The sequence below is a fragment of the Gossypium hirsutum genome, chromosome A06 (assembly GCF_007990345.1).
Source record: "Gossypium hirsutum isolate 1008001.06 chromosome A06, Gossypium_hirsutum_v2.1, whole genome shotgun sequence".
Taxonomy (NCBI): domain Eukaryota; kingdom Viridiplantae; phylum Streptophyta; class Magnoliopsida; order Malvales; family Malvaceae; genus Gossypium; species Gossypium hirsutum.
In genome coordinates, this window is record NC_053429.1 from 27,947,914 (window position 1) to 28,019,516 (window position 71,603).

Genomic DNA, 71,603 nt, shown 5'->3' on the forward strand with positions numbered 1-71,603 from the left:
AAGAGAACAGGTTTATCCCAAAGAGATTAAGGATATCCTATAAGGGTAACATACTTATGACAAGGCCATTGGATGAGCACTAATCAAGTAGCTTTTATAATAGTACGTAACTGAGGAGAGCTCAGTCACGGTACATAGTGGAATGACTTCGTCACTAAATGAGTTTATAATTAATGGGCAAAAAGTTGGAACTTAATTATAAATCATTTGAGCCCTAATTACATATGTCCAATTGGTCCCTCCACTAGCTCGTTAAATCTAGAAATGAATTGCATGTTGAATCAAATGAAAAAAAATGGATATAAATGACAAAGTTAGAGAAATGAGTTATATTAAAAAATTAATATGGTTTCTCACTAAGTATGGAAATAATCTGAGAATTAATTTAATTTTTTTGAATTATTATTTAACTAAATAATTGAAGTTCGAACATGAAATTAAATTAATTGGTCATTGTGAATCCGTTGAATGTAGAAAATTAAATATATTTTCTCACAGATTCTTTTACGGTAAAGTTGTCATATGTTTAACGGAACAAGAACTGAGTTGAGAAAATTATTTAATTAGAAAATTAATTTAATAAATAATGTCTATTTTGAAAAATAGAAAAACATGTATTGAGTTGGATTAAATTATAAAGTGTTGGGTTAAAAGTCTAAGAAGTACATATAATTGAACCTAATATAAGAGAGGCTCGAATCTCCATCATAACACATATGAGGGGAAACACACCATATTAGCCTCTTTCTCCCTGAACTAGGGGATTTTTTTTCTATTAAATAGGCTTTAAATGAATTCTATTAATTCAATTAGGGTTTCACTTCCTCTTTCTCTAAATAGATGGCACAGGTAGTGCTAAAAACACAATAAGTTATACATAACTTTTAAGATATTGTTATTCTACCCCGAAAACAGTCAGAATTTATTTTTAAAGTATAAATTCTATTTTTTGGGAATAACAATTTACTAATTTCTATAAGAGAGACTTTCCTACTGAAAGTAAGAAAATATTTTTTATTCTGTGTTTGATTCGAATTTGTTCGATCCCACACTCGAAGTAGTTTGTGGTACGACAATAACAGAGAAGGTCGTTCAGTTGAAAGCCGGGAACGACAAGGATCCGTTTAGCCCAAAACACAAGTGTGATTTTGGGAAAAAAATTATTTTTATAAATATCACAAATTGACTCGGTTTTCAAAAAAAAATTCTACTATGCAAGAAAATTGTTTTCAAACAGGATGTTTTCCAACAATATAAGATTAAGAATGAATTACTACATTTAAAAGGTAGATTTACAACAATTAAGCTCTCTCGCAATACAAGATAAGGCTCGAAAGAATGAATTACAGTTGAACCTAGAAGTGTGTAAAAGTGAAAAAAGAATAACAAAGAAAAATGGTTGGATTTTTGTTCTTGATTTTTATAAGCTTGTTTCTTGTCTTCATATGAGTGTCCTTGAATCATATTTATATCCTCTCATTGATTTTTGGACGTTTGGAGTAGTTGGAGAGAGTTTTTAGCCAGTGAGAGAATTTATTTCACGCATTTAATGTAGCCTACAGATTTATGTATCCAAATGTATAAGCTTTGTCTTATAACAGGAAGAACAAAATATGACCGGTGTAGCATAATGTCTCGAGAAACAACAGATATGTTGACATTTAGGGATATTTCTCAAGACAAATACACGACTATCTCGAGACATGGCTCCCCTGAAGCAACCTCTAGTTTCGGTGTTTCTTGTCTTTGAAACACACTTTTAGTTTCGATGTTGGCTTGTCTCGAAATAAACATGATTATCCCTCAAGACATGGCCTTTTGTCTCGAGACTTGACTCAAATTGTCTCGAGACAATGCTTCCCTAAAGCAAATTTTACATTTGATGTAGTGTGTCTCAAGGTCATATGTCTTGAGACACTACTGTGTAAGCATATTTTCAAGGCTTAGGAACATTTTAAAGGACATGAGAGTGCTCAAAAACTTTTGTAAAAAATATTAAATCATTTAGAAACTTTTTTTTGAGTTTGTAACGCTTGAAAATAGATTTAAATATGATCAAAGTAATTTGTGCAGATTTTGTAAATTTAATTAATTTAGAATTAATTTTTTATATCAAAACTAACGAAAACAAATCCTAACAATATACACGTCAAAGGAATAGACAATCCACATCTATATATATATATTTAGTTATTTAGTTAAATATTAAATATTAACGAAAACAAATCCTAACGCTTTGGTTTTAATATATATGTTAAATATTAAATAACTAACGATCAATATTTATTTATTTAGTTTCATTTCAATATAGAAATTATTGAAGATAATTATACAAAAAAAGTTAAAGAAATACGTGATAAGTTTTTATTGAATTAGTTCAGAAAATTAGAATGAAAAATTAATTACATTTTGAATATAAACCCTAACAATACGCATGTAAAAGGAACAAATTGTCTGCATTGGAAATTTTCCTCTTTTTTTTGCCAAGGCTTTGGTTTTAATATACATACATATATAAGATATAAGAATACATAATCATATTTGTCAAAAAAAAGTACATATACATATAATAAAAATGTAAAATTAATTTCAAGAAATTACCACAAATTTAGGAAGAATTGATTTTTTTTTGCACATTTAATATTTAAAAAAAATCAAATATAGCATTCAATGATTAAAATATAAAAAATCAAGAATTTGACTATCTGGATATAAATATTACTTTTTTTATGAGAAAATTTTATTCTTTATCTTTTTATAGTAAATAAAAGTACATGCCTAAAAATTAGGAATGTATAGGGATGGAAGCCCCATCAAGCAGAGATCTATGGACATTTTCCTCTAACAGTCTTCTTACATACTGTGGTGGACCTGTGAGAATGACTAATTGATTTAATTTCTCTACTTCTGCCTTTGCCAAACAATCAACCACCTTGTTACTCTCTCTTAATACATGTCTAAACTTTACTTTCCAATCCTTAGAGCACCATTCATGTATTAATTGAACTTATGCAATGTTACTAAGTGATGTAAAACCATTTCGAATAGTATCAATTAACATGGCATTATCACAATCAACCTCTACCCGAGTGAAGCCCTTTGACCAAGCCAACTTCAAGCCATCAACAACCGCTCATACCTCAATCTGGAAAACATTGGACACCCTTGTTACCATATCGAAACTCATCAACCATTTTTCGTTTGAATCTCTCACGACTCCCCCTATTGTCGCTTTGGTATTGCTTATTGACATTGATCCATCAATGTTAATCTTAATCCAGTCAGGATCAGGACGCTGCCACCCTTGTTCCGTTTTAAAAAAACAGGCCAACTGTTCATGTTACCACTAAAACCAAATGACTTTGCCCAAGCAAGAGCCAAGGCAATGAGTTAATGGCTACTTCTACTAGCATTATTAAAAATGAATTCATTACGACTCTTCCAAAGAAACCAGGTCACAATTGAGAAAAAAGTTGGCCGTTCGCCCCTATCAATTCTTAAATTCCCCTCGTTCGTGATATTCCAGTGTATCCAACACCCAACATGTAAATTGAAGAAAATATTCCATTTACTACTAGGTATTAATGACTTCCACATAGACTGAACGAAACCACAATCTCTCACAACATGAATTGTTGATTCCACTGCCTTACCACATTGTTCACAAAAAGAGAAAAAAATCATACATCTTCGTGTGTGCTCCTCATGTAACATCATGATTTTGGGCTTAGTTGGAACAGTGGTTTCGGGACCACAAATCGAATGAGAAAAATTTCATTTTTATTATATGTTTATGGTCTACAATCTCACGGAATGATTTCGTGAAAATTTCATTCGAAAATTTCAACGTTTGGGCACTCAATTTAGTAAAAAGGACTAAATTGTAAAAAGTGTAAAAGTTAAGTTTTACATGTTAGAGGTGTCTAATTGTCATGAAATTTTAAATGGGAGGTCCTTAAATGATAATTAAACCATTGTATAACTTTCTGGACAAAAATGGCCTTGGTTGGGTAAAATTTGAAAGAATAGTAAAAAGGGAATTTTGATCATTTAGGGGTAAAATGAATTAAAAGACAAATTTTAAACCCCAAATGTGTCCCTTTCTTCTTGATACAGCAGAACGTACCAAAATCAGCCATGGTTAGGGTTTGGCCAAGCTTCCAAGCTCAATAGTAAGTGATTCTGAACTCCGTTTTTAATGTTCTATGTATTTTTAAAATCCCGGTGACATGATCTACTCATTTCTACCATTATTTTGAGCTAGGATTTATGTTCAAAAATTTACCCATGAATGATATGCATGTATTTTGATGTTTAATGGTAGAATATGAAGCTTGAAATTGTGTTAAACAACTTTTTCTAAGCGATTTTACGTGAAAACGAGTAAAACGACATAATCGGTAAAAATACCTAATGTTCATAAGTACATGTTAGAGTTCGAATTTGATGTTGCTATAGAAGGAAAAAATGATCAGGATGTCATAAAACATAAGGAAATGGGATGAAGTTTAATTTACAAGTCTAGGGGCAAAAATGTAATTTTGACAAGTTTAGGGGCAAAATTGTAATTTTGCAAAAATATGATTTTGGGTTAATTTGAATAATGTGAGTCCTAGTTAGGCTATATTTGAAATGATAGAGCAAGAAAAAATCGAAATTCAGGCTAAAATCGAAAAATATCAGGTTGTGGACAAAATGGTAAAAATGGCCATTTTCGCATACGAGGTAAGTTCATATGATTTTTTTATAATGCAATGTGTAATTTAATGTTATTACCTTGATATTAAATGAGATGTAAGTTCATGTGTAAATGTTGGTAACATAATTGTCATTTTAAGTAATTTAATGTTATTTATATGATATGATGATTATTATTATGAAATATTATGCTTTGTGGTTATTGTTGAGTAATATGCAAAATTATGTGAATCACTTGATAAATATGAAATGCTACCATGTATCGGTTCCGACATTTCATGGAAGACGACAAAAATGTGTGATCGAGGAAAATCCTGTTTGAACCTTAGGAATAGATAAGGATACAAGTGACATGTCACTAGGATATTTGAGTTCTGAACTCGTTGAGTTGAGTCCGAGTTCATGAGATCTAACTAGGCATCCGAACTCGTTGAGTTGAGTCCGAGTTCACTTATGGATGCGCACACCCAAGCTCGTTGAGTTGAGTCCGAGTTCACTTATGGGTGGGTTACATGGTAGCTTGGCTACACATATATTCTGCAGGCTATTGAGTTTGTCTAGCTATGGGCATGGCACTTATGTGCATGCATTCCGTGTATCCGATTATATTCTGAGTGTTTAACGGGTAATTTGGCGAAGTATTCGTTGATGATCCCAATGAGATAAGCCATTGGTGAGTATGTCTTTGAGTTATGTTACAAGTTGTACATGTATGTACACTAAACTTATATGTGATGCCTTGACATGTGATGATCTATGATGTATATAGTATTTAGTGAATATTATGAAAATGACATGATTTGGAATAAGTCCTTGATGACATTGAGATTATGGATTTATGCTTATGAAGCATAATTATGTGTTCTTACCATTATGAATGAAATGATATTGTATGGATTTGGTGAATAATAGTAATGAATGAGTAAATTTAGCCTTGGCAGTTTTGGGTTACTGCAGTGGTGCAACTTTGGAAATTCACCGTAAATTTTGGAAATTTAATTAGGGGCTGAATAAAATATGAGATTAAATCCCAATGAGTCTACTTTCACATAGAAGAAACGGTATATGCAATCGAAATTTCTATTATGAGATATTTAAATTGTTGTGAGACAGAGTTTGAATGACTTCGTGATCCCCTGTTCCGATTTGAGAAAATCATTAAAAATTGTATAAAAATAATTATGGGTTGTAATTTATATTATTAAAATGATTAATGAGCCTATTCTCTAGAAAGATAGATGAGAGAATTATCAAATTTCTGTACTATGAGAAAAATATTTTTTAGTGAAGAGAGGTCAGAACTATTGGACAGCAAAACAGGGAAAACTTTAATGAATAAAATGTACTAATTGGCTAAACCAAAAATTCTGGAAATTTTATGAGAGAAAGATATATTAGTCTAGTTTCAAGGAAAATTAACAAAACTTAATTTGGAGTCTCGTAGCTCCAGATATAAATGAATTAGTAACTATAACTTGGTAAAACAGCTTAACCTGAACAAGAGTAAATTGTACGATTATGATGTTTCACTTTTAAAAAAATGTGGGTAATTGCTTAGTAACTTCATATGGACTTACTAAGTGTAAAGTTTACCCCTCCTCTCTACTTCTTCAGTTTTGGCGGGTCGGCTCGGGGTTAGAGATCGTCGAAAGCAAAATCACACTATCAAGCTATCATTTTTGGGAGAATTAATTCAAATATTAGAAATATCAAGTGAGTGGCATGTATAGGAAGTTGGTTTGTGATATGTATTATTATTATGACTTTGACCATATGTATCGGTCTGCATTGAGTCATCGTATATGATCATGAGATGTGGCCCTTATCCATTATGGTTTGTAAGTTTAATTAATCATGCCATGTCCTATGTTTTGATGTGATGATATAGTTAGCTTTGTTCGTTATGCATGATTGGTAATACATCAGGTAAGTTAAATGCAGACCAGTGGATCATGAATTAAATGGAATTGAGTAATGTTGCCTTGAATATGGATGTTTAATGGACAATTTGGCAACTACATTATGATGGTATAAAATGAGAGTAAGATTTAACATGTTTAGTTCTAGTTAGTGTAAGAATGTATATTATATACAGGATGGTAAGCAAATATGTTTAAAGTGAATAACATGTTATTTCATAATAATGGATGTGTAAGTGCTCATATATGCCACATTATATGTCTTTAAATATGAATCTATGCATGTGTTCGAAAAGTTTTGAATTAAATAAAATTTTATGGCCCGGTTTTCATCTATGTGTATGGTTAAGTCTGGTAATGCCTCGTACCCTGTTCTGGCCTTGGATACGGGTAAGGGGTGTTACACCTCATTAGTCAAAAGTTTATTCCAAACATGTAGCCACAAAAAATTTTGTACCTTTTGAGGTGCCTTCGTTTTCCAAATAACTTTGTCATTCTCAAATTAATTAGGATTGATAGTACAACAAATATGCTTATATGTATCTTTGAGGGAGAAATTTCTGGTTGCCATCCACTTTTAAGAAATACGATCTATCTTCGAACCCCTTAATGGAGGATTACAAACTTGTATTTGATCTACCACATTCCTAGGAAGTTAGAAGCCAATTGGAATTCCATTATCCTTCCGCATCCACCAAGTCACAAAAATGGATGGTTTCATCAAGAGGACCACTTCCAATATACTGAAGTTTTAAAGGACCTAATTCTCGCAACCAGGCATCGTTCCAAAATTTAATCCAGATGAGACATTGCTTCACCTCACTCCAAACACACCATACATAAGAACAATTGTTGTGGTGTATTTCCTTCAGAATAACCTCATGAATATTGTACTTATTTCAAACTTTGAAGTACCCGTACCCATAGTGCATCCGTATAGTCACTGGATTGAAGCCCAATTTTAAAAGGAACTACTTATTTTGATGATGTAATCATTGAATTCCTAACCCTCCCTTAAACACTAGTTTACAACAATCATCCCAACTAACTAGGGACACTTTTTTAGCTTCATTAAAGGAACCCCATAGAAAGCCCTAAGCAATCTTCTTGATTTCCTTACATACCGTAATGGAAATTTGGGTTGTAGTCATGAAATAATTGGGAATTGAAAATAATATAGACTTCACCAAGGTGAGTCTTCTACAAAATGATAACTTACAAGCATCCCATCCATTTAAATGGATCCGCACCTTATCTAGAATAAATTGGAAGGTGTTACTCCCAACCCTAGATGAAAGAAAGGCATGCCATTATATTTCCTTAAGTCATTAACTCTAGAAAACCCCAAACTGCCACATAAGTTTGCAACTATCTCTTATGTCGTGTCACTAGATCACACAGCCATGTCGTTAGGTCACACGGTCGTGTTGAGAGCCCTGTAACTCTTTGACTTGAAAGTATTAAGGAGTAGTTTTCACATAGCCAGTCTACACGCCCGTGTGCTAGGTCGTGTCCTCTACACAGCTGAGACACACGACTACATCTCTACCCGTGTGCTCAATTCGAAGCTAAAATTCAAGATGCAGGGGACATACGACCTAACCACATGCCAGTGTATAAGTCGTGTGTCTTACACGGTCTGGCCACATGCCCGTGTGGACTCAAAATGAGCCTTAAGCAACATATTTACCAGCCCTGCAACTTAATATACCAAACATTCCAATAACCATTAATTCAATTACTTTAAATCTCATTCAAACCTACTCAAAACATGTTAAATTAGATATTTTATGTGCCTATATGATGAATCATTTTAAGTATTTCACACACATTTTCAAATAGTTCAAATTCATATGAGTGTCATTTCGAACTTATTTCACTTTTACATTCATAATTCAAAATGACACTCATATGAATAAGATATCCTAGGTACATGCCATTACCAATAATTAATATACTTCTCCACTTAGAGTTCGGGATCGGCCTGGGATGCTGATTCAACGATCTGACTTTAACTTATCCTGCGCACGGGAACAAACCGTACGCTGAGTATGAACTCAGTGGTATTTCTATAATCCGAACACTTAATAATATGAAAATATAACATTCACTTAAAAATCATATAACAATTACAATTATATAATTGTTCAATTCATAGATAAATCCGTTATAACTCAATTAATTCTTTCATTTACTAACCCGTATAATTTTCCACAATATGTTCACAATTCACTTGAACAATAATATTATACACTTATACCTCATTTAGAGTTACATAATTGATGTGTTTCAATCATGTTTCAGTTCACTGTTCAGCATCAATAAATAATATTCAACAATTCACATTTCAATCAGTAATCCGTTTTATTCCAAGTTCGATATCAGTCAATATTTTTCAATATCAATCAATTTATCAATATCATTCAGTAACAGTCAGTCATTCAGTACCTTTATTTATCCCTATTAACATGACTTGGACATTGACGGATACACGGATCCAACCAACACACCATTCCGTCACTTAGTGCCTCATCGGCTTTGCCGAAGTAAACAGTAACAGTACGGTACTCAGTATCTCATCAGATTAAACCGAAGTAACAGTAGCAGTACGAAACACATGGTGCCTCATCAACTCGAAGTCGAAGTAACAGTACGACACTTATAGTGCCTCATCGACTCAAGGTCGAAGTATCCCTGAACACTTCCAATCCTATGGCATGCCAACTATATTCGACTTAGCCCGAATACAGTTAATAGGGTTTTCAATTCACATTTAATTTTTCAACCAATACACATTTCAATTAATCACATATATTCTCAATTCAATACAATTCACTTTACTTTTCAATAACAAATATTCAAATTTCACAATAATCACATATTCATATTAATTTCATCACATTCCCAATCAATTTAATTTTCAATATAACACACATTCAATATTCAATTTCCACATCAATCACATAATCCATATAAATTCAATAAATTTATCACATACCAAATCAATCCATTTCAATTGTAAAACTCAATACAAATAATTCTCACCTTAATTATTTACCATAACATTTAATCAAAATACAACAATTAAAAATTAAATTCACTTTTCAATTTCAACCAATGTTCACTCCAATTCAAATAATCATTTCAATGCACTTACGATACATATTAAATAATAATTTCAACAATTAAATATTAAGTTCGGATTATAGAAATACAAACTGTAATTTCTGAGCTAACCCTTGTTGACTTTGCCTTTTCCTTCTTTAGCCAAGGTTTTCCGGAACAACGTTAGCTACAGAAGTTAAAACAATTTTCATAATCATTAATACAATACTAATTTAGATTTAATATTTAAATTTCTTATTCAATTTCTACTTTAATTTCAATTTTAATCTTAACTAAATTCACTTACTTTTCTATCTCAATTCATACCTTGTTTCTACTCAATTTTCAACCAAACTTAGACATAACTATCTAAATTTCATCAATAAACTCTAATCTAAAACTTCTTGCAATTTAGTCCCTACTATGTAAAACTAATAGCTTCTTTTACAATTTAATCCTTTAATCAATTCTAACTAAAATTTCTATCAATTAAACCCCTAATTCATATTTTTTGTTCAACATGAACTATATTTGAAAACCTATGAACTTCCAAAATATTAACTTAATTTTATCAAAACCTTGTTTTAAAACTTCAAAAACATCAAAATTAAAAGAAAAGGAATTAATTGACTTACCTATTTAAGTTCCAAGCTTTAAAATCCCTATTTCTCCCTTTTCTTTTCTTTTCTTCTTTCCCTTCTCTGTTTTCGAATGATTCTGTTCCTTTATGCTTTGTTTTGTTTGTGGATTACAGAAAAACCATTGGGTCTTCTACCTGTTAAGTCTGTGGCCAGAGAAGAAATAGAACCTGTTCAATACTTGCTTAAGGCATTTTGCACCTTGCTCAGTTGCTCTGCCAAATAATAAAAAATCATCAGCAAAAAAGATGTGTGAAATACTCGAACCTCAACGTAAGAGCATAATTGGTTCCCAAGACCCTTCTTCAAATGTAAAAAGAAAGAGGATCTCTTTGCGTCACTCCTCTTAATGGGATGAAACCTTAAGAGGATCTCTTTGCGCCACTCCTCTTAATGGGATGAAACCTTCCGAGAGAAAGCAGTTCCAAAGTAGTTTCATCGAAGATGAGGAAACACACCGCATATAAATGTATTTACTTATTAATGTATTTTTTATTTCATATTGTTTAAAGATTTCAATTATTTTTATTTAATGTATTTTTTATTTTTAACTATTTTATTTATAAAATCAAATAATTATTGCAAATATCATTAAATGAATGAAAAATAATAATATGCTTATAAAAATAATTAAAAATAAAAAGTACATTAATTAAAAATAAAAATATTTAAAAATATCATCAAAACAATATTTAAAAATAAAAAAAAGTTTGAAACAACATGAAATAAAAAAATACATTAATATGCTTATAAAAATAATGGAACCTCAGACTCAATGATGTAATCGCAATTATCTACCATCTAATTGAATGAGCTAATATGTTAAAAATATTAATAAAAAATAAAAAAGCTTGATCAAGCAAATGAAATAAAAACTGCAAATGCGAGTAATAGAGGAATTGAACTCGATACCCAAGAATGCAATTGCAACTATCTATCTAACGAAATAACTAATATGTTTAAAAAAAATAATTAAAAATTTAAAAAGCTTGAAACAACATGAAATATGAGTAAGAGAGAAATCAAACTTGAGACTCAAATATAAAAGCATTAATATTTAACCATTTGGTCAAAGCTAAAAACACATATAATTAGAAGCGTTTTCCTACCATATTTAATGGATAATCACCGTATATAATAACTTTATGTGTAAATAAAAAATTGTTTAAAAGATATTATACTTGTTTGTATTTTATTTAATTGACGATAAAAATACAAATGTATATTAAATATATATATACACAAAAATATATTATAATAAATATAATATTTTATTCAATATTTAACCCATTATAATATTTTTAATATAATAATTGGTACATATTATAAGAGTTTTTAATTGTATTATTAAATATAATATCACATTAATACTATTATTATAATAATAACTATTATTAAAATATTATTTTAATATATTATATATTATTGTACCCAAAATTTTAGTTTAATATATTTTTAATAATATATTAACTAATAATATTTTTTTGTAAAATTATTCTTTTTAGATTATTTTAATATATTAAAAAAACAAATAAGTTATCGACCTTGTCATATGATAAATACAGTTGGATAAATATAAATACAAATATAATATTGAAAAAGTATCCATCCATTCGTATTTTGTTGGTCGTAAAAACTAAGGAAAAAAATTATAATCACAAATACAAGCGACATGCGGTTGATAAAAACCAAGGACCGTTATTATTTGCACCAAAAATAATCTGATTAAAGAAAAGGGCTAACAACAAACAAACGAGAACGACACACACAAACGCAGACTTCACAGGCAGAAGTAGAAGAAGAAGAAAAAAAAGCGAATTAGGAAACTAAAAGTTAATCCATAAGAAGGTAGGATTCTCTCTCTTTCTTTTCAAGTTTTAAAACTCATAATTTGTTTTAGTTCTTCAGTTTTTTTTTTTTGAAAATTAAATCAGCAATTCAGTTTATTTTTTCTTTGGAGATTTTCCGTCGTTAGAAGATCCTACTTAATTGAACTTTTGATCTGATTAAATCGATCTTTCTTTTTCTCATTGGTCTCAATGAGGATTAGCTGATTAGTATAATTGTTAGGGTTTATCAGTATCCGCTTATATAAGCATTCAATTTCGTGGTTTATTGGATCGAGCAGTGCGGAGAAGTTTCCAGTGCAAGTAAAGAAGAGGAAAGAAGAAGAGTTTGGAATTTGAGGTGGTAGACTTGTAGTATTCTATGTAATTCTAAATTTATTTTGAGAATGTATTATTGATATTATGTTTTCCATGTAAATATAACTTAGTTGCTAGAAAAATTTAACTTCTTTTTTTATCAGTAAAATCAATTCCAATCTAAGTTCCCCTCAACTTTGATTTAGATTCATAAGTTTCAGAGTAGTGCTTTTTGTTGTAACTTATTCATTCAATTTGTTGCGGTTTACATATGGCTAGGGAATTGGGCGTAGCAAATTTTGTGTGGTTGTGGTTGTTTTAGTAGCAAATGAATGAATCATGATGACTGGGATCAGGAGGGATAGTTGTCGATGGGCACTCCTGACAACAAACTATCTGATCTGATTGATATAGTTAAGTCGTGGATCCCTAGAAGGAATGAGCCGCCGAATGTGTCGAGGGACTTTTGGATGCCCGACCAGAGTTGTAGGGTATGCTACGAGTGTGACTCCCAATTTACAGTTTTTAACCGTAGACATCATTGTCGACTTTGTGGCCGAGTTTTTTGTGCCAAGTGTACTGCAAACTCAGTTCCTGCCCCATCTGATGAGCCAAGGGCTGGTCGGGAAGATTTGGAAAGGATTAGGGTATGCAATTATTGTTTCAAGCAATGGGAGCAGGGGATAAGAACTGCTGAGAATGGGACTAAAGTACCTAGTCCTGGTCTCAGTCCATCACCATCTGCAACAAGCTTGGCCAGTTCCAAGTCCAGCTGCACTGGTGTTAGTAGTAGCAGCACTGTTGGTTCTACTCCATATTCAACTGGACCTTACCACTGTGTGAATTTTAATTCCGTTGTTAGCCCTTGTGGATCTGCTCAGATGAATGGATCTGCTGAACAAAACAATGAGACATTTGCAACGAGCACAAATCCAAGTTCAGCCATTGTAGATTCTTCTTCAAACCATTTTGGCTTTTGTGGTAACAGGTACCTTTGTCCTTTCTGATGTATTTTTGAGTGAGCAGAAATGTTTTGTACCTTTTGTTACCTTGTCAAATTTTCTTCAACTTCAGATCACTAGCATGCATTGACTGAATACATAATCTCAGGTTCTTGTGCTTTTTATTTATGATTTTGAGCTACTGATCAAAACCTAATGCTTTCTTAACTGTTGGTTCCTGGAGTGATGATGAATATGATGATTATGCTGCATATCGCTTGGATTCAGAATCAAGGCAAGATTGTCATTCCAAAGAGTATTTTGGTGCTATCAATATTGATGAAATTGACTGTGCTTATGGATCAGTTAAACTTCAACCTAATGGGGAGAACCTTTATGCAAAATCTTTGAGTGGCTCACCTTTAGCTGAGAATTCCAATAAACAAATTGTGGATGGGATTAAGAAATTTGAAGAAATAAATGGGAAAGAGAATGCCGAGGAGGGTGAAGCTCTTGATTATGAAGTGGATGGTACAAATGTCAAGCCTGTGGATTTTGAGAATGATATGCTACTGTGGCTCCCTCCAGAACCTGAGGATGAAGAGGATGAGAGAGAAGCTGCTCTATTCGATGATGATGATGAGGGTGCTACAGGGGAGTGGGGATATTTGCGCTCTTCAAATAGCTTTGGCAGTGGGGACTACCGAAGTAGGGATAAGTCCACTGAGGAGCACAGGCAGGCCATGAAAAATGTGGTGGAAGGGCATTTTAGAGCTTTGGTAGCTCAGATTTTGCAGGTTGAAAACCTCTTTGTGGATAATGAGGACGGTGCACAAAGTTGGTTGGATATAATAATTTCTTTGTCTTGGGAAGCTGCAACACTTTTGAAGCCAGATACAAGCAAGGGAGGTGGAATGGATCCTGGAGGATATGTGAAAGTTAAATGCATAGCTTCTGGGCATCGCAGTGAAAGGTAATATCACCAAACACATTCTAAAATTTGTTAATGTTCTGCATAAAGGATGCAACTTCACTTGTTTTTGTTTAGGAATTCTCAGTATGTGACAGATAACAAATCAATCATACAAATAACCTGTATTGTTAGTAATCAATTCTATTTTTGATTTCAAGACAGTTAACCAAAGGCAATATCACTGACTTTGTTTTAAAATTTGTTAATGTTCTGCAAAAAGGCAACTGCACTTGTTTTTATTGAGAATTCTTAGCGTGTGACAGCTTTCAGATCAATCATATAAATAACTTGTCGTTAGTAATCAATTCTATAGTTGATTACAAGACACTTAACCGTGTTTCATGGCATGAGCATCTGGTCATTACGTCTTGAAAGATATTTAGTTGTTATTTTGTCCAATATACTTTAAGTATCTATATAATTACCAAATTTCAATGTCAGAGGTTGGTAATTTCCAATATATCAAATGGTTCATTCTTTTCCTCAATTCTGTTGATGGGTACTATCTAACTCATTGCAGTTCTTTGACTTATTGGGCATGAGTTAATGGCTAAAGTTCTTTCTCCTAATATATCCCTTCCTGATTGGCTATTATTTGTGAATTTCCTTCATATTTGTGTCCAAGCATTCATGAAGAATGATTTTGCTGTGATTTTTAATGTTCATTTGGGGGAACAGAGAGAATAATCGGGAGAGATTGTTGGCTTATGTTAGTTGGATTATATATTGGTCTTAATGGAAAAAAAAAGTATAATTAATAATCAATGTAAAGGCGTTGCCAAAAGAAAGCTTTGAACATTCTGCAGTTCTTTCTACGTGCCATTTTATTATGTTAATAGGATTCTGATTCTTTTTTAATAATTTTTTTTTCTAGTGCTGTGGTAAAAGGAGTTGTTTGTAAGAAAAATGTGGCTCATCGACGAATGACATCAAAAATAGATAAACCTCGTTTTCTAATCCTTGGAGGAGCTTTGGAATTTCAGCGCATTTCTAACCACTTGTCAAGTTTTGATACGTTGTTGCAGCAGGTTTGTGTCTTTAACTGTTTCCTTCTATATTGATTGTCTATTAACCCTAGGTTCCTAAAAGGGGCAAACCTGGAAACCATTCTTTTGATTCTCACCTTACAGAACATGAAGCAGTTAAGGCTAAGTTTTATTTTTACGAGCTTATTCTCCTCTTTCAGGAAATGGACCATCTTAAGATGGCAGTTGCTAAAATTGATGCACATCATCCTAAGGTTCTTTTGGTGGAGAAATCTGTGTCCAGATATGCCCAAGAGTATCTTCTTGACAAAGGCATATCACTTGTTCTCAATATTAAGAGGCCACTTTTAGAGCGTATAGCCCGCTGCACTGGTGCTCAAATAGTTCCTTCCATTGATCGTCTTACATCACCGAAGCTAGGGTATTGTGATGTGTTCCATGTGGAGAAATTTCTTGAGGAGCATGGAAGTGCTGGGCAAGGAGGGAAGAAATTGACGAAGACTCTAATGTTTTTTGAGGGTTGCCCTAAGCCTCTGGGGTATACTGTAAGTCCTTTCAGTATACACACGCACATCCATTTCCTATTTGTCAAAACTTTTGCATGAAAATAAGGGTTATTATTTATTTGTTTTACTCTGATTATATTTATATATTCTCTTCACGTCAAGTTAAGGTGCATTTGTTTCACAAATGTGAGAACGTGATACAGACTAAACACATCACATGCTCAGCAATGTAAATGCCTGATCCTGCTAAACCTAAAATAGTGGGTAAATTGACCAGGCTCTATGGAATTAATGAACAATCATGGAAGTGTACTAAAGATTCATTTGTCATGCCTGACATGAATCAAGTATTTACTCATATATCTAAAGTGCCTGTGAAGTGTGAACACATCTGCATTTCTTTTCGTTAAAATCTGGAGCAATCAGTTTGAACCTTGTTGAAAACTGTTGGTCCTTTCCACTTGTTCCTTTCCACTCATATTGTAATACGCAGCTGTAGCTTTAGATTCAACCATCAGTTAGCTTTAGATTTGGTATCTGGTGTGGCCTTTTACAGTACTTGGCCAAATTTACTTGGAGTAATTGTAATCAGAGGAAGGACCAATGTTCTGAGCTTCATCTGACCATAACTTACACTTGTTCTTCGCCATAATCTCATTAGTTTGCACTTAACAATTCAAAGCAACCAGCATTTTTTTGGGGGTGAGAGGGTGGGGAGGTAACAGGCTTTTCCACTAAGAATATTTTGTTTTAACCATTCTCAGATTTTGCTGATGGAGCACTTACTTTGACTACTAGGTGAAAAATTAATTCAGGCCATCTGGATTCTTTTGGATGATCCTATAACTAGCTAGTGGAAAGAACCCACCTTAACATACTTTTCAATATTCAACTTGTTGGAATTCCTTAAATTAAGCAGATTTTCTACATTAGTGCTAGGAATTTCCTTGTACTATTAGCCATAATCAAATTACTAATTTTTAGGGATAGGCTAATTTCTAGAGATTATTTCCTTTTTTTATTTTTCCTGCTATTCTTTAAAAGGCTGTATTCAGATTAGAAGTAATAACAGAGAATCATTCTTCTTCCTAAAACTTGTTCATGGTATCAAGAGCATCAGGAATCCATTTGATCCTGCTCTTTCTTCTCTTTTCTTGTTCTGTTTTTCTCTGTTAGAAACCCTACTCCCATGGGTGACACCGAAAATTTCTCTGAGACTGAGATCTCACAAATAACTCAAAATCAAAGTCAAGAAATCCCACAAGGTGACCTTAACTCTTCTCTTATAATCACAAATCATCGATTAGATGGAAAAAATTTCCTGCAATGGTCACAATCTGTCCTTATGGTTCTTCGTGGACGAGGAAAAATTGGGTACATTAATGGACAAATGCCTCGACCAGCATCAACAGACTCTGGTTATGCAACTTGGGAGCTTAACAACTCAATGGTTATGGCTTGGCTTATAAATTCGATGGAAGGTCATATAAGCCGAATGTATCTTTTTTTCAAAACTGCCAAAGAAATGTGGGATGCAATCAAGGAGAATTACTCGGATCTTGGAAATACTTCCCAAGTATTCGAGATCAAATTAAAGTTGAAAGATATTCGACAAGGAACACTTGGAAGTCACTCAATATTACAACAACCTAAAGATCTTATGGCAGGAGTTAGACATGTATTATAAAGTTGATTGGGGCGAGGGCTTGGAACACACCAAGTTCATGGATCATCTTAACAAAGAACGTCTCTATGAGTTCCTAGCAGGACTAAATCGTGATCTTGATGAGGTCCAAGGACGAATACTAGGCAGAACCACACTGCCAACCATAGGAGAAGCATTTGCTGAAGTAAGGAGGGAAGAGAAACGGCGTCTTATTATGTTGGGAGACGCAAGAGAATTAAAACCATTGACCGTAGCTGGTCATCATCCTTCCGAGAACTCTGCTCTTATTTCAAGAGGCCCTCAATCTCAAAGGTTCAAAGATGGAATTGATTCTGGTTCAAAAAGGCCATGGTGTAGCCATTGTAATCGAGTTGGGCATACCAAGGAGAAATGCTTCAAACTCCATGGCTATCCTGAAGAAAAAAAACAGAAAGAAAACAAGGCAGCAATGATATCTACTACTAAAGAAGATGCTCAGAATGTTAGGCTAACCAAAACTCAACTTGAGGCTCTTCATAAACTACTCGGGACTCCTACAGCCAGTGGGTCACTAGCTATTCAAGGTACTGCTTTAAATACTACACACGAACCTATCACAACTTCCTGGATACTAGACTCGGGTGCATCCGACCACATGACAGGTAATCTAAGTTTGTTTCACACCTATTTACCTTGTCATGATCACTCTCGGATTCGCATAGTTGATGGATCTTACTCGCCGGTGGCTGGAATGGGGACAGTGAGACTTACTGAAAATTTTTCCCTTGATAAAGTTTTACATGTTCCAAATCTTTCCTGTAATTTACTCTCAATTAGCAAGCTTACCAAGGATGAAAAAGTACTTGCTGAATTTTCTGCTTTCGGTTGTGTGGTTCAGGAACAGGAATCAGGGAAGATGATTGGCACTGCTAAAGTTAATGATGGCTTATATGTTTGGAACAAAAACAGTTCAAAAGAATGGATGGCCTTATCTACATCAAAAGACGATTCTATCATGCTATGGCATCGTAGACTAGGACACCTAAATTTCATGTACTTGAAGAAACTGTTTCCTCTACTATTTCTAAATAAGAAAATTAGTTCATTGAACTGTGAAGTTTGCCAACTGTCTAAACACACTTGTGTCCCTTATCCTTTGAAACCTTATGTTCAATCTCAACCTTTCTCTTTAATTCACAGCGATCTATGGGGAGCCAGTCAAGTAAAAAACATCACAGGGGCTAGGTGGTTCATAACTTTCATTGATGACCACACTAGAGTTTGTTGGGTCTATCTCCTTAAAGAAAAATCCGAAGTCTCTAGAGTCTTCAAAAATTTTCATTCAATGATTCGAACTCAGTTCAATTCAAATATTCACACCCTTAGAACTGATAATGGGAGAGAGTACTTTAATTCTATCCTAAGTCCTTATCTTTCTGAGCAAGTAATCATACATCAAAGTTCTTGTCCTGACACTCCTCAACAAAACGGGGTTTCCGAGAGGAAAAACAGACACCTTGTAGCCGTGGCTCGTGCCCTTATGTTTACTATGGGTGTACCAAAGTATTTATGGGGAGAAGCTGTCCTCATTGCTTGTTATCTTATAAACCGACTCCCATCAAAGGTATTAAACTTTCAAACACCTTTACATACTTTTCAAAAAAATTTTCCCTTGTTTCGTGTTCCTAGTCTCCCAACCAAAACATTTGGTTGCAAAGCATTTGTCCACAACCATCAACCTAACCGATCTAAACTTGATCCTAGAGCTCACACTTGTGTCTTTATTGGTTACTCACCTGCACAAAAAGGGTACAAGTGCTACTCTCCAACCTTACACCGGATGTTTGTGTCCCTTGATGTTACTTTCTTCGAAAACGAGCCATATTTTTCAGCCTCTCATCTTCAGGGGGAGATACTTAGTGAAGATGAGACCTTGAGCAATCTTCTCATTATACCTCAAGACTCTATCAGCCCTACCACCACTACAAAACCTGCTGAAAATCCTACAGCCACTGTTATTCCTGTTTTGGAACCTGTCAGCCCTACCACAACTACAAAACCTGCTGAAAATCCTACAGCCACTGTTATTCCTGTTTTGGAACTTGTTTTTCCTATCTCCACTGTTCAGCAACAAGAAACAAGGGTGATTAATCATACTAATGAAGAAAAACAGCCCACTCATTCTGAAAAACAACAAGGAAAAACTCAGGGACTTCGTGTATACTCTCGGAGACATCAGCTGCCTGAGACCGAAACAGCAGTGCCTATGCCATCTTTACCCGAGGACTGTCCTGAGGTAGAAGTTTCACCTCCTTCATCTTCCATCCATCTTCCAATTGCAGTAAGAAAGGGCACTAGGAGCTGCACTCAAGATCCCATTTCTCGGTTTGTATCCTATGGAAACTTGTCTAAATCCTACAATGCCTTTGTTTCTAATGTTGACTCTGTAGAAACTCCAAAGAACATAGACAAGACTCCTATGGAACCCAACCTTAAATTAGGAACTGATAAGGATGGAGAAGAAGTAGACAGGGGGAGATATCAACGGGAGAAACATTTGGAAGCTGCCTACAGGATATTGAGATACTTAAAAGGACTCCTGGTAAGGGGTTGCATTTCAAGAAAAATGTTCGAAGAAATTATGGGCAAGCTGGGTTTGATTCACATCTACACTCCAGCTTGAGGGGGAGTGTTGGAATTCCTTAAATTAAGCAGATTTTCTACATTAGTGCTAGGAATTTCCTTGTACTATTAGCCATAATCAAATTACTAATTTTTAGGGATAGGCTAATTTCTAGAGATTATTTCCTTTTTTATTTTTCCTGCTATTCTTTAAAAGGCTGTATTCAGATTAGAAGTAATAAGAGAGAACATTCTTCTTCCTAAAACTTGTTCACAACTCCCCTAATCTATGCTAATTAGAGCATCACGTGAGAGCAACAGCTCGATGAGGTGCTCTTTGTCATGCATAATTTCTAGATTACATTTCAAATATAGTGTAGCAGAAACTATATTTCAATCTGTTTTGTTACCAACTGTTAGGATGGTAAGATGGATAGTGCACCTGCATAAAGCTCTGGCATGTCATGTCATGCCATGTAAATTCCCACAAATACACTAGTTAACCACTGTAACATGTATTTCCTTGATAAAAATGATGGCACTAAGTCGGGTTCAATGCTTCCTTTGTTTCAGATTTTACTCAAAGGAGCCAGTGGAGATGAGTTGAAAAGGGTGAAACATGTGGTCCAATATGGTGTTTTTGCAGCTTATCACTTGGCTGTTGAGACATCATTTCTAGCTGATGAAGGGGCTACGCTTCCAGAGCTCCCATTAAAATCTCCTTTAACTGTTGCCTTACCCGATAAACCATCAAGTATTGACAGGTCTATTTCTGTCGTACCTGGTTTTACCATCTCATCCTCCGGGAAGCCCATTGTTTCTCAAACTATAGATGAAGTGCAGAAATCCAACAAAGCAATATCTGTTAGATCATCATCTGACAGCATTGACCCACCTGGCAAATGCACTGGGGTCAGTTCATCTTGCTTGTCAAAAGGTACTCATGCTTAAATTACATCCAAGGGATCTCCCTCAGAGTTGATCGAAATTATTGGTTCACTGTCTGATTCAGGGGCGTATATATCTTATAACGATGTTCCCTCCCTAAATCATGCATTTAGCAAGGTCGATGGAGTGGATCCTAAAGAATCTGTTGAGACACCAGCTAGCACTGGAGAAGCTTTAATGGGTGACCAATTCCTATCAAAGGCCCCAGAGCAGGGTGGTGCCAATAATCATGCTGACAGCAATATGTTGTCTGCAAATCATGTAGGTGGCACAGGGTTGGCCTCCTCAAATCGAGAGACTATTAACAGCAATGAGGAGGTGGCATCCTCAAAGGAAGAGTTTCCTCCATCACCTTCAGACCACCAGAGCATTTTGGTATCGTTATCAACACGTTGTGTGTGGAAGGGAACTGTGTGTGAGCGGTCCCATCTCTTGCGAATCAAATACTATGGTAGTTTTGATAAGCCTTTGGGGCGGTTTTTACGAGATAATCTGTTTGATCAGGTAATTGTTATTTCATTTAGCAAAGATACCTTCTTCTTTGCTTCTAATTTCTACAACTTAAGATTCTTCTCATCAGAACACCCATTGTCGCTCGTGTGAGATGCCATCCGAGGCACATGTTCATTGTTATACTCATAGGCAAGGTAGCCTGACGATATCTGTCAAGAAACTACAAGATCTTCCCTTACCAGGAGAGCGGGAAGGCAAGATTTGGATGTGGCATAGATGCTTGCAATGCCCTCGAATCAAGGGATTCCCCCCAGCCACTCGAAGAGTTGTAATGTCTGATGCTGCTTGGGGTTTATCCTTTGGGAAATTTTTGGAGCTTAGCTTTTCGAACCATGCAGCTGCTAGCAGAGTTGCAAGCTGTGGTCATTCCCTTCACAGGGATTGCCTTCAATTCTATGGGTAAGTTTTTACTTAATAAATATCAAGTATTATGTATACTAAAGAATTAAGATTACTGGTTTGAATGGAGTGATCATTTGTGAAGATGGCACTTCTGGAAGGTTGGTCTTTTTCATTCTGTTTATGTGATTTGCCTAGTCTATAAGCAATCAATTTGCTTTCTCTGTGAACCATTGATCAAATGTTAGTCATATGTCATTTTGGTGATTTTGGGTAACTTATTTATCTTATGAGACTGACTTAACTTGCTTTGTTATTATCTGGATTAGCCTGTATTTATGAAGCCTGTGTCAAAAAGCAAGGGCTACATTTTTAACCAAAGAGGAAGACTGCTGCTGTCTGCTGATTCATTTGATCTTCGTGTTCTTGATTTTTACTAACTGTAGAAAAACCTAGTCCTTGAGCAAAACAAGTCACACAACTCCACAAGTGCTTATCTATGCAAGTGCATGTGCACTGGCACAGTAGTGATGTACGTTATTTTTGCAAAAATGAAAATTTGTTGGACTTATTTAAAAAAAAAAAAAATCCATTTGGCTTTTGAATTGAGCGAGTCTGCTCTGTTTGGGAATTTGGGACATATATAGTTGGTTTAAGTTGGCTTCTGAAATTCATCAGTGGATTCGTCCAGGTAACCTGGCTACATCATGTCTCCTTATTAGTTCTTCAGTCTTCTTGTTTCTATTCTTACCCAGTATAGTTTACTGGCCTAGAAGAATTATCAGGAAAATGAGATCATTATGTAGTTGAGAATATGGGCATATATCTGTGTGTACATATGTATGAGGTCTCCTTATTTAGGGACCACCTGAACTTGCCAATTGGTTGTTGCCCCAAGGAAAGTGCCTAATTCTCTTGAAGCCCTAGGCTTGACTTCAATCAAGTTACTCCCTTCTGGCTAATTAGGTTTATTTGTCATGGAGGGATGGGAAGGGTAGGGTTAATGAATGGTATGGATTGTAAGAAACAGAACACTAGAAATTATCAAAAAAATATTACTTGCCCATGGCATCCTCTCTTATTATACTGTTTTACCATTTGTAGTTTCGGGAGAATGGTTGCTTGTTTCCGATATGCTTCAATTGATGTTCATTCTATTTATCTTCCACCTTCCAAACTGGAATTTAATTATGAAAATCAAGAGTGGATGCAAGCCGAAGCAAATGAGGTTTGAATATCGGTAATACTTGTTCCTCTTCATAAAGCTATTCTTGAATCAAATAACACATAAAAGATGATTATTATGGTTTTGCAGGTGAGTAACAGGGCAGAATTCCTATTTAATGAAGTGTACAATGCACTTCAAAGGATTTCAGAGAAATTATTAGCTTCAGAGTCCCAAAATAGTGGCATAAAGGCACCTGAAAGAAGAATCTGTATCGAAGAACTGGAAGCAATGCTGCAAAAAGATAGGAAAGAGTTTCAGGTAGTTGATTTGAGATTCATCTTCACCCTGCCCCTGTCACTTATGAGCGACACTTGCTGTCTGATTGTTAATTTGTTTTTCTCTTTTGCGTAAAAGCATCTCAACATGCTGTCTGGTTTCTTATCTGTTTCCTTGGGAATCTTTGCAGGAAGTGATTTGTAAGGAGGTGAAAGTTGGCCAACCTGTTACTGACATTCTTGAAATCAATAAGTTGCGGAGGCAGATACTCTTTCTTTCTTATGTTTGGGACCAAAGGCTGATACATGTACATAGTTCGGTTAACAATAATGTCCAGGAAATCAGTTCCATCCCAAAACTTGGACTGAAGCCTGTAAGTTCTGTGGAGAAGTTTGTTGAGATGAATGTCACTCCCAAACCAAGTAAAGCCTTTAGCAGTTTTAGCTCTGCTGTAGTTGAGACCAAGCCTGATATAGACATAAATCATGGAGGCAATGCTGATGAAATCAGCAAGCCAGGTGGAGATCACAAAGAAAGGGGTATGGACCAGGACTTCCATGAAAAGAAGGAGGCTGAACCTTCTCTTTCTTCTAGTGCAACCAATTCTCTAGAATATGCAAAAGTTGTCCTGCTGGAAGGGGAATTTCCTGTTATGGCTAATTTATCTGACACCCTTGAGGCAGCATGGACTGGCAAAAGTCATCCAGCTAGTGTTGTTCCTAAGGAGAATGGTCACTCTGTTCCTGATTCAGTCATTACAGATGTGTCAGCTGCAGTAAATTCAGATCTGGGAAGTTGTGCTAGTGATTCTAATGAAGTGGAAGTGGCTCATTCTCCTCAGTCTGCTTTGCCTACTAAGGGACTTGAAAATAAGGAGAAGTCTATGAGCCAGGCAAGCATGCCGTTTCCAAATGTCCACAACTCATTTAACAAGAAATCTTTTTTCAATGCTCTAAAACTCAGTATTGGTGAGTACAATCCAGTCTATGTCTCATCATTGACGGAGTTGGAAAGGCAAAGTGGTGCCAGGCTGCTGCTTCCTATTGGTGTTAATGACACAGTAGTGCCTGTTTATGATGATGAGCCAACTAGTATTATATCATATGCACTTGTCTCATCAGATTATCACTCACAGATGTCTGAGTTGGAGAAACCAAAAGATGCTTCAGATTCTGCAGTTTCATCATCATTTTTTGATTCAGTGAATTCACTCTCACTTAATTCTTTTAACGACTTATCATCTGATGCATACAGAAGTTTTGGATCTGGTGATGATAGTATCTTGTCTTTGTCTGGGTCATTTAGCTCCCTGGTTTCCGACCCTGTCTCATACACACAGGATTTGCATGCCAGAGTTTCTTTTACAGATGATGGCCCCCTTGGGAAGGTGAAGTATTCTGTAACTTGTTATTATGCAAAGCGTTTTGAGAGCTTGAGGAGGACTTGCTGCCTTTCAGAGCTGGATTTTGTACACTCTCTCAGTCGTTGTAAGAAGTGGGGTGCTCAAGGTGGGAAGAGCAATGTCTTCTTTGCAAAAACTTTAGATGATCGGTTTATAATCAAACAAGTTACAAAGACGGAACTAGAATCGTTCATCAAGTTTGGACCAGCTTATTTCGAGTATTTATCTGATTCAATCAGTACAAGAAGCCCAACTTGCCTGGCAAAGATTTTGGGTATATATCAGGTATTATTTATTAATATTACCTATGTAGTTATTTAGCTTAGATTGCTAACCTGTATGAAGAGTATTTGGAGTTCATGACTGAAGTTTTGGTTAATAATTCCAGGAAAAGAAATTGTTTTAGTAGCCCAATGCATTTGTTATCTATTGCTTTTCCTGTAACTATGCTTTCCAATTCTTTTTTTCAAAAGACTCTTAGGGATATTTGTTTGTGTGCATCTCCTTACTGATTTAAACATGAACTTCAACTTTGGTTTAGATTTGTGTCCAAACATGGTGTGTTAACACTTGATATTCTGATGTTATAAAGCCTGAGAATTGAAGTGCTTAACTGCATTTCTCTGGGAAGATTTTTGATGTTCCTGTACTTTTACTGAATACAAGTTCTAAATATAAATATTAGGTTTTTCTTTTTTGAGATAAATTTACTATGATTTTTGGTTTAACTTTTTTTCTGGTGTCATTGTCTTGAAGGTTTCATCGAAGCACCTTAAAGGTGGGAAGGAGTCAAAAATGGACGTTTTGGTGATGGAAAATCTTCTCTTCAGGCGTAATATTGCAAGGCTTTATGACCTTAAAGGATCCTCTCGATCTAGGTATAACCCTGATACAAGTGGTAGCAACAAAGTCCTTTTGGACCAGAATTTGATCGAAGCAATGCCAACGTCTCCAATTTTTGTTGGAAGCAAGGCAAAACGTTTGTTGGAAAGAGCTGTCTGGAATGACACTTCCTTTCTTGCTGTAAGTTTCAATCTAACTTACTCATTTTGATCTTACTGTGCTACACTCACTATTTTGAAGATTTAAAGATTTTCCTTTTTATTTTCATAATCCGCTGTGAATGAAATAAGTTATAGTGGTGCGGCATAAATTTTGGTAGTTATCATGCTGACCTGAGAGAAACAATAGCAGTTAATATAGGATTCGGTTCTTCTTACTAGCATTATATTTTACTATACAATTGAGTGGTGATGTTTGCTCTGATTTTTCTGCTATGGCATGCATATGAGCTAATTGAACTGATCCAATGGTCAGAGTAATGTTTTCTGATAAATTAGTCAGAGCTGAATGCTTATATTTTTCTAATAATTACATATGCACTTTTGGCACAGTTAATCGATGTAATGGATTACTCATTACTGGTTGGTGTGGATGAGGAAAAACATGAGCTGGTTCTTGGAATAATCGATTTCATGAGACAATACACATGGGACAAGCACCTTGAAACTTGGGTGAAAACCACAGGCATACTTGGCGGGCCTAAAAACGAATCTCCTACTGTGATATCGCCCCAACAGTACAAGAAACGATTCAGAAAAGCTATGACAGCTTATTTTCTTATGGTGCCCGACCAGTGGCCATCTCCAACAGTTGTTCCTAGTGGATCACAGACAGATGTTTGTGAAGAAAATACACAAGGCGGTACTTGTGCGTGTTGAATGAAAATGTAAATCCTTTCGGACATGGGTATATTCATTTTTTAGTTCTTTTCATATAGTTGTATTCAAATATATATTAGACAACAAAGCTCTTGCAATATGTAGGTTCAATGCCCATTCATCTTTTCTTTTTTAAATTTTGTATTCCTTCCAATTGTAATTTGTAATTGCTGCCACAGTTGTATTATTATCTGTTAATTATTTCGTTGTAAGCAGAAACTTGTAGTGAGTTTTTTTCCTGCATACTTTTTTATGAATGCATTCTTTCTATCTACCTTTTTATCCTCCTTTTCAACTCCATTTTGTTTAAAATTATAGTATACGATGCAGCTTATTCTGAAGTATTACATATATTTTTTTTATATTAAGATTAAATGAATATATTATAAAAGTTTATAAAAATTTAAGAAATGATGACTAAAATTCTAAAAAAAAAGGAAGAAAAGAAATGGTAACTAGAATAATAATAAAATTGAGATGTTAACAAAACCTTTTAAAAAATTTTAAAAATAATTATAAAAAAAAAACTCATTTGATGGTCATTTGAATTTAAAAATCTACACGTACTAGATTAGCCTTTATCATTAGGCTTTCTTTCTCATTGCTTGCTTTTGAACTTAGTATTTTAATCCTTATTATATTTTATGTAATATTTATATTAGGTATATAATATTTTTTATTAAAATTTATTTCAAATATATAACATTTATAATGGTTATATTTTAATAATATTTAGAATATATGTTATATATTTAAATTATAATTTACAAATAATTATCATTAATTGCTTATAAATATTTACAATTTATTTTTCATACAAGTTATAATAACTTACATTTTATATTCTTACTAAATTATCATAATATTAACTAATTTAAACATCATTTAAATGCATATTTTACTTCTCAAATGTATTTTTTTACAGTACTTTTTTCATAACAATTTCCAAAAACAATAAGAATTTTGTCCTAAATTAGTGTCACTCATGGTAAATTTAGTTAAGAAATAAAAAAAATTATTTTTTTTATTTTTTTACAAAGTAACAATTATTATGAGTGTTTTTATCTTTTTTTACATTTTTATATAAACTTTTTAGTAACCATTTTAAATCCAGAACAAATTATAAAAACAAAGATTTAGAGTTGTCCATCCACAGTAGCTAGTTTCAAAATAATTTCAAGCACAACTCCGTTTTGGTGCTACTTGGCAGCCCATTTTATTATTTAAAGTATTTAAAAATAATTAAATTTAAATATATTTTTTCTTATTTAAATCAAATCAAATTGATTTGAGGCATGAAAATTTTTGTTTAAGCTAAACTTAGATAGACATGCTACTCAATTTATGATAAATTTATTCACGTTTGGCGGTACTCAGACATATTAATCTCTAAAAACTTCTTTATTAACAATTATTTTCTTTGTTGATTGACTTTTAACTCGATAGATATTGACATTGTTATCAGTGTAAGAGAACGTGAGTTTAAGTATTTTTTTTGCTTCTTTTAGCTATTAAACTTGTATTTTTTTTGGTAAAATCACCCCAAAATGCTTAGAAAAATTAACGTTTCTTAACTTTTATTGATGTGACATATATATAGATTGTCACATTGATGATATATTAATATTTAATTAATTTTTAAAATTTTTAAAAATTAAAAAATATTTTTTTACAATTCTTATACTTGTTAATAATTTTTAATTTTTAAAAAAAATTTATAATTTTTTTTGAATTTTTAATTTTTTAAAAAATAATTCAATGTTTATATGTTATCCACGTGGCAGTCCACATGTATGTCACATCAATAAAGTTAAAATGTATTAATTTTTTCATCTATTTTTAGGTAATTTGACAAAAACACGAGTTTAAAAGCTAAAAAATGATGAAAGATTAAATAGAGAGCTAAAATAATTTTTTTTATAAAATTGGATGGCTAAATAAATCATTATGCCATGTTTTTAAAATACAAAATTTTTTAATTTTATGAGTATAATATTTAAGGGTATTTAAATTGTTAATTTAGTAAATAACTAAATTAAATTATTAATAATTAAAATTTAAAACTCTTAACATATGAACTTAGATTATTATTAAAACCCGTACAATATTTAAATTAACCGTTAATTGAACATTTAACTTTCATTAATTCGGTTGATTTTTGAATTAATCGAAATTTGTAACATATTCTAAGTTTAAAACATGACAATAATTATAACGATTTTTTTAGTTTAAAACATGAAAAAAGAAAAAAACCAAGTAACACAATGAGAATACTAAATTAAAAACCATTAAGAAAATAATATATACTTTGAAATAACATAATAAATTATTTAATTTTAATTAAATTGATAATATTTTTTCCTTTAGAAAATTACATCACATTCATTGGATTAATATATATTTGACTTATATATATATGTGTGCGCGCCATATAATATTTATTGTATTAATTTTGGTGAATCGATTAATTAATTACTTTTGAACTGAATTAATTGATAATTAAATTTTTAATTGATCTCGATTGAATTAATTTTAATGACCGATCGATTTACTAAATTAATTTGATTTTAACCACACATAATATATATATATGTGTGTGTGTGAGCGCGCGCGCCATATAATATTTATTGTATTAATTTCGGTGAATTGATTAATTAATTACTTTTGAACTGAATTAATTGATAATTAAATTTTTAATTGATCTTGATTGAATTAATTTCAATGACCGATCAATTTACTAAATTAATTTGATTTTAACCACACATAAATTATATTTTAGTGTTTAGAAAGTTATCTAATAATTAAATTTGAGTGTAATTGCTTGTAACTACACAAAGATGATATATTTGGGTAACTATTGTAATTGATAGGTGTAACTGAATTGGGTGTAATTGGAGTATCCCAATTATAATTTCCAATTATTAGGGGAGGGTGAGAATTAGAGTATTTATACTCAAATCTAGTTTTAAAAATTATTTTTATTTAAGTTATAAAAATTATATTATAAGCATGGACACATACGAGTATTTGGAATGATTATGATAAAAATTTTCTTATATTATAACCTATAAAATTATAATATAATTTTTTTGTATTTTATAAAGTTATAACAAAAAAATTGCATTATTTAAATCCTAATTTTTTTTCTAAAATCATGGTAAAAAAATTATCATAAAAAATAAATTACATGTTATAAAAGTGTTATAGTATCATATATTTATTTATAAAAAAATTATGGACAAGAAGCATCTACATAACTTATTTATACCTCCATATTATAATTTTTTAAATTATAACTTACTAAAATTATGGAAAAACATTATATTATTTATAAGAAGTGGTGGACCTATTTATAAATGTTATATATTATAATTTTTATATTATTTTTACTTAATTTACATATTATAAAAATTAATATAACCTAGCATACGTATTTCTCAAAATTAAATTTATGTAATTTTTTTATGATTAAAGTTATAAATTATTTGGACTATGAACCCAAATATTATAAGGTAAATATTTTCTTGTACCATATCGTGGTGTATGATACCATTTGAAAGAATGGTGCTAGACATAAACACCATAAATATCTTGCGAACTTTTTAATTTAAAACATTTAAGGCTTCAAAATATGATTGAGAAAACATTTTTTGTTCTAAAAAAGTATTTCTCATATTAACAACATACAAAAATAAGTTTGGATCGTAGAAGCATGTTGCATATTTCTCAGTTTCAATTATAAGTGGAATTGAGATAATCTATACTTCAAAGACTACATGGAATAAAGAAATCTAAATAATCATAATGATGTAAATTCAAATTTAGATGATGATGAACTCAACTAAGGATCATCAAATGACGATGAGGAGCATATGTTAAATATTAACTAGGAAATGATCCAATAAATATGCATTCTAACAATTAGATAAAATTGCATATGATATTTATTTATTTTTTGTTATTTTTATTAGTAATCGAATTACCAACTATTTTTTTAGACTAACATAATACATATGGTCATTTGATTTTAATTTTTGTTACTTGTTTAGAAATTATTCTTATCAAACTAATAATTTTTCATAGTAATTAATATTCTTGAAATATAAAATACATAACTGTGTAATTATAATTTATACTACCAAATATAAAATTCGACTCTATCAGCAAAACCAATGGAATCTGGCAAACGCACCATTCATAAACATATGGCTTAGTTCGGATGGGCAGCGTGTTTACCTCCGGTGAGGTTAAAAACTGTGGTGGTAATGAGATTAGTTACTGTAGTGGTGAGATTGGATACTATAGCAGTGGGATTAGAAATAGCGGTGGATGTGTGTTTGGATTCAAACGCAGCTATAGCGGTGAGTTGAGAATAAAAAATGACCATTATAGACATTAGTTTACAATGTATTTATAATAAAATAAATAATTAAATTTATATTAACAATAAATAATATAATATAACATAAAATAAAATTTTATTTTTTTATAAAATGATAATTAAACTATTAAAATCATATGTAATAAAATTTAAATATTTTAAATTACATTAATAATAAATAATAAAATATATTTAAATTATTTTATATTAAATAATAAATAAAATTTTATATTTATGACAATAAATTTATATATTTATTAAATTGTTATATAAAAATTAAATAATAATATCTAATAATATTTTGCTTTCTATAAAACCCAAAAAAATAGAAAAAAGAGAACAAGAGTAATAAAGAAAATGACCTCAGCTTTTTCTTTATGACACATTTGGCTCTAGTGAAAATTGAGAGCAACATCGTGGTGAGAGTTTTCAATTGCATCGCACCTCAAGTCTTCCAAACAATGCGAAAAGGAATATTCACCCAAAATTCCATTTTACCATGGGTAAACTCTAATCCAAAGGAATCCTATACCTTCTCAAGGCACTTCTGAAACAAGAAATGGACTGCTTTAAACACTTGTGCTATTGCTTCTTGGTGGGCTTCTTCATTTCCTTCAGGGAAGCATATCCAAATCAAATTGAAGACTTCTTTTTGGGCCATTAGCCACATTCAATTGCACCCCACAAGCTACAAACTTGCCAGACAAGCCTCCAATGTGATCTTTTGGCGCTCCTTTCATCTCCTTTCATCTCCTTTCAAAATATTTCCTTTCCCTCCTCACTTCTCTCTCCCTTCCATTTCCTTTCTCCTGTTCAGTGTTGAACCCTCTCCTTTTATCTGGGCTTTGGTACCTGGTATACTCGGCGACAAAATGGAGCAGCAGAGAAACCCAAAGATGGCTCAACAACAACAGGAACAAGAGGAGCTTGACGAAATGCAGCACGGTCCCTTCCCTGTTGAGCAGCTTCAGGTCAAATAAGAACAATCTACTATATTTCGCTTTTTGTTCCATTGTATTCAAAAGTAAGACGCTTTTCTATGTGGGTTTTTTTCTAAGTTCCCGAAATGATGTTCCTTTTCTTGATTGGTCCAATTTTTGAGAAGAAATCATAGTGAATTCTTTTTCTAGGATTCCAAAAACGAAAATGGGTTATATTTCCACCATGGGTTCTTTCCAATTTCGTTTTTTTTTTCTTTCCATTTTACCTAATTAGATGAGATCGTAGTAGATGGGTTATATTTTCTCGATTGCTGATTAGGTGGGGAATTTTCTGTTAGGGTTAGGGTTTCTTGTCAAGTTTGGACCATAGTAGATGGAGATTGTATTAACTGCTTTTTTGTTATACTGTAAGCCATTGAAAATATAAATTCTCTAGTATATCGGGCTTAAGTTATACTTTTGGATTTTGTTCTTATATATATATTTTTATTCAATTGAAGGCATCGGGCATTGCAGCTCTGGACGTAAAGAAGCTCAAGGATGCTGGTCTTTGTACGGTTGAATCTGTTGCTTATACCCCAAGGAAAGATCTTCTTCAGATCAAAGGAATCAGTGAAGCTAAAGTTGACAAGATTATGGAAGCCGGTATGCTGCTGTTTCCATAATTATGTTGTTCACTATAATCTTGTAAAGTGATTTGAAATTAAAAAAAGTTTTTAAGTCTTCTTTGGTGCTTGACAGCTTCCAAATTGGTTCCCTTGGGCTTCACCAGTGCTAGCCAGCTCCATGCTCAAAGGTTGGAGATAATTCAGATAACATCTGGGTCAAGTGAACTTGATAAAATTTTGGAAGGTGCATACGCTCTCATGTATTTTGACTTTGACTCTTTAACACTCAGTTAAAATTCACTATATGAACTGTAAATTAATTGTATGTATCATTACACACTCACTTGGTTTTCTATAGAACAGGTGGAATCGAGACTGGGTCCATTACCGAGATATATGGTGAGTTCCGTTCTGGAAAGACACAGCTTTGTCACACATTATGTGTAACATGCCAAGTAAGACCTCTTCTCTTCATTCACTGAGTTTTCTTGCAACTCATGTATATGTTGCACATACTTTTTCTGCCTAACATAACAGTAAGTGCATTTGGCCTGCTTCTAAATTTCTATGATATTTCAGCTTCCATTAGATCAAGGAGGTGGTGAGGGAAAAGCAATGTACATTGATGCTGAAGGGACATTCAGACCACAAAGACTATTACAGATAGCGGAGAGGTGATTCGTGGCTACTATGATAAGGACTGTACTGCCATGCTATGTGACAGCATTGATGGTTAACTCTGTTGTTGAATGTTGCAGGTTTGGACTGAATGGTGCTGATGTATTGGAGAATGTGGCCTATGCTAGAGCATATAACACTGACCATCAGTCTAGGCTTTTACTTGAAGCAGCTTCAATGATGGTGGAAACAAGGTATTGATAAAAAAAAGTTCCTTTGCTTGACCCTATCAAGAGGAATTATCTCTAATATAGTTGGGTAACATGGTTGATCATTTGATGGATTTCTTTTATAGGTTTGCGCTTATGATAGTTGATAGTGCTACTGCCCTCTATAGAACAGATTTTACTGGGAGGGGTGAACTCTCTGCCCGACAAATGCATCTTGCGAAGTTCCTCAGGAGCCTTCAGAAATTGGCAGATGAGGTTGGAGGCTTTTTTACATCTTTAGTTGCATTAAGCAATGAATTGCTTTCTTGCTTATGAGTCTCTTACAGTTGTATTTTCACTTGTATTTATCATGTTTTTATGTGCATTTTGTGTGACTGTAGTTTGGCGTGGCCGTTGTAATTACGAACCAAGTAGTTGCTCAAGTGGATGGTTCAGCAATCTTTGCCGGTCCTCAAATTAAGCCTATTGGCGGTAACATCATGGCTCATGCTTCCACAACAAGGTTTGTTATTGAAACTGGAAGGCCTAGTTTTTCCCTTTTCTCCCAACTACTCTTCTTCGAAAGCTTCTACTAACTATAAGCTTGTCATTGACAATAGACTGGCTGTTCGGAAGGGAAGAGGAGAGGAACGTATTTGTAAAATAATAAGCTCACCTTGCTTGGCCGAGGCTGAAGCTCGATTTCAGATTTCTCCAGGAGGTGTAGCTGATGTTAAAGACTGAGCTGTTTCAGCTCAATGTTTTCCAAACAAGTAGCCGCAAAGCTTCCTTTAATTGATCAATCAATTTGTTATTTTGTAGCCACCTGCTTCAGCTAATGAGCAAATCACAAAACTCTGCTATTTTCTTTCTTTGCAATGAAGCTTGCCAAAAATTGGAAGCATCCGTTACAAAGTCTTGCTGCTCATTTCGTCTGTATATGGAACATGTTATTACTCCTATAAAAAATAAAACAGGAAACTGAAGTGAAGTGTATATCAACCTTAAAAAACAAAATTTTTAAGGTTTAAGATTGAACTGGACATTTAGGTAACAACACAAAACTTGTAAAAAATTAGTTAAAAATCAATAAAACCATATTTTTGTAAATATAATTTTCTTAATTTTTATTTTACTTTTTTAACAATAAATTGGGGGTATTTTTCATCTTTGATTTTTGTAAATATAGACTTCTTGAAAATTTATTTTATTTATGAAATTTTCTTAGTTATTATTAATTAATGTTTTTAAAAATTAAAATGGTTAAATCAATTGAATTAACTAATTTGATTTTTAATTGCATACTATTTAGTTCCTTTTTTCCCTTATTGGTGTAAGAGATTAATTAAGACGTGAAAAAAAAAATAGAAAATGGAATACGACGTCGTTGAACTGAAAACAGTACGTCTTGAAAGGTCATCAGCTTCACCACGTCAAACCACAACCGGGTTTAAAATGGCGTTGGATTCAATTAGTAGCGTCGTCTAATGAGCAAATAGCTAAAGGTCCGTCTGGTCCATCACAACCAGACTCCCCGAAACAAAACAGAACCCAAAAAAGAAAAAAAGAATGGCAACAAATTCAGCAGCAACACCTCCAAACCTCCCCAAATCTGGAGCCATTTCCAAAGGCTACAACTTCGCTTCTACTTGGGAACAGGTTCTCTTTCTTCTGTACTTACTCTTCCAACTCGTAATCGTTTGCCTTCAACTTTCCGAGTTGAACCTCTCCTAATTTAGATCTGCTTTAATTGGATCTCAATGAACTTAAAAAACTTTCAACTCATTTCTCCTGAGTTTGATTTCATTATCTTTAAATGTAGCAATTATAAGATCCGATCTCCTAAACGGAGCGGTAATTGTAACCGAAATGTTATCACATTATTTTTTTTGGAGTAAAATGTCATTATATTATTAATAATTCGGAAGAGTTAAAAAATTTTTAGTTTGAAGTTCGGATCTGTGTTGTGGAACCGAATGCGCTATTTTAGATTTTTTTTTTTTGCTTAATTTGATTTCTTTATTTTGGGTTTGTGTGTAGAATGCGCCTCTGACGGAGCAGCAGCAAGGAGCAATACTGATGCTATCTCATGCAGTTGCGGAAAGGCCGTTTCCGGCAAATTTGGTGAGTAATTTTGTTGCTTGTTGGTTACTTTTTTTAATTGCATTTTGGATATTTTGGTGAAAGACGTTTGGAACGTGCTCTTGTAGGCTCAAGAGCGAACCTCTGGGCAAGATGCTGGCTTGTCTGTTTCTACAAAGGATAACAATTTTGGAGATTCTGAAGCTATTGAGGCAATTTTGGTTAATACAAATCAGGTAAGTCAGATTTATTATGTGTCTTGTTTGAGTTGGAATCTAATCTTACGTAGATGGTTACATTAGTTTGTTTTTCTAATGTTCTAATTCTACTAGGGTTATGAAATTGATTAATTCTGATCTAAAGCATTTGCTTCTTTTTCCTATTCTGTACAGTTCTATAAATGGTTCACAGATCTTGAATCGGTCATGAGGTCTGAGGTTAGTAGTTATATCTTGTTGCAACATATATGTTCGTTGGACAATGTTGTTGAATATTTGTTTATTTTATCTAAATTGGTTCTCTTAGACTGAGGAGAAATATCAGCACTATGTTAATACTCTGACAGACCGCATACAGATTTGTGATGATATACTTCGACAGGTACGTTCATGACCTGTTTTATATCTCTGTGTATTCTATCATTTGCTTTGCTGGCTATTTATTAAGTTAGATCTATCTTTTCCTTATGATTTCTAAGCTAGAAGTATACTTCTGTGCAGGTGGATGAGACCCTAGATCTTTTTAATGAACTACAGCTGCAACACCAAGCGGTAGAAACAAAAACTAAAACTCTTCATGATGCATGTGATCGATTGGTATGATTTTTTTTTGTATGGTTAGGAATTTGGTTCCATCTTTTTGTTTCTAGCTTTTCACTTTGGGCTTTATGTTTGATAGCTGTAATCCACTTCTCTGTGGGATGGAAAATTTTGGTTTAAGTTAGTCGATTGATTGCATCACTAGCTTGTTCTTTATTGCAGGTAATGGAGAAGCAAAAGCTGATCGAGTTTGCTGAAGCACTTCGCAGTAAGCTCAAGTATTTTGATGAGTTGGAGAATGTAAGGTTTGAATGCTATCTTAACTAGAGATCGGTTTACTTTGAATTTATATATTGCTTTTGTCTTAGTTTATGGCCTTTTATCCTTTAGGATTTATATTAATATATATAGGGTCATGTTGAATTGTTGTCAGTCCAATAAGTCCGAAATTCATGGTTTTGTAATTTAACCTCTTGTGTGCAGGTTACTTCTAACTTTTATTTTCAAAACATGAATGTTGGGAATGCAAACTTTCTCCCACTTCTTAAACGGCTTGACGAGTGCATATCGTAAGTTACATTTGAACTTAGTTCAACTTTGCAAGCTAGTCAACAATTGTTTAATAATTGTCCCCTGATGAGCAAATGTAATAAAAGTTTCTTATCATATTGAATTTTTCATCATTGTAGGTATGTTGAAAATAATCCACAATATGCTGAATCAAGTGTTTATTTGCTAAAATTCCGTCAACTCCAGGTAAGGAGTTATGTTGACAATCTACGGATTGTTTTGCTAAGTGGACGAAATGCATGCGTATAAATAGACTTTTTTCTTTTAGTAAAATATATAGAAACCTACTTTTACAGTCTCGAGCCCTGGGTATGATCCGCTCCCATGTACTTTCTGTTCTCAAAAGGGCTTCTTCTCAGGTAAATTATCCACCTCTAGGTCAAATTTACGTGCATAAGTATGCTTTTATGGATGGATTAATGCCTCCCAAAATGCTTGTTCTTCTTTCATCAGGTTCAGGCAGCAATTCAGAGCAGTGGTGGCAACAAAGCATCTCTTTCTGAGGGTGTTGAGGCATCTGTAATTTATATCCGATTCAAGGCAGCTGCTAGTGAGGTAATGATTTCCTTTTCTGGTCTGAAAGCTCTCATATGTGAAGAAATATGACTCTCTTTCAGCCGATATCATTAACAATTTTAAGCATTTGCAGCTTAAGCCAGTATTAGAAGAAATTGAAAGCAGAGCATCAAGGAAAGAATATTTTCATATTCTTGCAGAATGCCATAAATTGTACTGTGAACAGCGCCTTTCTTTGGTGAGTGAATTTTATGTTACTGCCACTTTTGTACACCACTTACTGTAGCATTCAAATAAATTCTTAATGTATCTGTGAATATATGCTTTTTCAGATAAAAGGCATAGCGCATCAGCGAATATCTGAATTTGCCAAGAAAGAGGGTTTGCCTTCGTTGACTAGATCAGGATGTGCTTACCTAATGCAGGTATGGTAAACTAAACTGTCCTTAAGTTAGTACCTGAATACGATTATGGTTCTTGGAACTTCTGATCAACTGAAGCAAAACTTACTACTTGAGTCATGCACTCTCTTCATGTTTTATATGTTTGGTGGCATTAGAGACAGTAAAATCTAGCCTGAATCTTTAAGTTTTTACTTACACTGGTGTTGGTAAATTGAAGAGACAAATACTTTCTTTATTAACTGGGGCCTACATGTTGCCATGACTGCAGGTCTGTCAACTTGAGCATCAACTCTTTGATCATTTTTTCCCTTCTTCTTCAGGGGACGTTTCAAGTTTGGCACCATTAATAGATCCTCTGTAAGTTCCTTGTTGCTAAATTGTAGAGCTTTCTTTCCTTTGTTCTATTTTCATTTTGTTTCCTTACTACACGGCTTTATGATGCTTTATGGAAATTAATCAAAATAATATTTCAGAGTTTGACTTAAGAATAAATATTTTGCATGTGTTACTAAGTCGTATTTGATTGTAGGTCTACATACTTATATGATACATTGCGTCCAAGACTCATTCATGAAACAAATGTTGATTTTCTTTGTGAGCTGGTTGATATCCTCAAAGTTGAAGTCTTGGGAGAACAGCTTAGCCGAAGGAGTGAGTCATTGGCCGGATTACGTCCTACATTAGAAAGAATTTTGGCAGATATTCATGAACGCTTGACCTTTCGTGCTCGAACTCATATCCGTGATGAGGTCTGTTTATTGCTTACGTATCTATATCTCTTTGTTTGCATCTCATAAATCGATGGAAGCTACCAACTCTTTACCTTATTGAGCATAGTAGTCTTTCTGCTCCTTGATGTTTGTGGTAGTTGATTGGAAATGAACTCTTGGTTTTCCCATCTGGTAGATTCGTACTGAAAATCAAGTGATTGCCAGTGACTTCCCTCTGAGTTGTTGAAAGCACAAATTGCTTTAGTTGCCCATCATTTTAGATTGAAGGAGAAATTTGTTAAGAGTTGCATTCCATGCTTACAATTTTGGGAGTGATTATCTTGTGCTTTTCACTTGGAGTGTGCATGACTTGGAAAATGCCACACATCACAACACTGAACTTGCTTCCATATATGTTGATTTTAGTTGCCACATTGTCTTCTTTCTTACACAGATTGCAAATTATATACCATTTGATGAAGACTTCGATTACCCTGCAAAGCTGCAGCATACTGCAGATGTCAAGACAGAAACTGCTTCTGTAAGTTCACTATCACTCTTACTTTATCCCGGCTTAAAGATAATTGATTATGTGTCTTAAATATTCATATTTGTTTGAAAATTTTCAAATTGGCAAGCTAATTTCTCCTGCAAGTCAATGTTACTGATTCTAATTAGACCCTTGTGTCTATGATCTTTGTAACTATAATCATAAAACCTAACTTGATTCCTTAAATTTGTGTTACTTCATTTGCTTCCTTTTCTGCTCAGACCTAAGTGTTTCACTATATGTTTGTGTCTGTTTAATTTATGTTGTTACATAACCGAACACCCTAACAATAATACATGGAGTTTTGGCCCCATTGTTTCAATTCCTTGAATGAAAGAAGCATGTGTGATATGTACATGTGACATGTCTGGAGTGAGTGCTTTTCCTATAATATTGTAAGTTGTAACTTGAAATGGGAAAACTAGTATATTGGGTGTCTCATGCTGAATGGGAACAAATTCGTCATCCTGTTGCTGTTGTATTGGACCTGCATGTGTTGAGTGTGGGTTGTTCTAGTTGGTTAGCAAACATGCATATCCAAAACCTACTTGCAGACTTGTAAGTGTAAGCATTTAGTGAAGTATGTAGTGTCTGCAGCTTTGACATATCTGGAGATTGATATTGGCCAGATTAGTATCACATTGATCATGTTTGCTTGAATTTAACTTTATGTTTTCCCCTTTGGGAAATGTAATTACATGAAATTAACACTTCTATCTGTGTTAATATTTTTTTCCTGCAGGCTGATGCAAATCCAGATATGTTCAAAACTTGGTATCCACCATTAGAGAAAACTGTATCTATTCTTTCAAAATTGTATCGTTGTTTGGAATCAGAAGTCTTTACTGGCTTGGCGCAGGTGCCTTGAGTCTTTCAATAATCACCCTTGTTCAGTTTCTTATATCAATTAATATAGTTTTCCCTTTTGCATATTCTGTAAAAAACTTAATTTGTGCTGTTTTTCTCAGGAAGCTTTAGAAGTTTGTTCTGACTCTATCCAAGTGAGTGAGCTGGGTAACAGTTACTTTTCTAGGCCTTAAGTTATTTGCTATTATAAACATGTTCATGCCATAGAATGATGCATTCTATACGTGGATAAGCTTGGATTAAAAATTTTAACTCAATCTCTATGAAGAAGTTGACAGGCTTATTCATTCTTTACCATGTTGATGTGTTCTCAAATATGCAATGAGCTTGGTTGGATTTCTAACCATTTTCATTTCCCCCTCTTTTAATCTTTCAATTTTAACTAGAAAGCAAGCAAACTAATTACAAAGAGATCAACACCAATGGATGGACAGCTCTTCCTTATAAAGCATCTTCTGATATTAAGGGAACAGGTTATCTGTTTTGTTCCTCTCTTATTGTCTCTTCTTCTGGTCTTTCAATTGTTAGTTAATAGGATGAGTTTTTGGCCTTACAGATAGCACCATTTGACATAGAATTTTCCGTTACATACAAAGAACTTGATTTCTCTCATGTGCTGGTAAGTTTCTCCGAGTCTAAATTACTATTTAACTTAGATGCACTACTTGATGTTTACAATCTTCTCCAGCTCTTTAGCATTTTTAAGCTGAAGTTCCTTTTGAGTTTTAGAAGGTACTGGGAAGACGAATAAGAGCTATTATTCTACTTAAGATTTCTTTGATGTTTAGATGGTTAAATCTTCAGCTTTTTTCGATCTTGAACAGGTCATTCGTATTTACCTTTCTTTTACATGCTTGTTTCAAAATTCCTTTGATAGGAGCATCTGCGACGGATACTTAGAGGTCAGGCTTCATTATTTGACTGGACTAGATCAACATCATTAGCAAGGACCTTATCTCCCCGTGTTTTGGAAAGTCAAGTAGATGCCAAGAAGGTTAGCATTTTACCTGTTGATAAATTTACTTACAGTCCTCAATGAGTTGAAGTGGAATGCACCAAAGTGCATGTTGTTGAAAATAATCTTCAATCAAACACATCAATGTTCAGGGATTAGGAGGCAAGAAATGAAATAGTTTGTGAAAGGTTACTAAAATGAACAAATGAAATTATCTTTTGTCCCTGAACTAATAAGTATTGGCAAACTATTTATGTTTTGTCCTGCAAACTCCACTGCCCCTCCCCTCTTTTCTTTCCCTTTTAGTGATTGATACTGGGAAATCTACTTTGCCACCAATAGTATAACACATGTTATATGTTCATTTATGTTCAGGAGCTGGAGAAAAGTTTAAAAGCAACTTGCGAGGAGTTTATTATGGCAGTCACTAAGCAAGTTGTGGATCCTATGCTGTCATTTGTTACCAAGGTCCATCTTTTCTCTTCTTGATTGATCTTTTAACAACTTAAAATATAAGATTCTTGTAAGTGTAGATATCACTAGCTGGTAAAATAAGACATCCTTTTGACTGGAGCAGTTTAAAAAGTACCTAATAACGGTTGAAATGATAGAAATTTGGGTTTGTATATGACTGTTTACTTCAGCTCGCCATGCTGAACACCTTGTTTTATATTCTTCTTTGAATCAGATCATAGCTCTGATGGTAATGGAATTTATTCTGCTTTGATGTATGACTAAGTGTCTAAGGCTTTATTTTGTTCCTATAGGTAACAGCTGTAAAAGTTGCATTATCTTCTGGTACTCAGAATAAAAAAGTAGACTCAGTGATGGCCAAGCCACTCAAAGAACAAGCCTTTGCTACGCCAGAAAAGGTGGCTGAACTTGTTCAGAAGGTGCGTTGCATTATTAATTCATGCTTTGCCAGCCTATTTTGGGGTTACAGTTTGCTTTGGTTTTTGAAAACTTGTCATTGTTTTTAGTTAGAAAAATGTATGCATGCACACGCACAAAGAAACATTATATAAATGTAATGCATGAATCTGTATGAATTTATACATATTGGAAAGCCTTGATGCAAAAAACTCTAGCCACGGGAATCTGGATTGTAACAATCATGAAGCAGCTCCTGGTGTGGAAGAATGGAGACAGATTCATATAACTGTTGCATCTATGTGAAAATCTCTAGAGTGTGTCAAGATATACCAAGCTCTTAGGTTTTGCTTGGTAGAGTGGAAAGAAAATTGGAAAGATGGAAAATTGAAGGGGTAGAAAACTAGAAGATGGAAAACATAATTTTTCTTTCTATAGGTGTGCTTGGTAGGAGAGATGGAAAAATGGAAATAAAATGCAACCTTTTTTTTTCATCTATTGCTTGGTAGAGTTGCAATTTGGAAGGAAACAAAATAAAACATTTGAAAGATGCTTAATTTTGAACTAACATACACATCTCTCTCATTTTCTCTCGACTTATCATTCCAATTTGAAAGGATTGATTTTTATGCATTAGAATGGAAAATGGTATCCCTCCTATTTTCTTTCTTCTCACTTTTCTTCTCAACCAAGTACACTTAAAATTGATTTTCTTTCCACTTTTCCACTCCCTTCTTTCATCTTTCCACTTTTCCACCCAAACTAAGCACACCCTTAGTGACAAATCAGTTTATGCTTTCAAAGTTTAGACTTACTAACTGATGATTTATATATAATAATATAATATAACAGGTAAATTCAGCTATTCAGCAAGAACTTCCACTGGTGATAGCAAAGATGAAGCTTTATTTACAGAACCCATCGACAAGAACAATTCTTTTCAAACCAATTAAGTAAGATACCGTCCCAAATTTAAAACCATAACTCTATAATCTTTAAGCACATGGTAGACAATATTGAAGCAAGTTTCAAATAATTTGGATTATTTATTTATGCAGGACGAATATTGTGGAAGCCCATATTCAAGTTCAATCCCTTTTAAAAACCGAGTATTCTCCAGATGAAAAAAGCACCATTAACATGGTGAACATACAAGAACTGAAAGCACAACTCGACAATCTCCTCTAGGGAGCTAGCGAAGCTTATTCAAGTATTTTCCCTCAACCCAAACTCTTTTCAGTAATTTTTGGTGATATCGTGGTTCAGTCTGTTCATAAGGTTTTATTGATAGATTAAAAAAAAAAAAAAAGGTTACGTAAGGTGGTTTAATTTTCCGAACATTCATTTTGGTAAGTCCATATCTTTTTTGCCTGCCCCAAGAGCTTAAAGTTCAGTTCTTATTATCTTGGCAATGATTGTCGATCATATTTTTCATTCAAGTTAATATTTTGGGTTCATACATTTCTTTCTGGTTATTCACCCCTGGAAGTAATAAGAAAACATGTAGCGTTATCTTTACAAATTTGAATGGTACAAAATTCTCTCCCCTTGAATTCTATTGCCCCTTCCTTCCATATAAGCTTTAACGTTGCTTATATTATAACCGTATGTAACTATTTGGTCCATTCCAATTATGGGATGCTTAAAAATATTACCTTATACAATGTCTAACTGAAAAAGAAATAAGACTGCATTTTACGTTATGTTTGTTGGGTACACATCTAAGAGCAAATGAGAATCTTCCAAGTAATTGGACTTCACTTGTATGTAAGTTTTATTAAGAATCATATACATAATTACTTATTTTGATAAATATGCACTTATAATTTTAAAAAAGTACTCTCCAAAATATTTTTCATTATATAATGATTGGAAATCAAGTGGGCATTGGGGAAGATTTAGCTAATCCACTTGTTTATTTGATAAGTTGCGGAAGGTTTTCCTTGGCCGAAATTTAAGACTATTGTCAATAATAATGAACCAACCAGAAGAATATGATCGGCAGCAAATTTTCAATTTATTTCTGTTCATCAAATCAACTCTACTGTTTGCTTCCCCCCGCTTTCATAATTAATTTTATTAGTACTGCCTTCTCTATCTCTCTCGCTCCCTCAGGAAAAAAAGCAACCGGCCGCAAATTTTCATTTTATTTCTGTTCATGTAATCAACCCTACTGGCAACTTCCATTTACAACTAAAAGGAAAATTTTGGACTTTTTTTTCTTCCCTTTTCATTAGTACGGCCCTAATCTCGCTCCGGGTTATATACTTATATGGTAATGTAAAAAATACACTTATGCTCATAAGCTAATTAAGTTTGATTCCAATAAAATTCAAATTTGATCCAGTAACTATTAGGGTATTCTTGATATTTTTGGGATCTTAAGCGAAATAATAAATTGTTTGGGCTCTTTTTAAAAAAATATAAAATGTAATATAATAAAATAAAAATATATATTAGTAATTTCATTAAAATAATTCATTTTATTACATTAAGCGAATAATATATTTTCTAACAATTTTTTTTCATTCAATCTACTCTTATGTCATCAACTACAAAAACATAAAAAATCATAAAAAATGGGTTCTATGAGCATTCCGAGATGCAACATCAATAACGATAACATTAACATCAATGTTTTCCAAAAAAATCTTTCTCAATTGATAAAATTGTTAGGACATTCAGCCATTCTTGTGACATTGACAACTTCAAGTAAGTTTTGATTAATTTTAGCTTTGAAAAATTTCTTTCATCATCACAGGGACCATTAAAAAAAATTATAAGCAATTGAAACATTCAGATAGCAATTTGTAGATTTGAAAACTTAAGAATTTCAATGGTTGACATTAATTCATTCAATAAAGTAAATTACAAGACTTTCAATTCAAAGAAAGATCATTTAAATCAACATATGATAAATCACCATGAGAAAAGGTAAAGTGAAAAGTAGCACAACATTCTCTCAATTCCTTTTCATCCAACGACTTTAACTTGTTTGAATAAAAAAAACCCAAAAATACTTTCAAATGTTTTTAGTTGTACAAATATGCTCTTCAAGGAAGTAATTTCCATGTCTATAATAACTAAAAAATAATCAACTCTAAATAATTCATCAGCCGACTGAATTGCTTTATCTTCTTGGTTATTCTCATCAAATTATTTTTTTAATAACACAATGCTTTGTTGGAAGGGTAAACTCTACATCCATATCAAGTGCAATACTTTTAGTAATATTCATACTAAAAATAAGGCCTTTATCTCTATAGTTTTCAAAATATGACAATATACTTTCTAATTGCTTTATGGTGATATCAATGCACATAGACTTAGATTGCAATTTATTGCACACCATATTTATAGCAAATAAAATTTCATACCAAATTGCCATACTAAGTAAAAACTCAAAACTCACAAGTGCATTGACCAAACTCTCCGTTTCACTTTTTAACTTTGCATCATCACAAGATTCATATAATTTCGACAAAACCAATCTTATTTGGGGAGTTTGAAATCTAATAGCTTTAGCACTTTTAATTTGACTCTCTCAATAAGTATTAGATAAAAATTTCACAGTTAATTTAGGGACATTGTCAAGCAAAATTTTTCATCTTTTTGTAGAACCCCAAAATAATGAATATATGCGTTGAACAGTTCCCAAAAAATGAAATAGCTCTAATGCAAGAATTTGCCACATCACTAAGATTAAGATTCAGACTATAACAAGCACAAGACATATATAATGCTCTCGGGTTTATTTTAAGAAATCGCTTTTGAACACCTTGGTGCTTCTCTTTCATATAGGAACCATTATCATAACCCTAACCCTTACATCATCAACATTAAGATCAAGAGACTTCAAAAAATCTTGTAATTTATTAAAAAATCCCAACCCAGATGTATCATCCACCTTCAAAAACTTTAAAAAGTACTCCTCAAATTTTATTTTATTAGTTGACATATTCACACATCATACTCTTAGAGTAATTTGTTCTTAATTGACCAATATCAGGGGTACAATAAAGAATTATAGAAAAATATTTTGCCTCTTTGATGGTCTTAATTATAGAAAATTTAACACTACCGGCCAAAAGGAAAATCGACTCATTTTGAATTTTATGCCCAAGATAATGATAATGAATTTCACGATTTTGAATACGTCTAACATGATCTTGCATTATCACATCGAATTTCTGCAATCATTTCAATCAGTCTCTGGAAATTACCATTGCTATTTTGGTAAAGCTTTTCATTGGATCCTCGAAAAGCCAAATTATGAGTAGCAAGACATTTCATAGCTGAAAATATTCCAAGTAAAACTAGCCTCCATCGCTCTTTCTCTTTCATAATCTGTTCTTGCAAGCTTTTATCAATTGTTTCATTTTTATCCAACCTTACTCTCATTTCATTCTAAGTATTCATATTAGTCATATGCTTAGCACTGTTTTCATGTTGTTTGAACCTCTCACTAATGTCTCCAATCACTTAAACCCTCATTTGCTAACAAACTTTTGTAACTAATAGATTTGAACAAATCATAACAAAAACAAAACACTTTGTCAACATGTTTGGAATAAACTAACCATTTTCTATCACTAATCTCACAATTACTCAATTTCCTAGAAAAATAAGCATATGAAAAATACCTAGTATTATTATTATCGAGAGGAAAATCAAGAATCATTTCTCCTAATATAAGCCCATTTTAAACTAAAATGTCCTTTATTTTATTATCAAGATTAACCCAATTTCTAGGAACATAAATATCCAAAGAAGGAATTGTTTGTTTTTCATCAATGCCAAATATCAGGAGGAATTGTTTGTTCTTCATTAAGACCAATATTTTCAATACTAGATACATTTGGCACATCATTAGTCTCATTTGGATCATTAATTTCATCATTCTCATTGACATCATTATGCAAACTTTCATTTGATTGATCCAAATTTTCATTAGAAACTACTTTTTTTAAAACAAATTTATCAATAGCACATTGCTGTGATTTTTTTAACTCTTCAACACGTTTTCTCTTTTTCCTTTTTTCACTTCCAGATAAATGCTTTTTAGGTAATATTGTATATAAAAGATAAATCAGATACTCAAGTAACACAAGAAAATAAAACAATAGCACCTGATAAAAGAATTTCAAGTTGAATATTTGCTTTCACATTTGCTTATTCCAAAAGTCAAATTGAGTCACTGAAATTCTGTAAATATAAATATAATAATCAATGACAAATAGACATGGTAATTAACAATATCCAATTATTTGTAAGGGAAATGCAACTAAAAAAATAAAATGAGTCACAAAAACAATTAAAATTTTAATCGCATAAAGTCATAAAGAAAGGATATGTATAGTATACTATACTATGGTTCATCAAAAAAAGGAATTAGAATGAGAAGCTAAATATAAGGCTGATATAATAACGTTATTAGTTAAAACCCAAAGATGTCATCAAATTAAGAATGAAAAGATTATAAGAAAGAAGAGGAAGGAGGGAGAATTATAACTGCAAAAATGGTAGATCTGGTACGCAGATAGGAGGCACTATGGGTAGCAAGTAGGCGCAGCTGCCAGTTGAATACTGGCAATTCAACACAGCACGCAGGACAACAAGAGAGAGAAGGGTTATCGCACCAAAGCCGCCATCAACTACCATAAAAATTATTTTAGAATCTCATACTCTCAATCTCTCAGATATAAAGTAAAAATTAATAACTTCAATTGATTGATGAATGATGTATTACTCAAATGAAATTTGGCCCTATTTAATTTATAGAAAAATTTCTCTCGTTGACATGGTTATGAGAAAATAGAGAAGGTTGAATGCTAGTAACCGTTGATTTTTTTGGGGAAAATTAAAATTCTTCATTAGCTTTAAGGGTTGGAGTTGGAATTTGGGAACTAAAGGAGGTTTGGAGAAGCTAAGGAGTTGGATATGGAGCATTTATGATGAAGAATTGAATGCCCATTTTATTTTTTTCCCTACATTTTCTTTTTTTTTTCTACCTGCAATGAAGCGTTGATTAGAAGACTAGAAGGCTGAAGATTCTTTTTCCTACTTTAAAAGCTGGAGAAAAAGTTTTTGGGCCTCTTCTAGCCCTAGGCCCTGGGCGGCCGCACTCCTAGACTACCCCTAGGGCCATGCCTAGTAACTGTTGAGTTGAACTTGATCTCAAGTAACTAAAGTTACTTATTGAAACAAATAATTGCTAATTGCTAAGAAAACATAGTGCCTTAATGGAAGAGATGACTGCAATGGCCATTGAAGATGACACTATGATAAGAAGAAACTGGGCATGTAAAATTGTTTACGCAGTTCAGTTTCTCCATGTTTACGGAGCCTAACTTAGTGAGTAAATTCACTATCTTTAATTCTAATACAATAAGTGATACAAGTCTTATCACACCCTAATATAACAACTTCACTTTTGTACCTAAAGATCTAGATCACGGGGATAACTTAGACCATAAACATAACTTGTTTCCTCTTTCAATTACACTATCAAAAGACGTTCCATTATGAACAGATAAGTGCTCTCAATACTTAGTACAAAACTTATACAAGTCTATCAAATATATAAGATTTTGAAACTTGCTAATATATTATGGATCAACTGCAATTAAGTCTCCTATTAAACAGTAGCTAAAATAGCAAGATACAATATAACAATAAAGGCCAATGTAAAATAGATTTTTGGAGATATGTCTTCAATGCTATCTCAATCCAATCTACACAATCTAAGGGATTCGGTTTTTTAATCTGATCCAATTCAATCTTCAAGATAAGTTGCTACAAATGGATTGATCTTCAAATATGGGCTTTGATACTTCCATAATATCAACATCATTTAAACCTCAAAGATTTTGTTTCAAAAATTTCCAACTTCAAATATGACAAGTAACAAAGATTGTAGCAGTGTTAGCCATAATGGCCGATGCTGTTGGTGCTTCGAAAACCACTTCAAAACACTTGAACACTAGTCGACATTGTAATTTTTTGAACAATACCAATCAAATGAGGAAGTTTATCAAAAGAACATCAATAGCTCCTCTTAGCATAATCTCCTTAATCTATCAAACTTATTTTAAAACATAATCAAGCAAATTAACCATTAATGCCTTACGAGTAATTGCATCAACAATCAAAATACAATAATTATACTAAGTAAGATGATAAGTGAATGTGAAACAAAATAATACAAGTCAATCACCAATAAACTTCTCAAAGTTCAATAGTTGTAGAATATCTAAAGAAAACAACTGAAAAAGGTCTATAATAACAAAGTAAAGACAAAATAACTCCTATCAGTAGGATTATCAAAAAAGCATCATCATCAACTTCAACACCCAACTTTCTTCTATTATCCCATTTTTTGTACTAAAGAATTACCAAATCATTAGCTTTAGGGGTAAGCAAGCAAGTCATTGTGCAAGGCAAACTCTTGATCCCTAATAGTTGGATAACTTGAATTTCAACTTAAAGTTTGGTTATGACTCGATTATGAATGTCAATTGAAGTAGTTAGATGATGAACCATTCTTTGAGTGAAACATGTAATGTTACTCGTAGGCCCTATTATAGTGGGCACTTTAGGAGCCATTAGGAAAACTTAACTAGATGTACTTCTTCTTTATTGTCACCTGGTCAGTTTGTAGGGTTTGTTGATACGTGTTTTCCCTTAAGCCGTTTAAGCTTAGCAATGGTTCTTCGAGGTGCTCTATTGCTCAAATAAGTCTAAGATTTTGCTTTAAAAGGACTTGAAATATCAAGGAAGGAAATGGTAAAAGGTTCTTGGCGTGTAACTTTTTATAATGTTTGACAAACTCTTCATAGACAATTTGGCCAAGTTCAAATTAGACCATTTCAACAACTTTCCTAATTAGCAAAATTACCTTTTTGCTAACAACATTTCTTTGACTGTTTGGCTATCAATTCTTTCTATAAATGACAAATAAGGCTGCATAAGTAGTAGTCAAAGGTGAGGCATGAATGTTACCCTTGAAAGGCCATGATGGATGGATATTACTGATAATGATTAAATTTGTGGTATCTAAGGACTTCTCAAGTTCCACCATATTCAAGCAGAAGCAGTTCATCACCTTCCTAATTAAATCAAGATTGAAATCACATTGCCTCCATCGTATGTGAACTTTATGAAAAAGTTTGTTTTGGTCATCGTTGATGTTGCGTAAAAGTTAGCATAAAACTCCAAAACTACATGTATTACATATGGTTTATCAAAGCTCACTGATCTCATTAATCCATTATTTTTTAGTAAAGAATCGATCCCATGCTTAACGAAGCTGTATTCATCAATAAAATTTTTTTTCATTAAAAAGAGACACCTTTTAGAGTATGTAAGAGTGAGAAAGGTCTAACCTTGTATCTTTAATAGACCTGTTCTTCTTCCCTTGCCTTATCAGTAGCTTTGGCAAGAGGAGATGTCACCCTCACTTGTTTCAATCTTCTATTTTTTTGATGAGCGACAAGGGGAACATTCAATTACTTAGTTTGAGTTTTCTTCAAAGGTGCATCTTCGTCAATATTAGGCTCAGTCACTGTTTCTAATTCAGTGGATGAATCAAATGAACTTTCTTCCTCTACTTTCAATCTTTTGGAAGCTATTGGTTAGATGTACCCCTCTTTTTTTATTTTATTAATCTCTTTGCAGAAGAAAGATTCTTAAATTCCTTTGTATTACAAGTTAGCTAACCATGTAGCAACTTGAACACATGATGAACTACAAGCTGACTCCGTGAAGTGGTAAGGTGTGAGCTAACTCCACAAAGTGGCAAGGTATGAGTTACAGTTGAAGCTTTGGTGCATGCACATTCTATCTAGTTTGTATGCTAGTATTTTGTTTAGTTCTTTGTAGTTTCATTTAGTAAAAAATGAATTTGGTTTGCTTATGTTTTGATGTGTTTAGGTGCCTAATGACATGTTTAGTTGATTTATTTTGGTGTACAAGTAATGTTTTTCAAGTTTCAAGATAGCTTAATAGGGTTAGTTGAGTATTTGGTGATGTATTTGACTTTAAATGTATTATTTTCTTGTTAAATGATAGAGCTAACATATACAAGCTCCTTTATTGCATGTTTTTTGCTCCTTTGTTCTTTATTCTTCTTTGACAATATCGCTAATAATTGGTATCAATAGTTTGTCATCTTTGAGGGCCATTATTCTCGTTTGTATTTCTTGTCGATAAAGAAAAAACCAATTTTGTTTCCTTGTTGTAGTTACTAATATGTCTTCAGGGAGTTTTTCACCACCGCCACCTTTTGTTTTTGCTGGAGAGAACTACCATATTTGGGCAGTCAAGATGAAGACTTACCTCCAGGCTTTTGACTTGTGGGAGGTCGTAGATGTTGATAGCAAGCTGCTACCTTGAGAGTAAATCCAACCATTGCTCAAATGAAGCAACATATTGAGAAATGTGCCAAGAAGCATAAAGCAATGTCATACCTTCAGAATAGTGTATCAGATGTGATCTTCACCAAAACCATATCCTGTGAGACTCCCAAACAAGCTTGGGATAAGCTGAAGGAAGAATTTCAGGGCTAAAAAAAAAGACAAGGCAGTTGCAACTCATCAATTTGAGAAGAGATTTTGATAACTTAAAGATGAAGGAGACTGAAACTGTTAAGTAGTATTCAAACGAAATTATGGCTGTTGTAAAAAACATAAGGTTGTTTGGAGATTAGTTTAGTGATAGTAGGATTGTGGAGAATGTAATAACCACTCTCCCTGATAGATATGAATCTAAGATTTCCTCTTTGGAAGACTTAAGAGATTTGTCAACAATTTCTTTATTTGAGTTGATAAATGCTCTCCATGATCAAGAGCAAAGGAGAGCAAATAGACAAGAGGATTATTCTAAAGGGGTATTTTAGACAAAAACAAAGAAGGCTCGAGCTCCTCAAGTTACAAGGGAAAGAAGAGTTGGACTGATAAGAAAGAAAAGCCAAGAACAGATGGTGGAAAGAAGAAATATCCACCATGCTCTCACTATAAGAAAGCTACTCACTTGGAAATATATTGCTGGTTTAGGCCTGACGTACAATGCAGTGCTTGTAATCAGTTTTGTCACATAGAAAGGGTGTACAGAAACAATGGGTCACAACAGAATGTACAAGCTTTGGTTGCTAAAGGAAATCAAACTCAGAAAAGAGTTAATGTTCACTTCCTCCTATTTTGCAACCAATACCACCATCAGAAAGCACTAGCTCATTGATAATGGTTGCACAAACCACATGACCTCAGAAGAAAGCATCTTCAAAGAAATTGATAGAAGCTGCACATCAAGGGTCAAGATTGGAAATGGCTAGTTTATTCAAGCTAATGGCAAAGATGATGTGCTAACTAACACTCCATCAGGTACTAAAGCAATCTTAAATGTTCTTTTAGTGCCTGAGATAGATCAAAATCTCTTTAACATTGGTCAGTTACTTGAGAAAAATTATGCTGTTGTTTTTAAAGATAGAGGTTGCATAATATTTGACCTTATATAAAAAGAAATAGTATTTGCTGATATGAATGACAGGAGCTTTGTCTTGGACCGGAACTTTGAGGCCTCAAGTGCCTATACCAGTACATTGGATGAGTCTAATCTTTAATACAAAAGGCTGAGACATGTAAACTATAAGTATTTCAGTCAACTGTGCAAGTCAGATTTGGTTGAAAATATGACCAAAATTGAAGACCAATGTGGCATTTCTGTAGTGTGTCAGCTAGGGAAGCAGGCCATACTTTCAATTCCAGCCAACAAAGCTTAGAGAGCCAATGACAAGTTGCACTTGGTCCATACAAATGTATGTGGACCTATGAAGACACTCTTATTAAGTAGCAACAAGTACTTTATTCTGTTTATTGATGATTGCATAAGACACTGTTAGGTCTATTTCTTGAAGCATAAGTGTAAGGTAGCTGATGTTTTTTGGAAGTTCAAAACACTCGTTGAAAATCAGGCTAGTTGTAAGCTAAAGATGTTCAGGTCTAATAATGGAACTAAGTACACTTCAGATAAGTTTGAGAAGTATTGTGAAGAAGTAGAAATCCATTACCACCTCACTAACCTTTACACTCTACAGTAAAATGGAGTGTGTGAAGGAAAAAATAGGACTGTAATGGACATGGCTAGGTGCTTGTTGTTTGAAGGCAAGCTTCCAAAACAAAATTTGGGCAAAAGTAGTAAATACCTCAATGTATTTGCTGAATAGATTGCCAACCAAGGCTGTGAAAAGGGAAAACTCCATTTGAAGCTTGGTTTCGACACAAACCTCTTGGAACTACCAGGTTTGAGATTTTGAGAAACAATAATGGTGTTTGCTGCATAGTGGTCAATGAGGAGTGTTATGCAAGCTGACTCTGCAAAGTGGCAAGGTGCGTGCTACAACTGAAGCTTTGGCGCATGCACATTCTGGCTAGTTTGCATGCTAGTCTTTTGTTTAGTTCTTTGTAGTTTCATTTAGTTAAGAATGAACTTGGTTTACTTATGTTTTGGAACAGCTCATTTTTTGGTCAAATCGAAACAGTAGTTTTGAGACCACAAATTTGACTTCAAAATATTTATTTTATTATTTTAATAAGGTCTACAACATGATAGATTAATTATGTGAAAGTTTCGTAAAAAATTTTTACTGTTAAGTGCTTAATTCAGTAAAAAGGACTTAATCGCGTAAAGTGTAAAACTTGAGTGTTATTAGTTAAATGTGTCTAATGGCTATGGATTATTAAATTAAAGGTCCTTATTATGAAATTAGACCATGTATAATGAAGATGGACATGTATGGACATATATTAAGTATGTTTTTAATGTATTAATAAAGGTTAAATTAGTTAAATGCAAGACAAGTAAAGATTAAATAAAACAAAAGCCATATTATCATCATTTTTCTTCTTCATAACCGATTAACAAAAGAAAAAGAAGCCAAAGAAGAGATATTAGGGTTCGACACACATTTGGCTTGATTAAGGTACGGTTTGAGCTCAGTTTTTGATGATTTTTACGTTTTTTAGATTGTTGCTTTGTATTCTAGCTACTCCATGCCTTAATTTTTGAATTTTTTCATGATTTTGTGAAGTTCCATTATTGAATATTTGACTTATTTGATGTTTGATGACGAATTCTGAACATTTGTTAATAGTTAAACTAGTTTTGTAAAGTAATTTTTGACAAAAATGTCAAAAAAGGGATTAATTTGTAAAAATGTAAAATTTGGTGGTTAAAAGTGTGAAATAATGAAAGATATGGGCTGCTAGAAGTCCCTAATAAATTCGGTAGGCTTGGGTTTCATGAAAATTGAATGAATTTCATTTTTACAAGCTTAGGGATAAAATTGTGAGAAATGTAAAATATTAGGGGCAAATGTGTAATTTTCCAAAATAAGGAAATATGGGCTTAATTGAATTGAATAACTATTGAATTGGTTAAATTTAATATATTATAGATCAAGATAAGCAAATACCGAAACTAGATAAGGGGAAAAAGAAAGATTGCAAATAGACGATAATTTCCATCCGAGCAACTCGAGGTAAGTTCTTATAATTAGAATTGAAATTTTATACATTTGTAAATATTTGAAATGAATGTTCAATTTATAATTGATATAATTGTAATATGAATGCCTTATTACTATAATCTATTGATTACCGAGCCCCGTTTGAACTATATGAATTCATAGGATACGAGTGAGATGTCTCTAGGGTTACCGTTTTGGTCGAGCTCTTGCATTTGTTGCGGACTCACCACAGCTCGTATGAGCTTACCGATATTTTAGTTCGTAAGAGCTTACTATTTTCAGTTCATTGGAGCTTAATGTTTCAGCTCGTATGAGCTTACTGTTCAGCTCGGTAGAGCTTACTGTTTTCAGCTCAATAGAGCTTACTGTTCATCAGCTCAAGAGGAGCTTACCGATCATGGCTCGAAAGAGCATAAATGTTAGTGAATTGACGAATTACTGATGTTTATCACCCGAGTATCTTTTGAAGTTCTAATAGGTTCAGCGGGTACAATTACTGTTTATACAGATGAATTACAGTTTACAAATGAATTATTGTTTATATGATATATGAATTTGGTATGATGCAAGGTATTGTATTAATGGATGGTTTCATATATTTTAAATGACTAACATGTGATGAATACTTGTGTTTAGGCATTTTGTAAGTGAATTGATTACACTTTGATTATTGCTTTGATTATGTATAAATGGTAAGTAATTCTAAATTATACGAGCTTACTAAGCTATAAAGCTTACTCTGTTTCTTTTTTCTATGTTTTATAGAGGTTCGATAGCTCGCTCGTGTCGGACAAGTCGGAGTTGTACATCACACTATCCAATTTCCGATTGGTATTTTTGAACTTATGGATAATTGTAAATATGACATGTATAGGCTAGTTTAAAAGATGTTAATTAAGTTACTTGATATCAAGGTTTTAGTATATTTTGTGTATGAGTTAAGCCATGTGATTTGGCTTATTTTGGTACCATGTTTTGATTGTTTATAAATGTTATAATATGGTATGTTTTGGTAAGAAATAGATGGAATGAAAATGTACAAATGATGTCTTGATATGTATTTGGCATATGAATGAATAATGCATGATATTAATTAGGTAATTGAGTACCAAGTTGAATTGATATATTATGTATATGAAATGTTATGGAATGATTGCAAATTAGGTTATGAAATCTGGCCATTTATGCTTTTGTATGCTTGTGAAAATATGGTGGAAAAATGGCTTTGCAAATAGCCTATTTTTGTCCACACGGACAGGGACACGGGTATGTATCTCAGCTGTGTGTGATACACGGTTAAGTACACGACCGTGTAACCCCTGGTGTTGAAATGGAATAGAAGTTAGTATGCACCACATGGGCTCACACATTAGCGTGTGATCAGCCATGTGGTACAAGTCAGTATACTCGTTATATGGCATACGGCCTAGCACACGGGTGTGTGACTTGGCCATGTTGATAAGTCAGTATACCCTACAGTTTTGGCATGGCCTGATACACTGGTGTGTGTGGTCATTTTGAAGGGCACACGGGATAGACACATGGATGTGTGGTTGGCCGTGTGACCCTAGTCAGTATCCTCTCTAGTTTTGACACGGCCTGGTACACGGGCGTATCATCGGTCGTGTGACAAGTCAGTATGTATGCCCTGTTTTCACATCTAAGACACGGGCGCGTCTACTAGTCGTGTGAGGCACACGGCCTGTTCACACGGGCGTGTGACACTTGAAATGTTGAATATTTTTCTAAGTTTCCAAAATTTTCATATGTTACTGATTTAGTCTAGAATGCATGATTTAAACTTTGTATGCTCGATTTAAGTACATATTGAATGTGAATGAATGATATTTATTGAAATGAGATGATTTTTGATAAATGATTGTTCTGAACTGAGTTAAAAGTCTGGTAATACCTCTTAACCTATTCCGGGGATGGTTACGGGTTAGGGGTATTATATTTGTTGTTATCAGAGTTACGATTTAGTTGATTTTAGGACAAACGTAGCGTAAGTGAGTCTAGCTATACATGCCATATATAAAACTGTGATAGTGTGATGACTCCTGACGTTTTCAAATGTGTTTTTATATAGTAATGGATTCCGAACGATTTGTAGCGGATGACATAGAAAGTAATGCGCCAGCTCCCGCTCAAGGGACAGCGCTTTTTGAATCTAGACCTGTGACAAGTGGTCACGGGGATGAGGCTAAAGAAGCCTTCTTTCATATATTGAACGAGAGGTTCACATAGTACATTCGTACGAACCTAGTTGTTCAGCAACCTCTACCCCCACCTGTTACCCAACCGATACCTGTGGTTCCTCAAGGTATAGATCCTCTATGATTGAATAAACCACCTTTCGATAAGATACGAAAACATAGGGTTGAGGAATTTAGAGCCACTGTTAATGATGATTTTGAGAGAGTCGAGTTTTGGCTTGAGAACACGATTCAGGTATTTGACGAATTATCTTACACACTTGAAGAATAATTAAAACGTGTAGTATCATTGTTGAGAGACACTGTGTATCAGTGGTGGAATACCTTGATATTCGTAGTTCCGCAAGAAAGAGACACTTGGGATTTCTTTCAAGTTGAATTTAGAAAAAAATACATCAGCCAAAGGTTCATTGATCAGAAAAGAAAAGAATTCTTTGAATTGAAGCTGGGTCGTATGTCGGTTAAAAAATATGAAAGAGAGTTTGTATGACTCAGCAAATATGCTCGTGAATGTGTTTCTTCTGAAGCTATAATGTGTAAAAGATTTGAGGATGGATTGAATGAAGAAATCATAGTGTTAGTTGGAATTCTTGAGCTGAAAGAGTTTGTTGTTTTGTTTGATCGAGCTTGTACAGCCAAAGAGCTTTGCAAATAGAAAAAAAAGCCGATTTTGAGGCTAAAGATTCCAGAAAGAGATTTGCAGGCAAATCACATCAATCAGTATCAAAGAAATTTAGAGAATATCATCCTCATTCTATGGCTTCTACAGGAATTTTGATTAGAGATAGAGATGTAAGACATTTCAGTTCTAAACCTCATGCGACATCCGTTACTAGTGTGGGAAGCATTAGAAATGCTGGACTTGAATGTAAACATTGCAATAAGAAGCATTATGGTGAATGTAGATTAGTGAGTGGAGCTTGCTTTAAATGTGGATCTCTTGATCTTTATCTCCGGGACTGTCTAGAAAAGTTTACAGCTAAGAGAGAATCACCAGCGAAAGTAAGTAACAAGACTAGTAGAGGGAGACCACCCCAAAATACTGGAAATATGAGTGGTAACTGAGGTGCTGCGAGAGATTTGACTATGAGATCTGAGGCACGAGCACCTGCTAGAGCTTATGCTATCCGTGCACGGGAGGAGGCATCATTTCCAGACGTTATTACCAGTACTTTTTCTTTTTTTGATACTAATATAGTTGCATTGATAGATCTTGGATCAACCTATTCATATATCTGTATGAATTTAGTATTTAAAAAGAGTTTACATATTGAGTCTACAGAGTTTGTAATTACAGTATCGAACCCCTTAGGCAAGTCTATTTTAGTTGATAAAATTTGTAAAGAATTGTCCTTTGATGACTCGGGGTTACTATTTTTGGGCTGGCTTGATACTTCTACCGTTTGATGAGTTTGATGTGATTTTTGGTATGGACTGGCTGACTATACATGATGCAGTTGTAAATTGTAGACGAAAGACTATCAAATTGAAATGTGAAAATGGTGAAATTCTTTGGATTGAGTCTGATGATTTGAGTGAATTACCTATAATGATATTATCTATGTTAGCTCAGAAATATTTGAAAAAGGGCTATGATACATATCTTGCATATGTATTGGATACAAAGGTGTTTGAATCAAAGATTGAATCTATACCTGTTGTTTGTGAGTTTTCAGATGTATTTCCAGAAGAATTACCTGGTTTGCCATCGATCAGAGAAGTTGAATTTGGTATTGAATTAGTACCGGGAACAATGCTAATATCGATAACTCCATACAGAATGGCTCCAACAGAATTAAAAGAGTTGAAAGCTGAGTTACAAGAATTGAAAGACAGAGGCTTTGTGCAACCGAGTTATTCTCCTTGGGGTGCACCGGTATTGTTTGTGAAAAAGAAAGACGGCACGATGAGAATGTATATCGATTACAGACAGTTGAATAAAGTGACTATAAAGAACAAATACCCTCTATTGCGGATTGATAATTTATTTGATCAATCGAAAGGGGATACAATATTTTCAAAGATTGATTTGAGATCGGGTTATTATCAATGTTGAGTTAAAGAGTCGGATGTGCGGAAAACAACATTCAGAAGGAGGTATGGACATTATGAATTCCTTGTTATGCCTTTCGGTTTAACTAATGCTCCTGCCATTTTTATAGACTTGATGAACCAGATATTTAGACTGTATTTAGATAGATTTGTTGTTGTATTCATTGATGACATTCTAATCTATTCATGAGATGAATTTGAACATGCCGAACACTTAAGAATTGTTTACAAACTCTATGTGATAATCAGTTATTTGCAATGTTCAATAAATGTGAGTTTTGGCTCAAAGAGGTTGGATTTTTGGGGCATATTGTTTCAGCTGATGGTATTAGAGTTGAATCGAGTAAAATTTCTACTATTGTTGATTGGAAACCTCTGAGAAACGTATTTGAAGTCCGTAGTTTTCTAGGCTTAGCGGGCTATTACCGAAGATTTGTTAAAAGGGTTTTCGATGATTTTGACATTGATGGCACGACTGCTTCAAAAAGATGTGAAGTTTAAATGGTCAGAAAAATGTCAGCAGAGTTTTGAACAGTTGAAAGTATTATTAACTGAAGCACCAATATTGGTTCAACCAGAATCAGGGAAAGAATTTGTGATGTATAGCAACGCGTCATTAAATGGTCTGGGATGTGTTCTGATGCAAGAAGGAAATGTTATAGCTTATGCTTCTTGACAGTTGAAACCGCACGAAAAGAATTATCCGACAATGACTTAGAGTTAGCTGCAATTGTGTTTGCATTGAAGATTTGGCGACACTACTTATACGGTGAAAAATGCCATATTTATACGGATCACAAGAGTTTGAAATATCTGATGTCACAGAAAGATTTGAATTTGCAACAACGAAGATGGCTCGAGTTATTGAAAGATTATGACTTTGTGATTGATTATCACCCAGGAAAAGTTAATGTTGTTGCTGATGCTTTGAGCCAAAAATCATTGTTTACATTAAGAGCAATGAACACCCAGTTGATGATTTGTGATGATGGGTCTATTTTAGTTGAATTAAATGCTAAACCGATATTTCTTCAACAATTCTGTGAAGCTCAAAAAAATGACAGTGATTTACAAGCTAAACGAATTCAATGTGAGTCTATTTCTGATTCAGAATTTCATATTGGAGCTGATGACTGTTGAATGTATCGAAATAGAATTTGTGTACCAAAAAATACAAAGCTTATTCAGAAAATCCTGCATGAAGCACATAATAATCACTTTTCTGTTAACCCGGGTAGTACCAAGATATATAACAATCTGAAATAGATGTACTGATGGTTAGGTATGAAACGGATATCTCGGAGTTTGTATCAAAATGTTTAATATGTCAGCAAGTCAAAGCTGAACATTAAGTACCATGGGGTTTATTACAGCCTGTAATGATTCCTGAGTGGAAATGGGATAGAGTTACAATGGATTTTGTGTCGGGACTGCCCCTATCTCTGAAAAAGAAAGATACTATCTGGGTTTTCGTTGATCGACTAACGAAGTCAGCTCATTTCATACCGGTACGTACAGATTACTCACTTGATAGATTAGCAAATTTGTACATTTCTGAGATTGTTCGGTTACACGGAGTGCCACTATCTATTATTTCTGATAGAGATCCGAGATTTACATCGCAATTCTAGAAGAAATTGAAAGAGGCTCTGGGAACAAAATTGAATTTCAGTACTGCTTTTCATCCTCAGATTGACGGCTAGACCAAGAGAGTTATTCAAAATCTCAAAGACATGTTGAGATGTTGTATTTTAGAGTTTGAAGGTGTAACATCTCGAAATAGGGCCTAAACGGAATAGTGGTTGTGAAACCACAAATTTGAGGTAGAAAAATTTATTTTATTATCATTTTAAGGTCTATGGCATGATTGCATGATTGTGTGAAAATTTCGTTTAGAAATTTTATCGCTAGAAGGTCCAATTTGATATTTAAGACTATATTGCAAAAGTTGTAAAATGTGTGTTCTAGTTCACAAAGGTATTAAGTACTTCTGAGTAATGGGTTTTTAATGTGGAGGTATTTGGATAGTAATTAGACCATTATACTAGTTTGGACAAAAATACCTAAAGGAAAATAAAACACCATAGTTTTTAATTAAGGGCATTTTGGTCATTTAGTTATTAAAATGAATTAAAAACAAAATTAAAAGCCAATTTTTGTCCATCTTCTTCATTAGGCCAAAATTTCAAGGTTTCTACATAGCTAGGGTTTGTTCCAAGCTTCCAAGATCCATAGTAAGTGATTCCAAGCCCCGTTTTTAATGTTCTTTACGTTTTTGGAGTCTCGGTAACTTGATTTAGCTTATTCTAGCAATAATTCAACCTAGGGTTCATATTTGAAAAATTACACATAGGTGAAATTTGCGTATTTTGGTGTTTTATGATAGAATATGTGGTTTTAAATTATGTTAGACAACTTGTGCTACTCGGTTTTAAGTGAAAACGAGTAAAAGGGCTTAATCGGTAAAAATACCTAATAGTTATAAGTACATGTTAGACTGAGAATTTGTTGTTGTCACAGAAGGGAAAAATGATAGGCGTGTCATAAAACATAAGAAAATAGGATGAAGTTTAAATTCCGAGCCTTGGGGAAAAAGTGTAAATATGTAAAAGTTTAGGGGCAAAAATGTAATTTTGCCAAAGTTTGGGTCAAGGACTGTTTTAATAAATGTGAGTATTAAATAAGCTAAATTTTTTTATTATAGATCAAGAAGAACAAAATCCGGAGTTAGACCGGGGAAAGAAAAAGATAGTGGACTAAATCGATATAGTTGATCGTATTTTGTTTCGAGGTAAGTTTGCGGTAAATAAATGCAATATTCTATTATTTTATGTTAATTTTGTTAATTTCCAGCATGTGTATATTTATTTTATGAAATTATTCAAAGAAGACTCAAGCATGATTTGACGGAGAAGTAATTTCAGAAAGTCCCGATTGAACATTAGGAATGTGTAGGATACAATGTCATGACATTAGGGTTTAAGGATACGATGTAAGACCATGCCAAGGCATGGCAATTGGTAAGGTTTCTAAGGCAAGGAAATCATGTAAGACCATGTCAAGACATGGCATTGATAAGTTACTATAAGGCAAAGGTCCCATGTAAGACCATGCCAAGGCATGGCATTAAGACCATGCCAAGGCATGGCATTAAGACCATGCCAAGGCATGGCATTGGTGAGTTCATAAGGCAAGGATACTACGTAATGGTAATGGTAAGTTTCAAAAGGATACCACGTAAGACCATGACAAGTCATGGCAACGGTAAGGTACCTGTGTATCTTTAGTATTACAAGTAGTTCAACGGGAAAATTTAAAGAGAATATCAAGGTAAGGTAAGGTAAAACAAGTTATGCTAAAAAGGTAAGACAAGTTCATGATAGAAGAGCAAAGGTAAGTATATAATGTTCATGTATGCTTGATAAGGAAAAAAGGTAAGTAAAATGTATTAATAAATTTGATTAAGTAAGTAAGTATTTAAGTAAGTGAGTAAGTGAAGAAGTTTAAAATCTGTCTATGACAATTAATGAAGTTGCATTAAGTAGTATCATGCCAAGTAGTAAGATAATTCTTATGAATGTTGTTATTTATTTGTATGCAAACTTACTAAGCTTAATGCTTACCCCCTTTATTTTCCTTCTTTTTATAGTTTTGTCAAGCTAAATCGGGGATCGTAAAGTATGTCGGAGGTCTGGGCACACTATCACGAGGATTATTTTGGTATAGCTAGTCGTTTCATTTTGAGTATGACATGTATAGCATCGTAGCCATTTTGTGTGTATGATCTTATGATATGGCTGATAAATGGTATGTAAATGCTTGATAATGATTAGCTGTTGGAATGGCTAATCAAGGACATGTTTGGTGTTATGTATGCCTAAATGCTAGTTATTCCATGGAAATCATGAAAAAGGTGAAATTAGCTTTAAAACAGTATCGGACAGCAATAATGACCTGAATTTGGAAAATCACTAAAAATAGTATAAATGGATTTAGATAGTGAATGTGATATAGAATTAAATCTTGATGAGTCTATTTTCATATGGATGGAACAAAACAGGTATATGAGTTACATTTTATGAGATATTTAAATTTTTGTGAAACAGGGCCAGAGCGATTTCTGGATCCCCTGTTCTGACTTTGGAAATTCACCAAAAATTGTACAAATATAATTAGAAGTCATGATTTACATGTACAGATTTCTTATTGAGTCTAGTTTTATAAGAAACAAACGGTATAATAATTAAAACTCTGTACACGAAGATATTTAATTCGTAATACACAAGGGTTAGAGTAGTCGAACCCTGAAATTGGGGAGACTTTAACTAATAAAATGTACTATTTGGTCTGACCAAAAATTCTAGAAAAAATTTAGTTGATAGATATATGAGTCTAGTTTCAGGAAAAATTTATGGAATTGGATTTTGAGTTTCATAACTCGAGATATGAATTTTTATGCTACTGTGACGCAGTTAGCCAGCTTGTCTGGAAGTTCTAAAATAAATTGTTTGAGTTGTTTAATTAATAAATTAAGTCCGTTAACACCTCGTGCTCGACTCTGGCGACGGTCTCGGGTTCAGGGCGTTACAGAAGGCAGTTGGGAAAAATACTTATCGTTGATTGAATTTGCGTATAACCACAGTTTCCAAACGAGTATAAAGATGGCATCGTACGAAGCTTTATATGGCTGCAAATGTCGAACTACGCTGTACTGGACTGAATTGAGTGACAAAAGATTCATGGGGTTGAGTTGATCAGAGAAACTGAAGAAAAAAGTGAAAATGATTCGCAATAGTTTAAAAGTAGCTTCAGATCGACAAATATCCTACGCAGATTTGAAACGTAGAGAAATTGAATTCAAGTCGAAGATAGAGTGTTTTTAAAGGTGTCACCTTCGATTCAGCCGGAAAGGAAAGTTAAGTCCGTAATTCATCGGGCCGTATGAGATCGTTGAAAGAATAGGGCCTGTAGCATATCGGTTATCGTTACCGTCTGAACTTGAAAAGATATATAATGTTTTTCATGTTTCTATGCTACGTCGTCACAAATCTGATTCGTCACATGTGATTTCTTTGATAGATGTTGAAATTCAACCTGATATGTCGTATAACGAAGAATCGATCAAGATTTTGGCTCATGAAATCAAAGAGTTGAGAAATAAATGTATATCCCTAGTAAAGGTTCTCTAGCATAAACACGAGATAGAGGAAGCTACGTGGGAACCCGAGGAAGCTATGCTAAAATAGTACCCTAACCTCTTTACTGGTAATGTAACACCCCTAACCCGTAACTGCCGCTGGAATAGGTGAAGAGGCATTACCGGACTGGTAACTCAGTTTAGAAGAATCATATATCAAATAACATCTTATTTCAGTCAATAACATTCATTCACATTCAATATATATTTAAATCAAGCATACAAAGCTTAAATCATGCATTCGAGACTAAATCGGTAACATATTAGAATTGTAGGAATTTAGAAAAAATTTTAACTTTTCAAGTGTCACACACCCGGGTCTTAGACCATGTGAAAATAGGGCGTACATATTAACTTGTGTCACACGGCCAGCCACACGCTTGTGTGTCTAGCCCGTGTTCCCTTCGAAATGGCCACACACGCTCGTGTATCAGGCCGTGCCAAAACTTTAAGGTATACTGACTTGTATGACATGGCCGGTCACACCACCGTGTGTGAGGCCATGTGGAGCATACTAACTTTAATTCTATTTCTACACCAGGGGACACACGGCCGTGTAACATGACCGTATGTCACATACGACTGAGACACACGCCCGTGTCCCTACTTGTGTGGACAAAAATAGGCTATTTGCAAAACTATTTTGCCACCCTATATACACAAGCATTCACAAGTATAAATGACCACATTTTTACAACTCAATTGGAAACCAAAATAACCATTTCAATACACATTGTATACCAATTCAACTTGTTATTCAATTACCTATTTAATACCATGCATAATCCATTCATCTAACAAATACATATCAATACCTCACTTGCATATTTTGTAACACCTCTCGCCCGTATCCCTTGCTGGAACAGGGTTCGAGGTGTTACCCGACTTAAACTCAGCCAATCACACAAAAATCGTGCCGAAAAATTTCAGTCAATTTAAAACTTTTCTTTTCATATGTAATCTGTCCCATATATGGGCTTACGAGGCCCAAAACATCACTAGCCAACATAGGCCAATTCACATGGCCAAAACACTTTATCAATACAAGCCAACACCTTTGACTAAATTATAATATCACATACTCAACATTAAAACCCTATACATGCCATAGACTCGAAATACTAGGATTTACTTACACCAATAGCGTGAGCTCGACAATGTGATAATATCTTCGGCGAACTCCAACCCGAGCAGGTAACTGGAGTCAACAATCTATAAAACAGAGGAATGTAACAGCGGAGTAAGCTTTTATAAGCTTAGTGAGTTTTAAGCAATGCAAACAAATAAACGCAGTTATACTTCGATTATTCAATTTCTCAAGAGGCTATATTCTAGGTATATTGTCATCTGTCCGAATATACACAAGCACAGAATGCACGTTCAACATTCTTATCACACTTAATCTGAATTCATATAACATAATTAAATCAAATACTTTCACATACTTTCACCCCTGACCAGGTGTATCATGATCATAGATATAGTTATAACATTTATTCACATATGTATCACATCACACTTATGATTCAATTCAAATCAAACTCACATATGAGTACATAATGCGTACCTAGCCCTCTTAACGTATTGAATGTATTCATTTGTCAATCTAACACGAGGTGCCTTAACCTTAAACTTTTATTCATTCACCGGTATTTCTTCTGTTAGGCTCGAGGCTCGATATCATGTCACCGGCATTATAGGCTGCTAGGCTCAAAGGCCCGAATAGTATCTCACCGGCATAATAGCCTGCTAGGCTCAAGGCCTGAATATAATACCAGTACTAGGCCTGCGGGATTTAACCCGGATATAATACCAGGACGAAGCCTGCGGGATTTAACCCGGATATAATACCAGCACGAAGCCTGCTGGATTTAACCCGGATATAATACCAGCACGAAGCCTGTGGGATTTAACCCGGATATATTACCAGCACGAAGCCTGCGGGATTTAACCCGGATATAATACCAGCACGAAGCCTGCGGGATTTAACCCGGATATAATACCAGCATGAAGCTTGTGGGTCTTTAAGCCCGGATACACATCAAATATCATGCATATTTAATCATATATTAACACATCTCAAACACTTTTATTTCATCTCATTTTCACACTTAGCATTTGATAGCTTATGCATAACATTTCACTCACATTCATTTCAAACTTGTCAATCAATTATAAAAGCACATTGCATATTTACCAACATGTTATACTTACCATTAGGCCATATAAGCATGATATAATACACTATCATTTCATCTTTAACATTCGACTAAATCCCTATCTTACAAGGAACACCGAACTCACATAACATTTCATTTCACCGGCATTATAGCCTGCTAGGCTCAAAGCCCGATATCGTTTCACCGGCATTATAGCCTGCTAGGCCCGAAGCCCGAATATCATATTTTGATAGACAATTCACCTGTTCTTTCCCACTTTCATAACTTACACTTCAATCATGTATAACTGAAACACATATCTATGAACAAAGATTTTCATCCTTTCAACCACATAGGGTTTAATTTCCACATTGGAACACATATCTTAATACATCATTTGATAGTATCAAATTCGACTAGATATGTTAGTCACATACGGCTCATAACTTTAATTTAATATTCATTCAACACAAAGAACATATGTATATTTTCACTAAAGCATCATCTCAATACAATACATCTTGCTCACTGATTTGCACACAACTATTCAAATTAGCAATTATAAGATGGTTCCGCACATAGCCCATCCTTATCGATAATTTACGATGATTTTATCCTTACTCACATATATGACATAGGCATTTTTACCTATGCTTCTCAATTCACATTCATGATTCAATTCCAATCGATTTAACATGCATAAGTACATATCGCATACCTGACCAACTTAATGTATTGAACGAAATCGATTTTCGATTTAACACAAGGTCTCATAGTTGAACATAAACATGGAACCATTTCTTATATGTTCGATTCACATCAATCATCAAATTCATTTAATTCACATGTACTTAATTAGGTTGTTCGTACTGAATAATTTACTTTACGGAACGAATCCACATATAGTATTAGCCCATAGTTTTATAGCACCACACTTTTAATAGTTTACCGACAATTTGCCTGCTAGGTAATAACCTGATTTCATCACCGGCCATAAGCCTGCTAGACCTTTAAGTCCGATGTCATTTCACCGGCATTACGCCTGCTAGGTTTGAAACCCGAATATATATTATAATGCATAACTTATATCATCGATCACTAACAGTTACCTCATCGAAGTTCACATTTAATCACTTTAGTACCAAGCCACATTCGGCTACGACAAAGGACTGATAATAATAATTTTATACACATCATGGTTTCCTTTAGATATTTAATAATCACAAATCGTGATATCTCTACCAGCACATATACGGCATAGTTTATTCATTGTAACACTCATTTAGTGCATCAAATTTCCAAATCCAATTCAGCTTAAGCATAATAGCCATAATCGGCTTATAGCCTTAAATCATTACATATTCGGCATATTAACGAAATAAAATTTACATTCTCTTTGCCATATTAATTTAAATCTTACGCATATAAAAAGGAATCAAGCTTAAACACTTAAGAACTTACCTCGAATGTTGTCGAATGATTACAACGGCTATTCGATTACTTTCTCTTTTCCCTTATCCGAATTTGCCCCTCTATGCTCTTGAGCTTAAATTCAACAATTTTAAACTTAGTCATTATTCGACTATTCAAGCATCACTTTCAGAATATATAATATATATATTCGACTTTCACATATACAGATCATAGTAAGCTTATAAGAAATCAATAAGCAACTCATTAACAAATTTTTGTCAATATTTACCACATAATCATAATTTCACTGTAAGCTGTCTTCCTGAGCAACAATCACTAAATCATTTATAACTGGAGCTAAGAAACTCAAAATCAATTGCCGTTAATTTTTCCTGAAAATAGAATCATATATCTTATATCCATAAAATTTTCAGAATTTTCGGTATGGCCAATAAATACCAGATTTTTCTTAAAGTTTCCCCTGTTTCACTGTTTGACTAATCTGACCACTCTTCACTACAAATCAAATTTCTCATTGTAAAGAATTCAAAATATGTTCCCGTTTATTTCATTTGAAACTAGACTCATTAAGGAGTCTAAGCATATAAACTTAATCTTATAACCATTTTTGTACAATTTATAATGATTTTATAAAAACAGAATAGAGGATCTAGAAGTCATTCTGACCCTGTTCCACATCACTTCAAATATCTCATTATCGGAAATTCTTTTGCTTACACGGTTTCTTTTATAAGAAACTAGACTCATTAATATTTAATTACATAATTTATTATGCTTCTAACTCATCTCCCACAATTTATGGTGATTTTCCAAAATCACGTTACTGCCGCTGTCCCAAGCAGATTTATTACCAAATCACTTTTTTTTTCACACATACCTTGCATGCATGTTATTTAAACATGCATATCACAAATCAATCATCACATACCTATAAATTCACTTAAGCATAATCTCCATTTCATCATTTTAAAGCACAAACTGTAACAGCCCAAAATTGACCCTAGTCGGGAAGTGGTTTCAGGACCACAAAACCGAGTCATAAAATTTAGTTAAAATTTTATTTGCATACCTTATATGTGTGATAGTACTTGTATGAAAATTTGATGTTTTAATTTTTGTATTAGGAATGTGAATTTTGCTTGAAAGGATCTAGTTGAGAGACTTAGAAAATTTTGATAGGTAAATAAGTAAGGACCAAATAGTATTAAAATAGGAAAGTTTGGGTTTGCATGTCAAAGTGCCCAATTCTTGATAAGTGGCCGGCCAAGCATGACTCCATTCCTCCAAGTTTATGTTGTTTATTATTTAATATTGGTAAGTAAATTAAAATAAATTAAAGAAAGGAATTAAAAAGGAAGAGATGAATAAAATAAGGAGGGAAGAGGGAGTGTTCATCTTTTTTTTCTTTGGCTATTGCCGTGAGTGAGGAGAAGGAAGGGAGATTTGGTTATTGGATTTTGGCTTGGAAGATGGCTAGAATGAGGTATGTATTGAATGATTCTTGAAAATCTATGCATGTTTGAGATGGTTAGTTCAAATTCTACTCATCCTATAGATTAGACTTAGGATTTTGAGGTTGAAATTCGGCCAAGAAGCTTGAAACTCTTAGTAGATGTGTTAATGTCATTAAAATGGATAGTAATGTAGGATATGGTGAGTGGTTAATTGCTTTTAACTTGAAAGTTGAGGTTAAAATGGGTTAAGTGATTGCCGAATCTAATTTAGGGGTGGAGGATTGTGTTCATGTTATATTGGATAGGTAGAGGTTGTAATGAGGTTGAAATTGTTGAATTGTTAGCTTGGTAACTAATGAAGTAATCGGCCATATGGGGTAAAAATGGGATGTTCATTTTAGTTGTTGTTTCATTTTTGTGAGAAATGGGTCAAGTGTTCATGAGATGAAATTGTGTGATTAGATAAATTAAAGGTAATAGTATAGTTGATGAATATATATAGATATACATATTCGGCCATCACTTAGGAGCTTATGTGATGTTGAGTTTAAGCTTTGCATATTCGGCTATATATATATACATATATATGTAAGCCCATTCGTGATATTACCTTAGGACTATGTATATATAACCGACAAAAAAATGGGAAAAACTAGCAAAGGTGAATGCCGAATGAGCTATAGGAGGTGTGGATGACTTTTATGCATGTGGGTGTGTGTGTATGCCATTTAGTTGGTGACATTCGACATTTCTTAATTAACATTAGAGATGAGTGAATGAAATCGGCATGTGTATTTGTGAAAATGCCGAATGTGAACTTGGATAATATTGAGTAATGTATGTGCTTTAAAATGATGGAATGGAGTGGATGCTTTAAATGTGTTATGAACAATTATAAGTTAAATTAAGGTTTGCTAAATTACCATTGTCATTTCCGAATATACAAACATACATATGCATGTGTAATTGAAGTATGAATGTTTAGCAAGATGGTTAAACTAGTTAATTTATCGATTTAGCTCAAGAAGCTAAAGGTGGAGAGGCAAGCAAGGGCAAAGAAAAGATCATCGAGTAACCGAGTTGGAACCGTCTTACCCAACACAAGGTAAGTCATCAAGCATATATTTTGTATTGATCTAAATAGACATAATGTCTATGTAATTATGCCGAATGGAATGATAAATTTATATACATGTATGCATGTGGTGATGAAAGTGTCGAATGAAAAGAAAAGAGGTGAGAGGTATTGAGTTGTTGATCTCGGCACTAAGTGTGCGGGTATAAACATTTATGATCATGAGATTGGCACTAAGTGTGCGGGTTTAAATTGTTCAGCACTAAGTGTGCGAGTTTGATTATATAGCACTAAGTGTGCGAGTTGATTTTATAGCACTGAGTGTGCGGACTTAATATATATATTTTTGAATCACTATGGGCACTAAGTGTGCGACATTATTGAGTTGATCACGGACAGCGGATCGGGTAAGTACCTTGAGTTCATGGCTAATAGGCGCTATGTTTATATTTGGAGTTGAGCTTGGTAAGTTTGAACCTATGTGACAAATATACTTGAAGTCACGTACATAAGATTTATCGTGGAATAGGTGAAAGGCCGTTTAGTTGTATGATTGTAACGAAATTAAAATGATGTATGAAAATGCCTCAAATATCCTATTGATTAGTTTATGGAATGTGAATGCATGATTTGGTATGAGATTGAACCGATAGGTCTGAGGAACTATGCATGGTTCGGTATGGATGGAGTAACTAGCCTCGTTCCATTTTGTTTCATCTTGTGATAATGTTATTAATGGATGGTAGTGCTTTGCTTATGACTTACTGAGTTATATACTCACTCGGTGTTTCCTTGTCACCTATTCTAGGTTTCTTGGACTCGTCTCTTTTTGCGTGGTCGGGCCGTCATCGAAGTCATCACACCGGCTAGCAACCTTTGGTATTTTCTTCTTAGTTGGTCTAAGAGAACATTTCGGCATGTATAGGCTAATATGTTTTGTTGAAATTTGGTATGTAAACTTTTAGCCATGCGAAAATGGCATAATGTTCGGTTGAATTCGGTTCTAATGTTGGGTCGTAAGTCTTGGTAATACGATTTTTATGCCATATGTCATGGTTGATTATTTTGGTGTTAAAATTCATGATATGGCAATAGTGTAGTAGGGGGATGTTTGACAATGATTAGCCTTTGGCATGGCTAGTCATGATCATAATTTGTGATATGTATGACGAATCACTAGTTAGATCAAGGAGAAATCACGAAATGGGCATAGTTGCTTTCATAACAGATGCTGGCAGTAGCAGTGACGTGAGATTGAAAAATCACTAAAAATAGTAGGAGTGGGATTAATTGATGAATAAATTATGTATTCGAAGCTCGATGAGTCTATTTTCATATAGAAGCAATGAAAAGATCATATGGACAGTATGTTAAGAGATATTCAGGTTCTCGTGAGACAGGGCCAGAACGGTTTCTGGATTCCCTGTTTCGACTTTGGAAATTCATTATAAATTAACCAGAGACAATTAGGAGTCATACCATATATGGATAGATTCCTCTCTGAGTATAGTTTCTATAGAAACAAACGGCATCAGTATTGAAGCTCTGTGCAGGGAGATATCCAGGTCGTAATGCGCAAAGGTCAGTGTAGTCGATCCCTGTAACATGGGAGATTTCGACTAATAAAATGTACTAATTGGCCCGACCAAAAATTCTAGAAAAAAAATATGTAGATGGGCATATGAGTCTAGTTTCAGGGAAAAATCACGAAACTGATTTTCGAGTTGTGAAACTCAAGATATGATTTTTAAAGCGACTAGTACGCAGATTGGCAGTGTCTGAGAAATATTTTTATAAAGGGTTTAAAGTCTGCTAACACCTCGTGTTCGACTCCGGTGTCGGTCTCGGGTTCGGGGTGTTACACAAAAATTACTCAATATTGTCAAAGTTCACATTCGGCGATAATACAC

At 33.7% G+C, this 71,603-nt stretch overlaps 3 protein-coding genes across 9 annotated transcripts; all 3 read left to right on the forward strand.

Annotated features, from left to right (window-relative positions):
* Positions 1 to 12,049: 12,049 nt before the first annotated feature.
* Positions 12,050 to 26,816, forward strand: LOC107961642 (1-phosphatidylinositol-3-phosphate 5-kinase FAB1A). 7 transcript variants are annotated; one of them, XM_041115827.1, is made up of 15 exons: positions 12,050 to 12,208; positions 12,431 to 12,547; positions 12,784 to 13,492; positions 13,690 to 14,418; positions 15,293 to 15,446; positions 15,605 to 15,949; positions 18,454 to 20,157; positions 20,751 to 21,114; positions 21,190 to 21,629; positions 21,706 to 22,037; positions 23,082 to 23,205; positions 23,293 to 23,463; positions 23,612 to 25,108; positions 25,580 to 25,846; positions 26,218 to 26,816. In XM_041115827.1, exons 3-15 carry the CDS (start codon positions 12,876 to 12,878, stop codon positions 26,542 to 26,544), a joined length of 7,071 nt encoding a protein of 2,356 aa, XP_040971761.1. In that variant the 5' UTR covers positions 12,050 to 12,208; positions 12,431 to 12,547; positions 12,784 to 12,875; the 3' UTR covers positions 26,545 to 26,816. The 7 variants fall into 7 exon arrangements, with proteins under 7 accessions (XP_040971761.1, XP_040971759.1, XP_040971758.1 ...); XM_041115825.1 differs by having other exon boundaries at positions 12,441 to 12,547; XM_041115824.1 differs by having other exon boundaries at positions 12,489 to 12,547.
* Positions 26,817 to 31,491: 4,675 nt separating this feature from the next.
* LOC107961644 (DNA repair protein RAD51 homolog) lies at positions 31,492 to 34,297 on the forward strand. The gene is made up of 9 exons (XM_016897710.2): positions 31,492 to 31,896; positions 32,367 to 32,511; positions 32,608 to 32,718; positions 32,838 to 32,929; positions 33,054 to 33,148; positions 33,233 to 33,346; positions 33,448 to 33,577; positions 33,703 to 33,824; positions 33,922 to 34,297. The coding sequence occupies exons 1-9, from the start codon at positions 31,798 to 31,800 to the stop codon at positions 34,043 to 34,045; spliced, it is 1,032 nt and encodes a 343-aa protein (XP_016753199.1). The 5' UTR covers positions 31,492 to 31,797; the 3' UTR covers positions 34,046 to 34,297.
* Positions 34,298 to 34,763: 466 nt separating this feature from the next.
* On the forward strand, positions 34,764 to 43,105 carry LOC107961645 (conserved oligomeric Golgi complex subunit 3). The gene is made up of 25 exons (XM_016897711.2): positions 34,764 to 34,960; positions 35,342 to 35,425; positions 35,512 to 35,619; positions 35,776 to 35,820; positions 35,909 to 35,983; positions 36,103 to 36,198; positions 36,364 to 36,441; positions 36,625 to 36,710; positions 36,831 to 36,897; positions 37,008 to 37,070; positions 37,165 to 37,266; positions 37,361 to 37,465; positions 37,560 to 37,652; positions 37,900 to 37,988; positions 38,161 to 38,380; positions 38,796 to 38,882; positions 39,634 to 39,750; positions 39,860 to 39,892; positions 40,145 to 40,231; positions 40,315 to 40,377; positions 40,636 to 40,752; positions 41,089 to 41,181; positions 41,481 to 41,606; positions 42,436 to 42,536; positions 42,642 to 43,105. The coding sequence occupies exons 1-25, from the start codon at positions 34,871 to 34,873 to the stop codon at positions 42,769 to 42,771; spliced, it is 2,355 nt and encodes a 784-aa protein (XP_016753200.1). The 5' UTR covers positions 34,764 to 34,870; the 3' UTR covers positions 42,772 to 43,105.
* Positions 43,106 to 71,603: the final 28,498 nt, after the last annotated feature.

Excerpts from the sequence above, each read along its gene's own strand:
- LOC107961642 (XM_041115827.1), top strand. The coding sequence starts at position 12,876 with ATGGGCACTCCTGACAACAAACTATCTGATCTGATTGATATAGTTAAG. Across the intron at positions 22,038-23,081 it reads GATTGCCTTCAATTCTATGG|TTTCGGGAGAATGGTTGCTT; the intron begins GTAAGTTTTTAC and ends TACCATTTGTAG. Across the intron at positions 25,109-25,579 it reads AGATTTTGGGTATATATCAG|GTTTCATCGAAGCACCTTAA; the intron begins GTATTATTTATT and ends ATTGTCTTGAAG.
- LOC107961644 (XM_016897710.2), top strand. The coding sequence starts at position 31,798 with ATGGAGCAGCAGAGAAACCCAAAGATGGCTCAACAACAACAGGAACAA. Across the intron at positions 32,512-32,607 it reads TGACAAGATTATGGAAGCCG|CTTCCAAATTGGTTCCCTTG; the intron begins GTATGCTGCTGT and ends GGTGCTTGACAG. Across the intron at positions 33,578-33,702 it reads TTCAGAAATTGGCAGATGAG|TTTGGCGTGGCCGTTGTAAT; the intron begins GTTGGAGGCTTT and ends GTGTGACTGTAG.
- LOC107961645 (XM_016897711.2), top strand. The coding sequence starts at position 34,871 with ATGGCAACAAATTCAGCAGCAACACCTCCAAACCTCCCCAAATCTGGA. Across the intron at positions 37,071-37,164 it reads TCAAAAGGGCTTCTTCTCAG|GTTCAGGCAGCAATTCAGAG; the intron begins GTAAATTATCCA and ends TTCTTTCATCAG. Across the intron at positions 37,267-37,360 it reads TCAAGGCAGCTGCTAGTGAG|CTTAAGCCAGTATTAGAAGA; the intron begins GTAATGATTTCC and ends AAGCATTTGCAG.